Here is a 61744-nt window from a genome sequence, read left to right as displayed (position 1 = left end):
CCCCGTTGCCGGTGTGTGTTCTTTACCTTCATTAAAAGCCATATCACTCACTGTGTGTGTGTGTCTCGTCCCTGCAGAGCACTTAGGCACGTAACAGTAATGGAGACATTTTGGGGATCACCCACAGCAGTAAGGGGTTCTGTCATCTCTTACCTTGTGACATTCAGTGTCTATGTTGCCATGGTTCAAAGCCCTGACACTAGTAACCAGCCTACAAGCATAAAGGTCTCTCTGGCTTCCACTCACTCCTTGCAGGGTGACCCCAATAGCCATTCTGGTCCCAAGTCTCCGCTTCCCTATTAACAGGGTTTGCAGTGTTTTGTTTTCTTTTTCTCAGACTGTAGTAATTCATGGTTACACAAAGTGGGGGAAACTCCTTCCTTCCTTAAGCCATGTCTGTACTTACAAGCTTACAGAGGCACAGGTGTACCTACCCAACTGTGCAGCTGTAAGAGCACTCATGTCATCATGTTATGCCAACGGGAGAGCAGCTCTCCTATTGACATAATAAAACCTGTTCAATGAGCGGCAGTAGAGAGCATCTCCTGCTGACATAGCACTTTGCTCACAGGTGCTTATGCTGGCAAAACTTATCTTGCTCAGGGGTGTTTCATCTGTATGACAAAAGTTTTGCTGACATAAATGCTATTTTAGACATAACCACAGTTTTGGAAAAGCATGCCCTTCGTTTCAGTTTCTATGTCTTTCCATTAATTTAATGGTCCACTATTCTCTCTCCTTGGGTTGTACATTAGATGTTTGGAGTTAGTTTAATGTAAGCAACTAGCCTGGGAGGTGCCCCTCTCTGCCTGATTGCTTCCCCACACTCCTGTGAGATGATGCTGTAGTTGCACACCCTAGTTACAATTACAGTTTTCTAAGTGTATATACATGCATAATTAATCTTTGAATGACAATCAAGTTCAAAACATTTACTAGCTTTTATAAATGACCTTATCTGACACACATTTATACCCAATAACATTGTATACAACCAGTTGATTCACTTGCTTGTTTTTTGGGAGGGCATTGGACGCTCTTGTTCTCTGCCTGGCCCTGGATTGTCCTGGTAGTCATATACAGTGTAATGGGGTATGCAAGCACCAGAAGAAGAAATGGCTATTCTGCTTCTCATAACAGTTTGTTATTTGATATGTGTTACATATGTGCATTACATGGCACATCCTCCTTCCCTAACACCTTGGAGTCTATCGTTGGTATCCCAGTGTAAAGGAACTGAAGGATGATCAGTGTGGCTCTGCTCTTTACACCCTTCATTTGTAGCATGAGGAAGCCAGTGAGTAAATGGACCCATGCCTACGGGTACCACTAGGGGATACTCTCTGGCATCAGTGCATGAGATACACATACATCTACAGTGTAATGGACATACGCAACTCATCTTAAACAGCAGTTACGAGATGGTGAGTTATCAATTCTTAAAAGTTCTCATATGCTGCCAGTTTCTGGACAGTCTCCATCGTGCCTTGTTTTAGGTGGGTCCTCAGTCTCTTTCAGCTATTTTAAATGAAGAGTGTGTTCACACCTAATGGGTTTCAATAAAATATAGCCCAGATCATAACGTTTGCAACTACAGGGCTAAAAAGTTGATCTAAAAATTAACAAAACTTAGATGTTGATATGCTTGGGAAAGATTCTCGGGGTAAGTGACTAGATTATCTAGATATTTCATGATCACACATGAAAGATCATTGGCATTTCTATGCATATATGAGCATTACATTAAATTGAATCTACTCAATTCTGCATTAAAGTATCTGACTTACTGCATGAATTTTGCTAAAGATTTTTTGATTAGCACAGTGAGCTTTCATTAAATCAAAGAAACCTGTCTTGATTAATACTTTCTGTTATAGTTGGCAGCAAATAACTTGGGTAACTGGAATTACTCTTGTCCAGTGGATACCGTGTGAAAATGGGATGGAGAGGATTTGGGAACATGGAAAATAAAATTCAAGATGAGACAAAACTGGACTACCCACAAGTAAAGGGGGTAATTAAGAAGGATAAAGGCGAAGCTATGTGATTTCTTTACATCAATATCCACCACACAGAATGTTGGAAAGATACCAATTTAGTTACTGGAAATAGGGAAACTAACAGAAACTAATGCTTCAAAAGAGGAAATACTGTAATAAATTGATAGATTAACTAGCAACATGACACTAGGACCAGGTGGTGTATGAGTTCTGAGAGATAGGGCAAGTTAAAATTTAACCTGCAGGCATCATAAACCAATGTGCAGTGGCTGAACATTTGGCATTTGATACAATAATTAGAGAATAACCGCCACAATACATAACACGGTCCACATAATCAAGGAGAACTTGTCCATGTGTCTCTGAAATTGTTCAGATATGGTATATTTTCTTTGGTTCTGCCATCCTTTTTCTAAAGAAGTTACAAAGAGCTGCTCACGGTCATTTAGGAAAAACACATGCACAGGAGTCTCAGTTTCAGTCCAAGGGTGGGGGAGATTGGAACTCTCGTAGTTCTTAAAATTTTCATCCCTTTGGAACTGCCATGCCCTCAGTCTCCTTTAGACCTCAGATCCTTTATGATCAGTTAGCATAGTTGCTTCCCTGCAGAAGCTTTGTCTGATACTGCTCCATCTCTTTTCTTGGGAGACTGTATTTACTTTTGACAGTTCTGCTGGATCCTTTAGTGGTCTCTCATCAATCATTCCAATTAGACTATTTTTCTACTGGCTTCAGATACAGATTGTCCTCCCAGTCTCCCTTGAAACTGGGTTGTTTGCTTGCTAAGAGCAGTCGCTCTGTCTCTGGATGACTTGTTCCGGGCAGGATTGTGTAGGTGCAATTAATATTTCTCTTGTTTCTCTTTTTCTTAGTAAGTCACATCATTCCTGTGGTGTTTTAGAGGACCTCTGGCCTGCAGCTATTGAATAATGTAAATTATTTTCTCTAGTTTTGTTGAGGCATGTTCCCCTCAGTAGTGGGAGGCTCTAAAGCTGGATGCTATATTTCCAGCCTGCCAGGAAAAGACTTTGAGGTCAGAATCAGAAAAGTGTTTGAGACAAGAAGAGCAGGGATCTAGAAGTGCAGTGAGGTTGATGCCATAGGGAGATGTGCACCGGTGCACACTTGCTCTGGGCAGTAGAAGCTGTTTGGTACAGTGTTTCTGATCTCATACCTAACCAAAGAGACAGTCCAATGTGTCTGTTTCAGTGCATCTCTGGAATCATTGACACTTGCAGAGGAGAGGTGCTTCAGTACCTTAGCGTCTCTGACTCCTTATGGCAGCACCAAGCATGAAGTGTGGCAGCAAGACAAAAAGGCAGCTCTTAAAATGAAGGCAGGTTTCTGATGGAACGGATATTGATCTTATGGGATCAAGCAGCTTAGCATATCATGCCTGGATGGAGGGGTCTGGCACAAGTGCATAAATACATTTGTTCCTTATTTTGGCACACTGACAGCATGTGTAAAGCCAGGTGCCTCTGAATCACTCCTGGCCTATAAGCCGTAACACTTCGAGGCCAAATACGCTGGGACATTGCCCTCCTATCTCAGAGCCCTGTGTAGGCAAGTATAAATCCTGTGTGTATGGTATCTAAAAAGAAAAATTTAGAACAGTGGGGGCTGCTTAGGTGCTTGAGGGTTTTCAAATCCATTAACTTCATTTAGGCAAAAAATTGGAAGCTGAGCACTTTTAAAAATCTGACCCTGGGCTGGGATATAAATGCTTTCAAAATACATAAATAGAGTTAAAGTATTTTTAAAATACATACAGAATGTGCAATACCTGTTCACAATCTGAAAGATCTTTGAACTCTCATAGAACCTCTGTCCTGCAAATACTAGACACCAAATCAAGATCCTTTTGAGTAGTTAAACTGTGATTAAATTCTAGGGCTCAGTTCTATCTCCCTTACATTGCATACTATCTTTGTTTCACAGGTGGTGCTATTGGCATTGACTGGACTACTCACAAAGTAAGGCACTACACAATGTGAATAAGGTGAGAGAAACAAAAACCAGTCCTCCAAATTCTTACAGCAAATCATATTGCTTGCTGCCAGAAGTGTCTGTAGGGCTGGGCTCATAGCCTGGGTATTTATGAAACACTTCTTTTTGAATAAACTGAAAAACATTGTTTTTGTTCTAGAGAGAATACTTGATTACTAGATAATCTTAACTTGGGCCATAAAGAAAGAAAAAGTGATCCTTAAATTCCAGTTGGTAGAATTAATTTAGAAATTAAAAAATACACATTCAGTTAACTAAAAGTTGAAATTCAATGAATGCTCCTCACTGTTTTGAGAGAACTTTAATAATGCTTTGGGTATTGCAAAATGTCTGTGAAAGACACAATATATTTAAATAAGATAATAGATACTAATTCAAATATATTATTAATGGAAATTAACTGGGTGTCTTCAAATAGCATGACTTATAGTCAAGCTCTAGATGCAAAAGCAGCTGGAAATAGTAATAGTAAATTGTAAATACAAACATAATACTAGTCAATCTGAGTAGTATTACACCTTCTTGTCAACTGTTGGAACTGGGCCACCCTCATTACCATTACGAAAGGGATTGTTCCTCCTTTGGTGTTTTACTGTTGAGAATATCCGACTTCCACCTTAATTGAATTGTCTCGTTAGCACTGCCTCCCCCACTTGGTAAGGCAACTTCGTTACCAGTGTTGTGCTGTGCTCTATTGAATGTTGATATCAGTTGGCTGCGTGCGTGTGTTCCCTCTGCGTGCTGCCCCAGCTCTGCGCAGATAGCTGACACAACAGACCCTGAGAGAACCCGCAATGACCACAGACTCTTGTAAGGTACGAAGGCACCCGGGCCAGGTTTATTGTCAAAGAGAAACACAGTCTCTAGCTCACCGGATTAGATATCCAAAATGCTGCTAGCTAGTACATATGTCCTCCTTGGAAATGGACTGGCTTAGTCAGTGGCGGGACTTTCTACTGCCCCCTAGGCCAGACAAAACCGTCCACTCAGGGATGCATTCTTATACACAGTTACAAACAAATTACACATCACTCCGGACGTATTGAAGTGCAACCGCTCTACATAGCAAGGTACAACCCCTCTATGCAGTAAGAAACTGCCTCTCACCTTGTGCATGTTGGTTCGAACAAAACTCCATCATATTACCCTTTTGACTCTGTCTTTAGGATGGGTCAGCTTGTTCATTGTTATCTGTGTGGAATGTGCAAGTATCAGAGTGTTCTGATACCATATGTTTATATCTCTAGTAACCAATACGTTGTAGGTATACGTTTATGCAACATCAGCCCTTTTCTTGCCAGCTTCTGTGAGCAGGGCCTGCCTCTAGCTCAGAGCTTAACTTTGTTTTATGTTAGCAAAGTCTTGACCATTACTTTAGCTCAGGCTTTAGGCCTCATACTGGGCCTCTAATACAAGGGTTTATGTTTCAGGGCCTCATCTTACTACACTCCCATCTTTTCATATACTGTGTATATATACTTCTCTACTGTATTTTCCACTCCATGCCTCTGGTGAAGTGGGTTTTAGCCCATGAAAGCTTATGCCCAAATAAATTTATTAGTCTCTAAGGTGCCACAAGGACTCCTCATTGTTTGGCTACCACTCTGAAATCTACTCAATCTGAGAGGCCCCAGATAGAGTGAGAGGCAATTGACTGTGCAGATGCAGGAGTTTGGACTTACAGGGAGCTCCAGTAAGGACAATTTTTTTCTTTAAAAATGTATACAATGTGAGGAGGAGTTATAAGGCTATGTTCAGCAATGGATAAGTAAAAAAAAATAGTAACTAGTGGTTAGGAGTGTAACTGCTGTAGGAGCTGGGTTTTAACAAGACCTACATTCCAAACCAATCTCTTTGAGGTCTGAGTATTAGTGAGTGAGTCATAGGCTAGGCCGTCTGACTGAGTTAGTTGGTGGGAGGTTCAAAGTCCTTGTGTGCTGTACTAGTTTGATATAAATACAGAGATAGCTAATAAATGTGCTTCTCCAGATGAAAGGCAATTGACAGAGTGAGTACTGAGGAGTTTGGACTTCAGTGGAATTTCCAGTCAGTGAGTATCTTTTAAATTAATTAAAAATCTTTTAAAATTTTGTTTTGAAATATAAACTGCAATCTTTAAAGACAAGCAAAATAAGTGGCTGATTATATAGGCGATAAGTCCAGAGGAGCAGCTGAAAACTGTTAAGTTCTATATTAGTTATTTTGAAGCTGCCTGGGAATCATGGAAATGTAGGACAAGAAGGGACCCTGATAGGTCATCTAGTCCAGTCCACTGCATTCATGGCAGGATTAAGTATTATCTAGACCATCCCTGACAGATGTTTGTATACCCTGTTCTTAAAAACCTCCAACGATAGAGATTCCACAACCTCCCTAGGCAATTTATTCCAGATATTAACTATCCTTACAATAAGGACATTTTTGTAATGACTAAGCTAACTCCCCCTTGCTGTAATTTAACCAATTACTTCTTGTCCTGTCCTCAGTGGCTCAGAAAAACAATTTATCACCCTCCTCTTTATATCAACCTTTTACTGTTATCATGTTAGAATGAGCCTAAACATGATCAAAATTATGCTTCTTGGAAAAGCTGAGAAATATGGACAGCTGAATACTTGATTGAGAGAGTCTTCAAAGTGCTGGAATGGTCTAGAGGTCAGCTAGTATTTTCATACATTTGTAAAATATATATTGTGACTGGCTAGCAGCACTTGCTTTGAATTTTATTAATGTATTTATTTCCAGTTATATTTTATTTTGCAATGTTTTCTGTACTATGCCAATAAAATCTGCTTTTATTGCCCCAGTTGCCTCAGGAGCAAAAGGAAGGTGTAATTGCTTTCTTGAGATTGTACCTAAAAAGTCTAGAAAATATTGATATGAGTATGGAAATGACCAAAACTTGGATGTGCTAGGATTGTTACAGTAAGGCAGAGGCCAATTTCTCATATAATCTTTTTCAATAAAAGATTGGCCTGAAAGTGAGACATGAAAGATACATATCAGATATAAATCCTTCTTAGCCACTAAATCCTTTCAATCTAATGAGTTTTTAAAGGCACTAGACCGTAGGAAAAGGATGAAATGAATATTCCGATTACTCACTAGGACCCCATAGATGTATAAAGACAAATCAGAAAAGCAGCTAACTGTAAGTTAATAGCTAAAAAAAATATAAACTTAAACATTAGTGATTGTTAGAGGACCCATTATTTTTGATCACAGGGTTTTTCTTCTTTCCATGTATCATATAAATATCTGTGCAAGTTGTGTATATAAGTGTATGCTTTAGGGCCAGATGCTAGCTTGCACTATTGCAGATGTACGAGCTGTATGAGGCAATAGAGTACATTGATCTATTTCCTTTCTTGTATTCTTCAGAAAGTGGCAGCCATTATCCTGAATTGAGCTGTCCTATATTGAAAAGGGGCATGAAATTGAGAATGTTGCCATTTCCCTTTTCCTCTACCTAATGAACCTGTTTTTCGTACACTGATCCAGTTTTTAAATCATTTTCATTACCATGGTATCTAATGCCTTCCAAGAAAAATTAAACTCTTCTCAGGCACTGCTTTGGGAACTTGCACACTTTCCTATTCAAACTCACTGCGGGGGCTGGGGAGGGAGAGAAATAATGGTGCAGTTTGTTACTGTTGATATAGCATGTAACAGTGGTTGATCTAGTGCTCTCCCAAGAGCATTCAGAGACATTCACCTTGGGCACAGCTACACTAGAGTTTACAGTGGCATAGCTGCACCAGTGCAGCTAAGTCGATGGCAGAGCTCTTAACTACTCCAACCCCTGCAAGTTTCTCCCACCAACAGCACTGTCTACACCGGTGCTCGTGCTGGTGTAACTTATGTCACTGTGGGGTGGAGGGGGTATGTGATTTATTCACACGCACCCTGCAGCAACGTAAGTTAAGCTAATGTAAGCTGTAGTATAGACATAGCCTTTGTCTTTGTTCCCTGATTGCTGGAATCCATGTACATTCTGTCTGAAGCATCCGTTACCGGCTGCTGTCAGATGGGTTACTGGTCTAGATGAGCCACTGATTTGATCTAATATGTCTTTCACTATGGCCATGTCTACACTAGAGACCTTGCAGCGGCAGAGCTTTACTGGCGCAGCTGTGGTGTTGTACAATCTCCCGAGTAGCTGCTCTATGTTGACAGAAGAGAGCTCTCCCGTCAATATAAGTAAACCATCCACAGTGAGCGGCGGTAGCTATGTCAGCAGGAGAAGCTCTCCCACTGACACAGTACTGTCCACACTGGTGCTTCTGTCGGTGTAAGTTATGTTGCCCAGGGTGTGTTTTTTTCATACCCGTGAGCAACATAGGTTATACTGACAAAAGGGCTAGTGTAGGCATAGTCTTAGTTACTGTGTTACTTTACATTTGCCTCCAACAAGAGATCAGTTAATACTGAGTTTTCTAACTTACAGAGGGGACTGAACTGTTCCCTTCCCAACCCTCTGATCAGAGGAATGCAAAGACCATGGGGTCCTCTGCCAAATGCAGCTCAGCCTCACCTGGTGATCAGTACCCCAATGTGTGGTTGAAGGGATGGTCTTTGTGATGGTCCCATAGTTGATGGTATTTTGGTATGGCAGCATTCAGAATAAAGGAATGTTCTTTTAGGAGGCTGCTTGTCTTGGCTCTGTATGTTAATCAAAACTAGCCTATTAATTTCTTTTATCACTGGTGGTTGTTTATACTCTCCCATGGGTTTGGTCAGATTCAGGCTGTTGTGGGAATGACACACTTTCATCAGTTCTGTCACACCCTTGCATGCCTGGTTGGATGTCACATATTCTATGCTAGATGTAGGTTGTTAGTCACTGTGGCATCTGAGGACCTTCTTGTAGTGCAACGTGATTATACTTCTGTCACCTGTTTGTTCTTTCATCCTCTCCCTTGAGAGAGAAGCATGTAAAGTGCAATGTATTGTTTTGATAAGTTTGATTCTTTGGTTGTTTTTCAGGACCTTTTTTACATACATGTTTGTGTTTATACTAGAGAAGGCAAGTTCAACGAAATGGACCTTTCACTGAAAGTGGAAAGTGGTGAGATTTGGAATCCTTAGTTCCTAGGGGAGTTCAATGCACTGTCTCATACCATCCCACATAGACAAGCTTTACTCTTATTGTTGTTGACCACAGTCTTCATCCTGGAACTTTAAAGAGTCTTTTAGGAATCCTGCACTCCGACCATAGAGTGCTTTAAAGATAAAGACAGAGACCTTGAACTTTATTCAAAATTCTGTGGGAAATCTGTGTCAAGAGCAGAGGACAGGTGTGATGTGCTCACAGTAGCCTGTGTTGCTGACGAGATGCGATGCAGCATTTTGTACTAGTGGAGTTTGTGTTGAAAGTTTCAAGCCAGGTGTACTGCATTTCTGTAGTCCAGCTGAGAGGTGACAAAGGCATAAATGACTGAGGCTAGATCTGCATTCACTAGGATGGAACAAAGTTTCCTAGCTAACCAGAGATAGTAGAAAGCATTACTTGCTTCTGTTGCAAAGTGAGAGCTCTGTGTCAGTGCAGAATTCAAGACTACTGCTAAACTACTGACTGAATTGACCAATTTTGGATGTGAGCCTTCAATCACTGCACTGTGGCTGCAAATTCAGAATACTTTCTTCTGCCTAGCTGCATTGCCTCTTTTTGTTCAGGTTCAGATTCAGCTGGCTGTTCTTCATCCATGATCTGATCTTATCCAACTTTTATTTTTCAAAATTACAAGTTAAATACAACTATATAGAGCTGTGATGTACTTTACTGGCCCAGAATGATTCCTCTGCATCCGCAACAGATGCTCTACATGGCAATAGTGGGTGAAATAATCTCTAAGGGCAAAGATGTTACACTTTGGAATCCTTCCAAAGGGAAGATGTTTTTTAAGACATGGCAATGCATTCTAGTTTGAGGTAGGCCCTTCATAAAAATCAAATTATACCACAAAATATTTCAGAAAGTCAGTTGAAACCTAGTGAGAAAAAGACGGCAAGGTTTGTAGACGGAAACTGGTTCAGTTGTTCAGGAAAGGTGGTGAAGGTTTTTTTGGAAAGCGCCAATTGGACGGGACAGCACACACAAAAGAACAACTCCCAGGAAAGCATTGAGAGTTATGAGAAAACACAACTCCGATTATTGGGAAGGGATTGGCATCCCGACTGGGTGAAATTCTGTGGTGCATGGTTGCGTTAGTGGGAAGGTCTCTCTCTGAGTGGAGGAATAGAAGCTATATATTGTTACATGATTTAGTATTTGCATTTCTTTGCTTTTGAGGCTTTATGTCAGATGTATTATGTATGCAACAATCTGAACTGATACAGAATGTAGTGTTGTTATTTCTGAATTTAGTTTCTTTAGTTTTAGACAGGATGTTCCAACAAAGCAACAACTCATTTCACTAAGATCCTGCTTTTTATGGAAGTACTGGGTTGGCAAAAGAGACTGTTACGTCTCTCAGATGAAGATATATCAGTAACCAACCACACACTAAACATGAGCTTCTCCATTACTACTAACTCCTCTTCCTGTCCCCCTAGATTTCCTGAGAAGTGCATGAAAAAAGATGTAGCCGTGCTGTTATAGCAGACACAAAAGATTAAAGGAAAAAATTTATCCTCTGACTTTAGTCCAATACCTCGGCCAAATAATGGCACTCACAATCGTTATTGTTTGCCAACATGTTTGTTTTTGTGGAGTTCCATAAGCCATTCCTCCTCACTGAGAAAGTCACAGATTTCCCACTCAGGAGGTCCAGAGCCGTGGGACGGGTGTGATGAGAGGCAGAAATCTATCTTTTTACAGCACAAGAAGCGGGAAGATGACTGGGGAAACTAATGGGGACCCAGGTATTTGAAGGAATATGGTACAACTTGAGAGGGTGGGAGGGAGCATGGGGCTTGTTTGGAAGGAAGGAATGGGAGAACCTAAGGCAGCTAAAGGGAAAGGTAGGGGGTCTGGAGTTGAGTCTTGAATCGGGGGGCCTGGACCAGTGAACATTCTGCTCCTACTTCTGAATGTTCCACACTCCTTCCCATCCCCATCCCCCCACTGCTTTTGCCTGATCCCATTAGCCTCCTCCATTCTTACTTTATTCCCTCTTGAGCCCTCCACCCCTGAATTGGTGGCTGAATATGCCAAAAGTATGTAGAGGTGTTCCCCTTCTGCCACCGGAAACAACTGTAACCCTGGTAACAGATGCATCTACCAAAGGTTGGGGAGCCCATCTGGATCAACTTAGGCTCAGGCACTTCGTAAATCTCTGGAAATTTTGATCCATATAAATATATTAGCGCTTCAAGCCATTCAGAGAGCATGCATGATGATCATTTCTACCATCAAGAACCAGGGGGTTCCAAGCACTCACCAACAGCACCACTGTTTTGTTTTATCTAAACAAGCAGTGGTGTGTGAAGTCCAATCAGTTATACCAAGAAGTGATTCACCTGTGGAATTTTGGCATAAAGAACAATAAAGGCCTTTCACCTCCCAGGAGTGAGGAATACTATTGCAGATTGTCCCAACAGGATCTTTATAGACCATCATGAGTGATCCATAAACAAAGACATTCTGTACCAGAACCTTCGTCACTGGGGTGACCCAGTAACAGACCACTTTGTGACCAGCCTGAACCAAAAATGCAAGAAATTCTGCTCCAGAGCAGGCTGCAGCCTGGGTTCTGTAACAGATGCTTTCCTGCTTCCTTGGTTGAGCCTTCTGATATGTGTGTTTCCTCCCATTCCTCTAATTCTGAGGTTGATCAGGAAGCTAAAAAGAGACTCAGCAATTATAATTCTCATAGCACCAGTCTGGCCCAGTACTGGTACACAGACCTACATCAGCTCAGTTTGACCTCCCATAGGAGTGGACCTGGTCAAGGACCTTCTGTCTCAGAACCAAGGCATTTTACTGCACTCCAACTTACAATCAGTTTACCTCATGGCATGGACCAACTCGGAGAGAGCAGTGAGGAAAGAATTTCCTCCCCAGATATCTCAGCCATTTTGATGTGCAGAAGAATGGCTCCCTTATGCAAGAAAATGAACAAGGTTGTCAACCTGAGCTAACTTTTACCACCTGTCACCTAGCAGCACAGAAATTAGATCTATCTCAGACCGCGTGCTGTTCATGAAATCCTCTGACTTCTCCATCAGTTCTGTGAGGATCAATTTAGCATCCGTCTCCACGATACATCCGCCACTTTTCTGTCTTTTGTATCTACGCTTTCTTAAAGAGCTTCACTCACACGTATCCTGTCTCTTATCTAGTACCTTCATAGAACCTGAATTTGGTTTTGTCCCATCTGATGGATTTTCCCTTTGAACCGTTAGCACCAACTTCCTTGTCATTGCTGTCAATGAAAACAGCATTTTGGTAGCAGTTACTTCTGTGAGAAGGGTGTTGAAGCTCCAGGCACTACTAACTGACCTCCCTTTCATAGAGTTTCACAAAGACAAGGTCTCCCTGAGACTGCACCCTAAATTCATGCTGAAGATTGTACCTGTCTGTATTCCATGTCAGTCAAACTATTCGTCTTCTGGTATTCTTTCTAAAACTACATTCTTAAAAAGCTGAAGAGAAGCAGCATAGTTTGGATATTTGGAGGGCCTTATCCATTCACGTGGAATGTGCAGTCTTTCAGGTCATCTCCTAGCCTTTTTGTAGCCTTTGCTGAAAGGATTAAAGGGCAGCTGACTACAGCCCAGAATATGCCACACTGGATTTCTGATGGTATCAAGCTCTGCTGTAATCTATCAAAGATTTCTCTTTCTCTGAGAATATGAGTTTATTCCACTAGGGCTCATTCCGCTTCATCAACTTTCTTGAGAAATGTGTCAGTTGGGACATTTGCAAAGTGGCAGCGTGGTTTCTGTATGTACTCTTTCCAGACACTACAGTATCACTCAAGCATTCCAGGAGGATTGCAGTTTTAGCAAATAGGTGCTGCAGTCTGTCTTCAAGTAATCTGAAGTCCCACCACCTTTAAGAGACACCCTACAGTGGACTGTGGATGCCGCACAGCACACTTGGAGACCACCAGTTACTATATTGGTAAGAAACCATTTTTTCTGTCCAGCGCTGTACACATTTTCATTCTTTTCACGCAGTCCTAATCGATTCTGAGAAGTAGGAAATTTGAGCCATCACTTTTACTGCTTGAAGAGTTGCTAAGGTTAATTATCTGAGATATATTTATTTCATCTGCAAAATCCATGAGCTGCCCTACGCAGTTCAAGACAAATAGCATTAGAGCCAATCTAGAGCACTTCCTGGTGGCTGATTTCAGGCAGTGTCCTTGACGTGAGATAACTTTGTTTTTTATTTCTTTGAATATCCAGGAAGAGTTTCTCACTTAACCTAATTTTTTTTTTTTTTTTTTTTTTTTTTTTTACAATTTTAGTCAATGTGTTCTTTGATAAGCAATAAACATTGCACATTTTTATACAAAAAATCATTTAAATATCTGATATTTGATAGGATATATATGTACACACACTGTATAGCTTTTTTTTTCTTGCAGACAGAACACTATTAATTTCAGTCAATCTTACTTTTAACTTCCAAAGTTTTAATATTTGCCATGATAAAGCTGGTTGTGACTAAGCTAATGTCACTAATGTTCGGTACAAACCAACCAATTCTTCGCGTTGACACAACCTGACCACCTAATTTCCATTATATCAGCATGTGTAAATAGAGGAGGTGTCATGCATAATGATACGCTTGTAAAAATGGGGGTGTGCCCTGTAGTTTGGTTGACAGACATTCTCTGCCAGGTTTAAACGTGCAGAGCAGCGAGCTGTCAAGATTGTGAAATACACAATGCTCTTTTTTGTTTTTTGTTTTTATTTATGCTATTTATTTATTTAGGGAGTATTAACAGGTTGACAAATCCTTGCCATGTAAACATTACAGACAAAACAATAATCATTACAACTGTGAGCTTTTGTCCAGAGAAGCATTTAGTAATATAATCATCATATCTCTTTATTAACAGGATGTTACCTTATTTGAGACATATCTTTAAACTATCCATTACATGCCATTTTTGAGTTGATAATTGTAGCCAGGAGTTAGAATATGGTATTTTAGTTACAAAATAGTATTTTTTTTTAAGAAGTGACCACATATTTTGCATTTGTATTCTATATTTGTTCCATAACTACTAAAGCTCTTCTGTTTGATTTTTATATGCTTACTCTCTACTTAAAAATAGTTGGTATATTCACAGGAATGACACTTTTTAATGCTACGATCAATCAAATATTGAATGTGTGTAAAAATTATCAGGATATGGCAGTCCAGAATGTAGTCAAATAATTTAAATTCTCTACTTTTCTATAAAAGTCACATTTTGGTATTGATCTGATAGCACAGTAGAGAAGAGTATTTGGTTTTTGTAACACCTTTCATAATGGAATGCTCTTGGAACACTTTACCAAGTAATGATTTAAATGCTCTTATTACACTCTCTGTATAGGTTAACAGACTGATTGTCTGAACCAGCAGTGGTTCTCACACACGTTTGGCCTTCAGAAACATTATCAAAATTCTGCTTTTTTCACCCCTCCTGCCATCCCATCCAGAACCTCTTGGTCCTTTCATGCATTCTATTAGCTATGTTCTCTAGCAGGAATTTCACTGCCTGGAAGGATGGTCCAATGATTAGAGCACTAGTCTGGAACTCAGGAGATGGTTCCCTGCTCCATCACATAAGGTATGTATACATCTGAGCTGGGAAGTGTGATTCCCAATTCGCGTAGACATATTCATGCTAGCTCTGTTTGAGGGTTCTGCAGGGATTGATTCTTGGCCCCATGCTATTTAACATTTTTATCACTAACTTGGAAGAAAACATAAAATCATCACTGATAAAGTTTGCAGACAACACAAAAACTGGGGAGAGGTAAACAATGAAGAGGACAGGCCACTGATAAAGAGTGATCTGAATTGCTTGGTAAACTGAGTGCAAGCAAACAATATTCATTTTAATATGGCTACTTGTTATTGTATACATCTAGAAGCTAAGAATGTATAACATACTTATGCAATGAGGGTGTCTATCCTGGGACTCAACAACTCTGAAAATGATTTGAGAGGTGCTGGATAATCAGCTGAATGTGGGCTTCCAGTGTGATGCTGTGGCCAAAAGAGCTAATGCTACCTTTGGATGCCTAAACAAGGGAATCTCTAGTATGAGTAGAGAGGTTATTTTACCTCTGTGTTTGGCATGGTGAGATCGCTGCTCGAATACTGTGTCCAGTTCTGGTGCCCACAATTCAAGAAGAATGTTGATAAACTCGAGAGGTTTCAGAGAAGCGCTACAAGAATGATTAAAGGATTAAAAAACCTGCCTTATCGTGAAAGACTTGAGGAGCTCAATTTGGCTTAACAAAGAGAAGTTGATCACAGTTTATGAAAACTATGCAGGAAACAAATACTTAATAACAGGCTCTTCTATCTAGCAGAGAAAGGTATAACGTGATCTAATAACTGGAAGTTGAACCTAGACAAATTCAAACTAGAAATAAACCTTTTTTTTTTTTTTTTTTAAACAATGAGATTAATAGGCCACTGCACCAGTTTACCAGGGTTGTGGTGAATTCTTCATGACTGGCAATTTTTAAATCAAGATACGTTGTTTTTCTGAAAGAGATGCACTAGGAATTATTGGAAGGTCAGACTAGATGATCACAATGGTCCCTTCTGGCCTTGGAATCTGTGGATCTGCAGAATGGGATAATACTACTTTTTCTCATTAGGGAGTTGTGAGGATAAATAAAATTGTGAGGCATTCAGATACTATGGTAATGAGGGGAAGTGACATATATAAGTACCTAAGAGAAACAAATGCCTTCCTAGAAACCTCAGCTCCATTCAATCATTCCAATTCCAGAATTTTCTATCTGATTGCTGCTGTAGCTGGGAGCCCTAGGCCCTTTTAAATCGCTCAGGTGGGCAGCAGGGGCCCTAGACGTGTGCAGGGCGGTACCGGTGGCAGTGAAGGCTGCTGGGCGGGCATGTGGAAGCCCTGGCTATGCCAGAAAAGCAAGCCCAGCAGCACAACCGGCAGCTCGCTGGGCACCAGCCAGCGCAGGTGCAGCACTGCCAAAATGTCAGGCGGACTGTGTCTGCGTGGGCTGGGGGCCCATTGACTGTTCTGCCTTGGGGCCCGGAATTGGTGTTGGTGGTCTTGAAATGTCACAACAAGACTTGCATTGTGTGACAAAGTCAGTCCGGACAGCTGTAAGAGAGTGGAAGAAGGTCCTAGAATGTAAAGACTCTTTTCCCCATTAGCTGAAAATGGGTAACCTCAGGTCAGCTAGGGACACTTGAGTCCAGTTAAGAGAGAGGGGGAGGGATGAGAGACAAGCTGCAGCAGGCTAGTAGCACTGGGAGGAAAAGGATTCTCCTGGGTGGAAGGCTGCTCTCGTCCCTGTAGGGGAAGCAACCCAGCTAACTGCGTGTTCAGGGTAGAACTGGCACCAGAAGCAAACATAACAAGGCAACATCTCAGGGTATGTCTACACTATGAAATTAGGTCAATTTTATAGAAGTCAATTTTTAGAAAATCTGCTTCCAGCACTGACCTGCTTCCTGGGCTGCTTTTCTGGCCCCTCTGGATCTGGCACAGCTCTGCTCCCCAACTCAGCTTGGGCTCCTTCTTTCTCCTTAGCTCAGCCCATCTCTGTCTGACCCAGGCAATTCCAGCTCACACAGAGGACAGGACCCCACCTCCCCAGCCTCCTGACTCCCTGATTAGCCTGCCCACCCTGTCAATCAGGTTGACCTGGAACATTGGCCTCTCCCCATTGTTCCTGGGGATTGTCAGTCTCAGGGTCCTGATTTCCCATCGACCCTTCCCCTTTCTTTTGGTACTGGGAGCTAGTCAACCAAAACACCCCCACTGAGTTTAGTAAGGGGACAACAGTCCCTTACATTTAACCAAAGAATGAGAATGTAACACATAGAACATTAATAAGCAGGTGGTAGTAGCTGTGGGAATGCAGCCAGAAGTTCTAATTCCACAGCAGAATGTACAAAATGTTCCAATCTTAAAAAAAAATTGATTTAAAAATGCAGTGTTTCTTCCAGAAAAGAAATGTCAATGTATTATTATTCATCACACATAATCCCTGCATACTATTAACATTCATTCAATGTTAAGCAAACAAAAATAAATACATTTCAATTATATCCTGGGTAGGTGAAAGATCACTTCAGAACTTCATGAACATGGAAGATTGTGCCAGCTTGGTTTCTTGCAGATACCAATTCCCCAAACTGACTATTATTTCATTTACTTACAATCATTCATGCCCTATGAATCTACAAATACACTAATAAAGAAGTCTTCGGATATTGAAATAAACATGGCAAAAAACAAAACACCTTTGGCAATTAATTATAGAACAAGACCCATGCTTTCAAAAGCATGCATGCACCTGAAATCATGCGCTCAGTGCACATATGCATTGAGTGTTGCACATGTACACCAGTTGAGGGTGTAAGTGGTGCATAGGAGCTTGAGGCCATGTCATCCTGAGGCCGTACAAGTTATTAAAAGACAAGCTAAAATGTGAACAATGTTCATTTACATTTACTCCACACACTGCTCACCCTGAAATACTTTTGGCTGAGATCAGAGGTAAGTTGGAGGTTATTGATTTATTTGGCAAAACATGTTTAGAATTTTACTTTCACATTATTGTTCTAACTGGAGTCTGGACAGTAATAATATATCAGAACGGCAATTCCTTTACAAAAGAAAACCGTTCTACATAGCACGAAGAAAAGCATCCCAAGCATCTCCACTCCTCCTTCTCCCACACCCAAAAAACAATAAAATTAAATATTTTTTAGTTAGAATCCAGCTCAGATCATTAATGATCAAAAGCCATTACCCTCCAATGATTGTTCTTTGGCCAGTGTGAAATGCAGTTGTTTCAGTCCAGTTCCTAGAGGGAGAAGTACTTGCATAATTGATAACTTTACTAGCTGTCATAGATAAGTGCCCAAATATTGTGATTAACAGAGGAATTCACTCTTAAGGGCTTCTAGCCTAGTTCATCTCATTAGTGCCACATTGATTAAAATCAATCAATCAGGTATTAATGTGTCAATAACCAAATGCCTAAAGGCAAATGAAATGGTGTAGCATAAAGATAAAAAACACTATTAGATTGACTTCATTACATTGTGTGGACAATGTTGATCTTTAAGATCTTTGACACAGCTGGTGAAACAAGAATGAATTCAATATAAATTTTCCTCTGTTAAAGCTAGAAACCTTTTTTTCTTTCTCTTTCAACATTTCATTGGAACAAAGAAAAAATGATACATTAAGGTAAAGCCACTGATCAATTTGCCAGGTAAATTCAATAATGTGATAACTAATCAATGTTGTGCAGTTGTTTTACACACAATGTATCATCAGGAAACATGATGTAGTGTATATTCTGCTTTATTTTTTTGTGCTGTGTCAAGATACGTAGCAGCTATTTACCTACTATACAATATAAGCTGTCAGAGACTCCTTTTAGTGGTTCATTGTGATTTAATTACTTATGGGAAAGATTGGTAGATGCCAAGCTGTTAATGAATAAAAATCACTTGCGCCAGGAATAATGCAAAATGCAACCTGAACAAGGTCTGCACAATTATGGACATTTACTAGCACATGTTCCCTTTAGTTTTGTATTAGTTTAAAATGGAAATCAGTTGCAATGCTTCCCTTTAGGTACCAGAGAGAAACAGTTGAAATGCTTCTTTTAAATAACAAGTTTCAATATGCTGCTACTGTTTCACTTAAATTTTTTTGCCGTGTAGTAACCAGCAAGGTTAGACACACAGAGACCAATATGGCTTTTGATGAAATGTTCAATGAATTGTTCCTCTTAATTTCAGTTTGTGAAATGATTTTTCACTAATAACTACACGATTAGGAAGACATGGAAAAGAAACTGTATCCCATATCTGAAAAAGGTGGGGAAAAAAGGCAAAGGAACAGTGAAGCACTTTGAGATCCTTGGTGCTACTTAAGTTCAAAGTATTACTAGTAGTCAAAAGTGTTTTCTGTTGTTCCTACTCTTGCAGTGATGATTAAGGAATTTTGAAGCAGTTGATACAGCAGGTTCTGGTGTGTAACAACTGCCTGGATAGTGTCCTGTTTTCTCCTGGGAGAACAATGCAATGATTGTTCATGTTTGCAAACAAGATGCAAAGGACATTTAATGTGACCAGATGTTCATGGTCCTGCATGATGAAAAGTTAAGAGTTAGGGATGTAAAGATTCCTTCCACTCATCTTATATTTGCTTATATCTGCATATGAACTTTAAATCTTTCAGATTGCTAATATATGCAGGTCATTTGATTGTCACATTCCTGATGATTTAGAAGTACAGTCTTACTGCTCAAGGAAATATATATCTATAAAATATATTTATATATATATTTTTTTACTTTTACTCTCATCTTTGTTGATTTCTTTAGTGGAATGCTAGAACCAAAGACGTTCAAAGGTTTGTTATCTGTAATCGAGAGGGCATCGATTGAAGACTTTGAACTAAGAGAACAAACTTCTTTAAATATATTGCATATTTCCAATGCAGGAAAAATAGTCTAAGCTATAGTCCATTTATTTGGGAACTGAAGTCTTCACTATCTGTCTTATCTATTGAGCTGAAAGAACCTTCTAAGTGTGATTGCTTTACAATTAAAAATACTTCCTTTGGTCCTGCAGACTTGCAATTAAGTTAATATTTTACTAAGATTTAAATTCTACTCCCTAATCTTTGTAACACCAGCTAACTTTTGCTAAAATAAGTGCTGTCCTAATGCTACCAGAATGCCATCCTTCCACTGCGAAAAATCAAGTTAGTTCTTCTCTTAATAATAGCTCATTTTTTGCTGCCATCTACTGTGTATATAAACTTAATGGAACACTTGCCTGGTGACCTAGATCCTAATAAAACACTCTAATTTTGTGTTATTATATTAATGTGGCTTATTAATGATGCTGCAATAGAAGAAAGGAAGTCCTAATGTGAGATTTAATATAGTCCCAGCATAAATACAAACTGATGTATAGTATAATGTATTTGAAACTACTTCGAAGTGTGAAGAAGAATATACATTTTCAGACACTTTCTCTGGTATGTCATGTATCACTTAGGCACCTAATAATGATTCCACTCAGAGAGACTCAGGAAAGTGAGATGATACTGTGATCTGTTTAGTTTCTGTAAAACAACTGTTTCACAACCAATGTCACTCATTTCTCCAAGATCTAACTGCCTACACAGTCAATTAAGCAGAATTTGTAAGACTGTACCAGTGCCATCCGGTGACATACAATAATACTGTATGGTTTCTTGCAGCAATAGAATTCCATTTTTTTCTGTAGCTTTCAGCTGTGAAATATTATTAGCCTTCCCTGCCCAAAAGCTGCTTTTTGTGTATGGTTGAAATTGGTTAGTTAACATAATTTCTTTAACATCATCTTTGTTGTTACCACTTAATATCTATGAAGGATACAATGTCCACTTTAGTTGAGTGGAAAATATAGGTCAAATTATTGACTTCTTTATCTATATGAAGTGAAATAACCGATTGAGAGAGTCTGTGGTGGTCTGCAAACAAAGTGATATTTCAGTGCTTCCTACTTACTAAAGCCTAGAAAGCTGTAATTCTCTATTGTTTCTCTCCTAATGTAAAGCCGTATCTTCTAAAATGAATAGACTTTGCACAGTGAATTCCTAGTTATCATTTGGAAAGCAGTTGAAAGGAAGATTAACTTTCCTGGCTATGTTGTATAGTTTTGGGAAGCTTCTTGCACTCTACATATGAACGTGAGTGTGTGGGGGAGGGGTTAGGGTTCGCATGTGTGCAGTACGCTCCTGTTTATCCAAATGTCCTGGGGAACATCTGAAAATTTCAGACAACTGGACATTTGGATAAATGGAAGAGCTATTTTGAGCTGAAAGAAGTAATGCTTAGTACTTTCTACCTGATTAAAAAATAAAAACTTTGACTATATTGAACCAACAACATTGCATTAAAATCACAGTGGACATAGTTTCATTCTCTATTTATCTTTTTAAAAAAAAAAAAATCTGCCTGCCATTTGTGAGGATTTGTTTTTTTTGTACAGCATTCTGACATCGCTGATGCAACAGTAGAGTCTGTAAGTTTCTGTATTCATCCAGTTTCTTAGCCAGATGATAACTTTCTCCAGGTAGTTAGTGGCCTCACCGTCACTTGGGATTCTCACATCATCTGGCTCCACCTGAGTTTGTTCATTGCTGATTTCACAAACTTCGGTCTGCTCATGCTCTAAGATAGATTGCAGAATGTCACAGTCAGACAAGTCACTGTATCCCTGATCAACTCCCTCAGTCTGGACCCAGTTTTTCATCTCTTGGGCATTAAAAGAAAATTGTTTAGCAAAGGAATAGAGGTTGCTGACTGCTGCTTGCTCTTCACTGGGGGTATCAGATTCAGAGGCATTTTTGGGAAGCTTCAGCAGTGTATAGGCAGCATTTCTTTCTTTCTTTTTTTTTTTTTGGTGATCAGATATCCTTCCATGACTTGGCCACCATATGGATGGCATCCTTAATGGAGGTTCCTTAATAATGTAAGTCACAGTTAGCTTGTTGCTTTCATCATTAAGGACATAGTGGAGCAACTTGCCTCTGTACATTCTTTAGTATTCCCATCATCTCTTAGTCCATTGGTTGAATTTTTGCTGGGATGTTAGCTGGGAAAAATTCACATTATATGGACCATCAGCAGTTCTTAAGCTCTGTCGGTGCATAGTCCTTTTGAACTAAGAAAGGAGCATGCAGCAGGGACGAAGTTATCAACAACGAGTCACAGAAGAGCTCAGTGTTCATCCATGCACTCCTTCGGGCTCTGTAAATCACGGGAGGGGAGGTAAGGTTGATGTTCTTAAAACACCAGGGGTTGGCAGACTTCCCAATGAGTAGGACAGGTAGTTTATATTCTCCTGTGATGTTACTATAAGCTAATATAGTCAGGCTCTCCTTGTTCTTTTTGAAGCTTGGGTCACAGCACTAGTCAGAAGAGGCCACTGTCTTTTCTGCCCAAACACCACTGCCCATGGCAGAATTCTTCCGTCAAGAATATCTACAGCAGGGGTTAGGTTAGTATCCTCTCGGGGTGGGGGAGGGTACGGAGTTTTCACACCCTTGAGAAACATAACTATACGGATATAAATTTCTAGCACAGAATGGGCCTCAGTTATGGCAGGTAACTGCTCATACGTAGCCACTGATTAGTGACTGTGCCAGCAATGCCCCTCTGCCATGTACATTGGCCAAACCGGACACAAATGGACACAAATCTGACACCAGGAATCATAACATTCAAAAACCGGTAGGAGAACACTTCAACCTCTCTGGTCACTCAGTAACAGATTTAAAGGTGGCAATTTTGCAACAGAAAAGCTTCAAAACCAGAGTCCAACAAGAAACTGCTGAACTTGAATTAATATGCAAACTAGATACCATTAACTTTGGCTTGAATAGAGACTGGGAGTGGCTGGGTCATTACACAAATTGACTCTCTTTTCCCATGTTAAGTATCCTCACTCCTTTTTGTCAACTGTCTAAAATGGGCCATCTTGATTATCACTACAAAAGTTTTTTTTTCTCTTGCTGATAATAGCTCATGTTAATTAATTAGCCTCTTAGAGTTGGTATGTATATATCTCCTTAATATACGTTCCATTCCATGCATCTGATAAAGTGGGCTGTAGCCCACGAAAGCTAATGCTCAAATAAATTTGTTAGTCTCTAAGGTGCCACAAGTACTCCTGTGCTTTTTACTGATTAGCTCTAACTGCTATTTGAAACATTATTAGTAGGCGATTAATGTACAGGGGTGTGTGTGTGTGTGTGTGTGTGTGTGTGAGAAACACTGTGGATTCAGATAATTAAGCTTTTTGGCGAAAGGGAATTCGAATAACGGGAATTATACTGTATATGTATATATTTGCTTATGTAAAAACAAATTTTCAGATTAACAGTTTTGCACTAAATGTAGGTTTTAGATCTTAACCAAATCTTAGGAAATCTAGTATTTTTGACTATCTTCATTACCTAAAGCATACAGTGGCTATCAAAGAGCAGTATTTACTGAGGTTTAGAGAAAGAAGGGAGAAGTAGTCTTCTTTGAAAGTTGTTATTAGCACACATGAACTTTATGTAATATCACTGATATAGTGATAACTATAAATATATTTGTTTTGTACAGTTGTAACCTTGTATGTCAAAACAATTTTTGCTGATGGCAGATGCAATAAATTCTTTATCTGTATCATTGGAAAGAGATAATATATCAGAAAATGTTACATTTTGAAAAAGATTATTCTGAACATTGCAGAGTCAAACAATTATTTATCTGACTTTAGCATGTTGAATTTGATTTGTCATTCCCAGGGGCAACTGTTTGAATCCTGTTAGACAAAAGTATGTATCAATTTCAAGTGGCAGTTGTCAGAATCTCCTGGTTTTCAGACTGTACACAAACTGAGCATTTAAGAAAAATTGAGATTTACACCTGCATTCCTTGATTTCAGCGTGAATTCAGGATATTCAATGGGAGTTTTGAGTGTTTCAGGAAGTGAAGGGCAAGATTCCTATTGTGTACTACTTTTTTTTTTACAAGCTTGGGCAACAAACTGGTTTCAGACACAGGTTGGAACCTGCACATAATATAGCCGTCACTAGCGCTTCGGGGATAATCAAATTAAAATGTTGTTTGAGCAAGATTTTGTTTGTCCAGCTAGGTGCACACGGGCTCATAGGCGTACTTAGATGCCTAATGGAGTACGCTGTGCACATAAGCTAACTTTATGGAAAGCTACATCAACATTGCAGGAGCTGGGTAGATCTGAGGATATGTTATAGCCATCAGATCTGAGCACTAGCCTAGAACTCTGAGTTCTAATCCAACCCAGGGCAGAAATCTCAAGTGAAAGATACAGTCACATTGGTCCAATCTGCCTTTATAAAAGTCTTTTTTTTTCTTTCTTTCTTTTTATTTTTTTATTTTTGAGGAAATGTAATCTGAATACAGCAGAATATTCAGGAGGTACTAAAGCTATTTTCTGAACAGATGATAAACTACACAAGCAAATGCTCACTGGGAGACAAGGGTAATTAGGGTGAAAGAGTGGATGGGAATGTGGGAGACAGGTTAGGGGATCAGATGATGGGGAGGGGATGAGGACTGAGTGAGTGAGAAGGGAGGAGTTTAGTCAGGTGGGACACTGAGAAAGGAAACATGGGGCTGGGTGATAGGGACTATGGGAGAATAGGGGCAATAGGTTCCCCTCCAATATGTGTGCCATAATCTGAGGGTACCCAGTGCATCCATAGGGGTGTGAACCCCCTGCCTGCTCCCTTCACATGAGCCAGGTTCTCAGGGGCTTACTTTTCTGTGGCGGAGGGGGTCTGAGCCTGTCTCTGTCTCCCCATGTGAGCCAGGATCTGGGGAGCACCTCTGGATGGGGATAGGAGCATAGAACTGGCATGCTCAAAGCACACCAAGAACACACTGCTGACACTGGGGTGATGAGCTAAGAATTGGCGTTTGACGTGTATCAGAAATTTTCCAGCATGGCGGATGGGGAGAGTGGGGGGAAGGGAACACCCACTGACCTGAACAAAGCTGTTCACACGTCTCCTAGCTATTGTTTCAGGCTGTATTAATCCGCAGCAGGTATTCATTGACTGGGCCACTTCATACCTCTCTGAGCCTGCTATGCTGATGATGGATGTGGAGAGCCAATTTCCTTCCATTCTCCTTTTAATTTCATAAAATATTATGGAGCACCAGCTCTGCTTTGGCCTTAACTGTATGGGCTAATCTATGTTTAAAATGTTACAATGACACAGCTGCGCCACTATATGGCTTCAATGCAGACTCTACCTATGCTGATGGGAGCTGTTCTTCTGTCGGTGTAGGTGAGAGAGGAAAGTGATCGGGAACAGTCAACATGGATTCACCAGGGGCAAATCATGCCTGACTAGCCTAATTGCCTTCTATGAGGAGATAATCGGGTCTGTGGATGAGGGGAAAGCTTTTGATACAGTCTCCCACAGATATCCTGCCGCGAAGGAAAGAAGTATGGGCTGGGATGAAGGACAAAAGATGGATAGAAAGCTGGCTAGATCATTGGGCTCAACGACAGTGATCAGTGGCTCCATGTCTGGTTGGCAACCAGTATCAAGTGGAGTGCCCCAGTGGTCGTTCTGGGGCCAATTTGTTCAATATCTCATTAATGATCTGAGGATGGTGTGGATTGCATTCTTCGGCAAGTTTGCAGATGACACGAAACTGGGAGGAATGGGTAGATATGCTGGAGGGTAAGGATAGGATACAGAGAACCTAGACAAATTAGAGGATGGACCAAAAGAAACCTGATGAGGTTCAACAAGGACAATGCAGAGCCTGCACTTAGGACAGAAGAATCCCATGCACTGCGACAGACTGGGGACCGAGTGGCTAGCAGCAGTTCTGCAGAAAGACCTAGGGGTTAAGTGGTTGAGAAGCTTGGATATGAGTTGACAGTAGTGTCCTTGTTGTCCAAGAAGGCTAACATTTGGCTGTATAAGGGGGCATGAGCCAGCAATCGGAGACGTGATCACTCCTCTATTTTGACATTGGTGAGGCCATCATCTGGTACTGTGCCATTTTGGCCCACACTACAAGAAGGATGTGGAAAACTGGAAAGAGTCCAGCGGAGGCAACAAAAATGATTAGGGGCTGGGACACATGACTAATGAGGAGAGGCGAGGGAAACTGGATTATTTAGTCTGAAGAAGAAAAGAATGAGGGGGGATTTGATAGCTGCTTTCAATAGCTGAAAGGGGTTCCCAAGAGATGGATCTAGACTGTTCTCAGTGCAGCAGATGACAGAGCAGGAGTAATGGTCTCAAGTTACAGTGGGGGGAGGTTTAGGTTGGATATTAGGGAAAAACTTTTTCACTAGGAGGGTGGTGAAGCACTGGAATGAGTTACCTAGGGAGGTGGTGGAATCTCCTTCCTTAGAGGTTTTTAAGGTCAGGCTTGACAAAGCCCTGGCCGAGATGATTTAGTTGGGGTTGGTCCTGCTTTGAGCAGGGAGTTGGACTAGGTGACCTCCCGAGGTCCCTTCCAACCCTGATATTCCATGATTCACCTCCCCAAAAGGCAGTAGCTAGGTTGACAAAAAATTATTCTGTTGACTTAGCGCTATCTACGTGGGGATTTAGGTCATTTTAACTATACTGCTCAGGGGTGCTGGATTTTTCATTCCCTGGCTGACACAGTTAAACCAGCCTAATTTTCTAGTGTGTGAGTTTTGCTGATCTTGATGTTCTGGAAGCGCACAAGCTATTAGCCAGCAAACTTAAATCTGTGGCAATGAAGTTTGTTGCCATTTAATAAAGTACTAAGGTTGGATTACAAGGTAGAGTTTATAGTACTTTTAGAATCTATTAGTTCATTGTTAATAACAGCTGTTAATGTGATAAGACATATGTTATTTCAAAATAAGCTTTGGTAGTGCCATGGAAGAATGAGCCCTTGATATTGCTGTTTATATTGTACAGAGATATTCACTCTTAGAACTGAACTTCTGAACTTGGCAGCCTTGGCCCAATAATAGTGCAAAGATTAAAAGACCAATGTTTTGACAAACCATGGACATACTGAGGTTGTGCTTGGCCATCATGTCATGCTCAATATAGAGTAACTTATAAACTGAGCTTTCCTAAGATGATAATTTTGATAAACGTTACTTAAACTTTCCTCATGATAAAAAATATATTTTATAGCTTCTAAAATTTTGGTGTATGAGCTTCTTATCTTGTACTGTCACTGACTCATAGAGGTAATATTAATTATTGCAATAAATCTAGAAAGCTTTCATGTTACTATAAGAATAACCTGACTTTTCTTCAGACCTCTAGACGTTTATGAACAAAGAGAAGGGGGATACAAAAGCTGTGTATTTTCCCAAGGGATTATTGAGTTTCCAGAATTCTGAAATCTTTAATACATTATATACTGTAAGGTAAGATTTTCTGTTTTGAGGTTTAGTAGTTACTATAAAGCAAATACTTTTGATGGTGTTGTTTTTGTTTTAGCACTTTGCTTCTAGCCACCTTGAAAAATGCGTGATTAACCCCCTCCTCCCCATTTAATACAGTTAGGCTGTGAAGCACTGATTCAATATAGTTTGCTGGGTTTATAATACCATGGAATTGAATGCCAAATTTTAATTTTGAGTTTGTAAACCAGGTTATAAATGCAAAAAGCGAAACTAGAAAAACCCTTTGTGAATCACAGGGATGAAATATGACTGTTTTATTATGCAAATGGAGGATGAAACAAACAAAACTATTTAATTAGCAAATTGGTTTGACACACAGACTTTTTTGATATGTTATTTATAATTGACATCTTTTAAAACCACGTGGCACTTTCCCAAAGAGTTTCTAATTCAATCTGTTGTTTCTAGTGTGTATATATCATCTCTGCAGATTAGAAAAATGGCATAAACTGAGGTTATAGACTTCTTTTGTACAGAACAACCTCTGTATTTAGCGTAAAATGTAATAACATTTGTAATCATGAAACCTGAATAGTTTGTGTTTGCAAGTTTAAAAAAAAAAGTCGTTTGTATAGTGAATTCTGTACTCGTTCAGAGGTGCTCTGACGTGCACTGTAGGAAATGCTGTCAGGATATAAACTGCTATATTAACCTCAGATACTCTGTGAATGGAGGATGTTTCATCCACTGAAGGGCTTCCAATCAGTTAGGGCTTATTTAAAAGTCAAGCCCATATTGTGGGAAACCCAGGATGTGGTAAAAGAGATCCTCCTGCATCTGCTGCTCTCTCTATCCAAATATGCCCTAGATAGGATACGAGGAGGTCCCTAAAGGGAAGGAGTTTGGTATGATCTGAAGTTAGCTGTGACATGCCCTAAACTTGCTTTGGACACACTGAACTGGAATCCATGTGCTGACTTCTATCTGAATTTCTTATAGCTGCTGCTGCTGCTGCTGCTTCTTCTTTGTAGTTTTTGTTCCTGAAATGGGTGAAAAGTGCAAATCCCGTTTCTTGTCCCTGGAAGTGGTACTCATTGTCCTCTTCACGCTAATGACAATAATTGCTTTGATTCTTCTAGTTCCTCTCTTTGCCCCTAAAAAAAACAAGACTACACACAAAAAAGGTAAGTTCCTTTAAGGTATTTTGATACCATTATCAGATGCTGTGCAACTGTTTTGATCTAGAGGATTTACTGGGCCTTGGTGAAGCTTCATGAACAAAGGCTGAAAATGAGTTTGTTACAAACTAACTGGAAGTATGTGAATTGATTATACTTATTTCTATTATGTTGTTGTTTAGTTAGAGACACCAGCTAGGATGTGATCCCATTGTGCAGTGGGATCCCATTGTGCAGCTATACAAACACATAGCGAGCGAGATTCCCTGCCCTCAGGATTTTACAGTGTAAACAGATATGATAGACTAACAAGGAAGAGGAAACAGGGAAGTGAAGTGACTTGCCCAGAGTTACACAGCAGAGACAAGAGTTTCTGTCCAGTGCCCTCCCTACTAGACCAGTCGTTTTCAAACTGCAGGTTGTGACCCAGTACTGGGTCGCAGAATATAAGGCACTGGATCGTGGCAGCTCTGGTCAGCACTGCCGACTGGGCCATTAACAGTCCAGTTGTTGGTGCTGCCTGGGTAACGCAGGCTAGTCCCTACCTGTTCTGACACCGCGTTGTGCCCCAGAAGTGGCCAGCAGCAGGTTCAGCTCCTAGGCGGGGGTGGGCCAAGGGACCCTGTCTGCTGCCCCCCACCCTGAGCACCGGCTCCACACTCCCATTGTCTGGGAAGCTGTGGCGGGGGGGGCTGGTGCTTGTGGGTGAGAGCCGCGCGGAGCGGCTTGCATGCCTCTGCCTAGGATCTGGACCTGCTGCTGGCTGCTTCAAAGGTGCAACGTGGTCTGTGGTGCCACTACTGGTAGGAAGCCTGCCTTAAACCTCCTGCTGCACCGTTGACCGGGAACTGCTCGAGGTAAGCCCATACCCCAGCCCTGAGTCCTCCCAAACCCAGCGCCCCTTCTGGCACCACAAACATCTCATCCCTGGCCCCAGCCTAAAACCCTGCCCTCCTTCCACATCCCTACCCCAGCCCAGACCTGCAGCCCTCACCCCTGCACCCCAACCATCTGCCCCAGCCCTGAGCCCCCCTCCCACACCCCAAACTCCCATCCCCAGCTCCATTGGGTCATGGGCATCAACAATTTTCTTCAACTGGGTTGCAAGGAAAAAACTTTGAAAACCACTGCCCTAGACCATGCTGACTGCCATATATTGCTTAACAATCTAGTCATAATAATCATTAAATGAAAAGGGTCTTGCCCATAGGTCACTGGGATCTTAGGCTCCTACAACTGCATTTTTTTCATGAGAAGATCAATCTTTGCATTAACTGAATATGTCATCCAATTATGTACATACACATTTGTTTGTACAGTCTAAGTACATAGACATAGATATTTTTTCTTCTTAGACAATTTGTTCTTTCAGGAAAGTAAAATTACATATTAGAAGAAAAGTAACATGAAGATGACCTCCCCTAGTGGGACACCTTTCCCGAAAATGGGACATGAGTGGAGCTCTTGTCTTCCAGACTGTTCATAATTTTCTGCATTTCCTTAGCAGCACACATGATGATGTCATTGATTCTCTTCCACTGAATGCTTATTCCAATTAGTGGACCAAAGAGAATTATGATACAGCTGTCATGGATTTTCATTTATTATGCTCAAATTCACAGTCCTTTCTCCACCCCATCCACACAATTGCCCATGTTGGCTGAAATTTCAAAAGTGTGGAAGTCAAACCCTTTCCTTTAACAATGCAACATAAACCTCCATGTATACTTTCTCCCGACCTTGGTGATCTGAAGGTTTGTCCCTGGGCCTCTAGTTTCTTCCACTTCTGAGAGCCAATCTAATCACTTTTGTACCCTGGGTTGTGGCTACTAGGACCCACCTGGTAACAGGAATCCACAGAAGTAACTGCCTGTCTGTCCAAGGTCTTAGAACCTTCCACCCCTGTTGTGTCCAACCTGTTCTAAGCCTCTGTATGAGGCTCCCTTGTATGTAAAAGGATAATAACAGAGGGTGAGACTGTGTCCTGCACCTCAAAGCAGCACACTCAGAGTCTAAAGGGAAGATGTGCTACAGTGGTTTTAAGAAGCCTTTGCAGCCTCCTCGTCCTTGATTGCTACAAAGGCTACAAAGGGTTCCAGCATAATTTAAATAGTACTGGGGGCATAAGTTACAGCATCCTTCTTGAACTGCCCTGGGGGGCACCATGTGCCTGAAATCTTTGCAGTACTGTAAACAGTACCCTACCCGGACAACTTACCTCACACCCCCAGCACACTCCTTACTGCAGGTCTTTCAAAGGGCACCTTGGAGGGCAGCCTTATGGCTGTTACCCTCAATATCTGCATCAAGAACTCTTCCTCCGCCGTTCTGGCGTGTGTAGGACCCCTTTATGCTGCTCCAGCTCTCTTACCTGGTGTAGAGGAGCAGGAGTGGGGTGAGGATCTGACTCCAAGTATTAAATGTTAAGTTTTGAATAGGCCCAGGGTTTAATGGTCTGTTTTTTCATCTTTATTTATTACAAGTTTGGTGATTTGTTTTTCTGATTCAAACAACTGTCAGTAGGGTGAAACACTGAGTTCCACTACCTATCTGTGGTTCTTTACAAAACTACCTGGGTTCCCATCCCCTTCTAGTGAGGATGAATACAAAACTGAATAATGTAATCAGCAGAATAACCTCTGAGTTATTTATTTTGATGTTAAATTCAAGTTAGTTTTCACTTTCCCCACATTTTCAGTTTTGATATTCAAAAGAGATTTGCCCTGACAATGCAGAATTGCATCATAGAAGTTGTCAAGGAGAAAGCTGTAAGGTTAGCATATTGAAGAAGCATCACTGAAAAAGAAACTGTCCCGTTAAGATTAGTGAGTTGGACTATATACATAGGCATGGAACATATTTTTCAGCAAAAGCTGGCAGAAGCTCTATGTGCATGTAATAGTGAACTATGCTGACATGAACAGAATATTGATAGATATATAGGACTTGTTTCAAAGGTTGGCATACAATGATTGTGAAATTTCTTTAGCCTATAAGTAGGAACATAGGTTGCCTGCTCTGAATGCAGGGATCTGAAATATGCAACAGGTAGCTAGTTTTGATATCAGGTTCAGAGATGGTAAATCCCACAGTCTTTGGCAACCATAATGTAAATTGCTCATCATACACAGCAGTTCTAAATAACAGAAAAATTACCTGATAATCCAGTTCCTCCTTCCTCAGTTTTGTGAAAAAAATGTCTGTTCATTTCCGATATGTTCACTGAGTTAGTGTTTTCATTCATATTAACTCAAATCCCTTCAGCTGCTGTTTCTAAAAACTACCACATCGGTGTTGGTCGAGCTGACTGCACTGGACCAGTTGCAGAAGTCCCTTTGGTATGTATAGGAACTTTATAATAAAGTATCTTAGAAACATATTATCTTAGTATTCTTTCATGCACCAAATCCCATGGCTTGTATAGCACTGCTATACAGGGTGTTTTTTTTCTTTAATGAACAAATAGAACTTTACATTACATGGGGCATGATCACCTTTTGTTTTCAGTGTGTCAATCTGCATAGAATGAATGTTTCAACAAACTTTTCTCAGAAAATTTGCTTTAGTTGATTTCTGTTTTTGCTGCCCAGATATTTAAATACTAAATCACCAAGTATTAATATTAATCAATGTTTGCAGGACAAGAAGTAGGACTGATTGGACTTGTAGGCTCTAAGGTTTTACATTGTTTCATTTTTGAGTGCAGGTTTTTTTGGTACATAATTCTATGTTTGTAAGTTCAACTTTCATGATAAACAGATTGCACTACAGTACTTGTATTAGGTGAATTGAAAAATATTATTTCTTTTGTTTCTTACAGAGCAAATATTTGTAATAAAAATAAATATAAAGTGAGCACTGTACACTTTGTATTCTGTTGTAATTGAAATCATTGTATTTGAAAATGTATTTATATATGTAAAAATGTAAAAATATTTAAATAAATGGGATTCTATTAGTGTTTATCAGCGCGATTAATTGCAATTAATTTTTTTAATCACTTGACAGCCCTACCTAATATATAACCTATATCATTCTGTTTTTAATGGTTAGCTGTAATTTGGGTCCTGTGATGATTTTGCTTGGAGAAATATGTGCAAGTAGAAATATGTATCAATAAATTGGTCAGTGTGGGGTTGGCCTAATGCTGTGTTCTGCCGCAGATGGGCTATGCCAATCCAGACCAGCTGGCAGGTGGAATTCTCTCTCGTCTATATAGTCGAGCTTTCATTGTGGCAGAGCCTGATGATTCCAAAAGAGTGGTATTTGTTAGTGCTGACATAGGCATGGTGTCTCAAAGACTTAGGCTGGAGGTATGTGAATAAAATCAATGGTCTTTTTTGTGTTAGCTTTTTAAAATTATTATTATTAACAATAATAAAAATAAGTATTGTCACACTTACCCCAATCAGGCTTGTAGCCTCGTTGTTTTATATGATGTATAAACATGTAGGAAGAGGCATTCCTTGTTCCAAAGAGCTGACAATCCTTTGATGGGCAAAAGAGGGCTTTTATTATGTTTGGATTAGTAGAAAACTTAGCAACGGCTCATGCCTGACAGTCCCCTGTAATATTTGCTTTCCGGTTCTATTTAGTGGTGCTAACAGGTGTACTGAAATTCTGAAAATTTATTTAGAATAAAAATTTGTAAATCAAAAATGTATCGAATTGTTTTTTGTTCAGAGAACAGAATAGGTGGCGTTTAGACAATGTTTCAGTGCACATTATGCCACCTCAGGTAATTTATTTATGATGAGTTTAGTTTCAGCCAGAAGTTAAAATCAAGTATTTTAATCTCACTTATGTCCCAGGCACCCAGAACTGGTCCTAGGGATAATGTATGATGGTCATTCTTGTCTGTAGTGGCCAAAGTGCAGTGGCACATATCGTTTTCTTGCCTGTAGTGCCTTCTTAGTAGCTGGTGAGATAGTGTGGGGTGAATATCGTCAATTAAATGTTTCTGATTTACACTCTTAGAAGATCAAACTAGTGAGAGTGTCAAGAAAGGGTAAATGGTGGGAAGAAATGGGAATCCTCTAGGTTATTTTCATATGTCTTGTAATAATACATAAGACTGGCTATAAATAAACCATAGCAGCCTTTTATCGGATTTAACAGCTTCAAGGATTCTTTACCAAGTGGTCAGCTACACTTCCAATTACTCAGTGGGGTAGGGGTTAGGAGGATGGATGTGGGAAAGGAGGACTGTGCTATTACCACAAAAATACAAAGAGAAAGAAAGCCAGGATTCTACATATCTGTTACTGCCTTGATGCAAGGACTGACCTTTCTGGCATGATAGAAAAACACTCTGTAATTACTATCTCCTTCCTTTTAGGTAATCAAGCAATTGAAGAGTAAATATGGGGAGCTATACAGACAAGACAATGTTATACTGAGTGGCACTCACACCCATTCAGGACCTGCAGGCTATTTCCAATATACTCTCTTTTTGCTAATTGGCAAGGGGCTTATCAAACCATCCCTTAACGCTCTTGTAAATGGGATTGTAAAGGTAGGTATTTTCAGTTAAATTTTCTCCCTAAAATGTATGTATAGCAGGGATAACCTTTGTGTTATATTTTTATTTAGTAGTACACCTCTACCCCGCTATAACGCAACCCCATATAACATGGGTTTGCATATAGCACGGTAGCAGCGGGGCTCCGGCGGCGCTTTAAAGGGTCCGGGGCTCTAGCTGCTGCGGGGAGCCTCGGGGCCTTTAAATCACCACTGGAGCCCTGCCACCTCTACCCTGGGGCTGTGGCAGTGGGGCTCACTGGCGATTTAAAGGGCCCAGGCTCTGACTGCTGTGGGGAGTCCCAGGCACTTTAAATCACCGCTGGAGCCTTGCCGCTGCTACCCCCAGGGCTGCAGCAGTGGGGCTCCACCGGCGATTTAAAGAGTGCGGGGCTCCGGCTAGTGTGGAGGCCCCGGGCCCTTTAAATCACTGCTGGATTACTGTCGCCACTATTCCTTGGCTGTGGCAGTGGGGCTCTGCCAGTGATTTAAAGGGCTTGGGGCTCCCTGTGGCCAGAGCCCTGGGCTCTTTAAATCACAGCTGCAGCCCTGCCACCACTACCTTGATATAACAGTTTCACCTATAACATGGTGGGGATTTTTGGCTCCCCACAACTGCATTATATCAGGGTAGAGGTATAGAGGAGTAGCCGAGAACTGTCCTGGGGAGATTAGTTTTAGTGTTTCATGACATAATCATCTTATGTGTTGAAATATTTTAGATTTATCATGACCAACTTGGTCAGATTAGCAAACAAAATGCTGCACTATTTCTTCACGCAGAGATGATTTAATATTACTTAAAATGTTAATTAAATTTGACTGATATTAGCTGTTTTAATTTCTAAAGGATAACACTACATCAAATGTAAAAAAAGAAAAAAAAAAGAAAAGTGCAACAAGCAATAGCCGCAGATCATCTATTGTAGGTGTAATGATTCATCTTTCCATGTCTGGACTTCTAGTAAAGTTCTTAGACACAGAAGACTCAAACTTGCTTTCCATGTGGCACCTCTTCACTGTTACTGCACTGATTTTCCTTGCCTTTCTGCTTTTCAGAGCATTGATATAGCACACGAGAATATGAAAGAAGGAAGACTTTTTATCAATAAAGGTTTGGTAGAAAATAGCCAAATCAACAGAAGTCCTTACTCTTATCTTCAGAATCCAGAGTCTGAAAGAAACAGGTGAGGAAGAATGGGGAAGCTATAGCTCTTAAAAACAAGCATGAATTGTTGGCAAAAAATATTCTGGGGACACAGTGTTGAAGAACTACATTTCTGTATGTTATCAAAGGCAAATCAAATGTGGAAATTGCCCTGACCTGGGAAATCTAGATCCAAACTTCCCCCACCCAGGGGATGATGGGGTCGGTGAGTTTTTAGCAACAATAAAGTGCAGAAAACTGCAATTTTATGCTGATGGTAGACAACCCACCCAGGTGGCTCATGCTTCACTTTCTTACCATGCTCCTGAGTACATGTGCTGGTATCTCTGGTATCTTTCTGTGCAGGGGATCTTCTACTCTAGCTAGCCTCATGCTGGATTTTTGAAATTAAATAAAGAATTCCAAGGTTAGCATTGTGGTCAGATACAACCTCTTCCGACTGGCAACACTACTATGTTTAAAAGAAACATTTGGGCATAATTACTGGCAGCTTAGAAACTAAATAGACTTACTGGGCCCCATTTTCAGTCACACAAGCCTTCTTTATGCCCCCTGTCAGTGTAAAAAGGCCTTAAATGGGGTAAAATAGCCCCTGAGAATACCCCCAGGGGAGGGCCTTCCTGACTGCGGAAGGGATTCTAAACCAGCACCACTCATAGCCCATGGTGTTTCTAGGACATGGGGTCACACAACACTACACTTTTTCTCTGCTACCCATGGTCCATAGGAAGCCTCAGAATGCAGAGCATAAGTTACAGAGGCTCAGGGCTATTCTAAGGTTGCACTGGGGGCTGCCCCCCCCCACACACACACAATTGCCACTGAATATGAGCACAGAAAAGCAGTAACTGAGAATCTGGCCTAAGTGTTTCATTTAGAAAACATGTCACTGCTATAAATTCTAATTTTGGTTAGACGGTGACAAAAATGGAAAGCAGTATCTACAGTCTTTGTAGAAAGTAAATAGTTTAATATCACAGCAAAATGAGAATTCAGCTTTCTTCAAGGAAGCAGCATATAATACAGAAGGTGACTTTTGTCACTGAATTCAGCAGCTTTTTACAATAACTCCTTGTAAATATAGCAGTTGGAAACTGATGACCTCAATTCGTTTTCCTGTTTGGCACATAACAGAGGCATTTACAGATTGAGATGTTGGCTGTGGCACTAAGTGATTTATCTCTTTTGTTGTCCAGGTATTCATCAAACACAGACAAAGAAATGGTGGTACTGAAGATGGTAGATGTAAATGGACAGGAGCTAGGCCTTCTCAGGTACTGAATCTGAAAGTAAAATCCACTCTCAAACACTAAAATATAGGCTATGCCCCCAAACATGTCCTGTCTATTGATTGCTTTCTTGGTAGTCATCAAAAATGTCCATGTTAACCTTTCTCCTTGAGGGCATTCATTCAAATCCCTCTTATAGGCCCAGGGCAGTGGGGGCTAAGGTAGCTTTAAGCCACCTTTGCACCCTACCTGCGGCCTGTTTAAGTTACCCAGGCTGCCTTATGGGCTGCAGCACTGCCCAGGATCTCCACAGGTCAGTGTACTGTAGCCCTGCCTCTGGCGCACCCCCTACACCAGGGCTTGCGAGGGAGTTCTTGGAAAGCAGCTCTACAACTATCTTCCCTCACAGCATCTGCACCAAGGGACTCCTCCCCTAGCTGGATACAGGGCTTTTAGGGTCACTTTATGCTACTCTGACCCTTTTACCCAATGCAAAAGGGACAGAGCAGAGGGTGAGGATCTTTCTTCTAGTGTCTAGCTCTATAAAATGCCTCATATATCATGTAAAATAGCCATTGTCTCACTAGGGCCCTGACTTCATACGCTGAAATATCATGTAAGGTGGTACATGTTGGGTAACTCACTTCCTATTAAGAGATTTGAAGCTGAGTGTTTGGCTGTACAACGTTCAGAAGTCAAGGCCAGGCAAACAAATAACAAAACTTGCAATACTTACCCAACTTTTGAACTTGCCCATTTAGCTCAGGGCATGAACAGCTGAGTGGGGTCCAGCTCTGTCACAAGGGACCTGAAGCTTTATTGTGCAAGGAGATTTTTGTACATCTTTTTTCACCCTGCTGCACACGGTTGTACACTGTATAGGTGAGGGGAAAGGTGTGTTACTTAAGCAGCTTGTAACATGGAAGAAGCCTTGTTATTTTCCAAGTCTTTGTATGCATTCATATCACATAGCACAAAGTGACATGAAACACCTCCTTGCATTAACCATCACGCCGCAGATGTATTAATAAACGTTGCTAATTTGTAAAGTATACTCTTTACTATGTGAGACTAGTGGCAATTGCTGAGCCTAAAGCTGAAAAACGATTTGCTTCACAAACTCCTCTTTTATAATTCTCGTAACTTTTCAAACCTTTCACCTTTTGAGTTGAACATTTCCATGCTTGGTCCCTGCTTTTTCTTTCTTTGTGTGAGCAAAATTGCTCAGCCACTTTTAAGTGACAAATGGGGACAACGTGCACTTTCCCACTGTGACCAAGAGTTGGTGTGTATACAGAGCTTACTGATGACCAGTATGTGCTTTTAACTTTGTTGAGGGAAACTGAAGCTAACAAAATTATGAAAATATGAACATACAGATGTATGTGCAGTCAGACGTTCAAAGATGCAGTGAGCATATGACAACAGGTAGTGAAATACACAAGGAGGCATTAGCTTTTAAGCAAGGGGAAGCTGATTTGCTCTGGGGAAAGAGGATGGCAAGCTGTGTCAATGAATGGCACATGGAGCTTTAAGCTTCCATGGGAAAATATTGGAAGTTGTTTCATGTACAATCAAAATAGTGCAATATACACGTCAGCTGTGCACTTAAGGTCTTATCCAAAGTCCGTTGAGGTCAACAGAAAGAATACCATGGACTGCAATGGAATTTGAATGAGACCTTTAGCCTGCCATTCTATTCTTTGGTGTGCTGACATCTGTTATAGAACAGGGAGCTTAATTTTTTACACCTCTATTTTTTCCCATAAAAAAAGAGAGAGAAATAAAATGCAAAAAAACCTACTAAATTAATGATGCCCTTCTAATTTCACAAAAGTCAGGAAAGACAAAAGTTCAGGATGAAGCAACACAGTTAATTTTGCCTCCTTGTTGGTATGTTTTAGGACAGTCGTATTACTGTGTGTGAGTGTAGCCCACAAACCTGGGACCTTGGAAGCTTCGTACATGAGCCTATACTGCATGAACTAAAAGTCACATAGCTCTGAGCTAAGGCTGTTACAGACTCATTAATTTCCAGGTGGTCTTGCTGCCACTAGAGGGGACAGAGCACCACAGCCAGAAGGAATGTGGGTTACATGAGCACAGGTTAATTTAGTTACTAGTTTATCAAACCTAGTAAGAAATGATATTGGGTTATGTTCTCAGTAGCCTGCAGCTTGGGGACTGGGGCCACACAACACCCTGATCCTCAAGCCATCAGGCACTGATCTGTTCCTGAGAAGCAACTCACAGTAGCCTCAAGCTGGGCCAGCTGCAGTGGTCCCTAAGGTCTCATGAATTTGGAGTAGTCTTTGGCAGTAGGGAAAGAATGGACTTTTCCAAGCTTTTGAGCATGTCAGCTGGCTGAAGCTAAAGGTAGATTTTGATCAGCTGTCTGAATTCAAGTGGAAGCTGAGAGATGGAAGATGGGGTAGCAACTCCACATTTGCTGATCTAGCTCCAAATGGCTAACATTGGCTCTTTTCCCCCAGAGGAAAGATACAAGTAGGTCAGCTATAACTAATATTAGTGAATGCATTTCCTGTAATATTTGTTTTCTGATTGTTTATTAGCTGGTTTGCAATTCATCCGGTCAGTTTGAACAACACAAACCTTCTCATAAGTAGTGACAACGTGGGCTATGCATCTTACCTATTTGAACAAGAGAAGAACAAAGGACTGCTTCCTGGAGAGGTTCGACTATGTTATGGCTATCCTGAGGAGTGGGGGATAAAACAAAAATAAAAAAGGGCTAATGAAATGTCTTTTATGGATAGACACAATCTCATTTAAACAGTGAGCATAGACTGCAGGACAAATACTGCAGATGCACAGAAAAGACGTATCATACATTTTACCATCTACTTTTTCCAATTATAGAAAAGAGAAATTACAATGCAGCTGCTGACTATTTCTTCCCAAAATAGCAATTGACATTTATTTAGATTTCAAGGGACATTGTTGATCTGTTAAGATCCAAAATTTGATCTAGATTAAAAAATAACCAATTTTCTAATGACATTTGGTTCTATAGGAACTACTCACATGCATAAAATTGAGCACACAGGTAAGTGTTTGTAGGATTGGGGCTTTGGTCAATTTCACTTAATCATCAGTTCCTATGCAATTCCACTTTCTGTTTTTTGTAGATTCTTGGAATTCTGTAGTATTTGGAATTCAAACAATGTAGGACCATATTATTTCTTTGAAAAGACAAGGTTTTAATTGAAATGTAAATGCTTGTTTAAAATAGAAGTGGGTGAACCTCATGAAGTACAACTTTGGAACTATTTTTAAAGTTTTTTTTTTTAGTAGGTGAACAATCTTAAAAAGCAAACCTGTCAGAAGTGGTGCCCTATTTCTATCCATCAGAGAATATGAGTTCACTTCTTTTCCTTTAGAATTTTTCCATTTGATTACATTTTCCCCTCTCACAATTAGAAAGCAAACCTAATACCCATTAGATAGAGCCCAACTTTCAAACTAAAGATGTTTGAATTAGTTGGAAATTGGACAAAAAAAGTTTGCTCATACTTACATGAAAGCATTTCTTTTGATGTTAGATTTTATAAAAATGTTTATTAAACCCAAGACCCCAGTCTTGCTGCCAAGGTTTCAATGCTATTCTTACTCAAACTAGCTAGACCAAAGCAACCTTGGATATGTCTACATGTGCTGCAGCCATACTTCTGATTGCAGTGTAGACATACTAAATTGACGTTATGGATGGTGAGATATGCCATCCGTAAGGGCTTATCAGAAAAGTTAAGATGAATCAACTCAAGCTGTGAAGTTAAAGCACATTAAAAACTGTGTGGATGCTCTCATTCAAAAGTAAAGTGACCTTGAATGAAAGCGTCCACATAAAGTTTTAATGCACTTTAACTTATGGACATTGACATCACAATTTTAGTTAATTCATCCTAACTAAGAGATGAATACTGTATGTGGTGATTTAGTGTTACATTGGATAAGTGTGTAATCTATCCTTGATCACCCATTGAATTTGCTACCTTTAATGCTAACTTCTGCTGTCAGTTTCTGTGCTCAGTGGCTCACACAAATCATCAGAACAGAGAATGTTCTAAGCTAATCATCGGTTAAATCTGTCAGTAGAAATCATAGTGAAAAACAAGAGGTAGAATTGGAAAGTCAAGCAAAAATAACAGCAAGGATTGCTAGAATTTAATATCTATAAATAAGAATTTGAAACTGGGGGAAAGGAGGGTTACTGAATTGAGAGAGGATGGAAGGGATGTAATTTATTTTATGTAATGAAAAGAGATAAAACAAGAGCAATGGGCAGAGTGTCTTTATTCCTTGCCCAGCCACAGATTCACTACATGACACTGGGCTAAGTCACTTAATCACTTATGCCTCAGTTTCCCCATCTGTAAAATGGGAATATCAATACTTAATTACCTCTAAATTGATGAGAGGTGTGAAAGATTAATGTAACATGCTTTGAGATGCTCGGGCAAAAGAGAGAGATAAATTCAAGGTAATTTGAAATATTTAAAAAATCCTTACTGCAAAAAACATAAGGCCTACATTTTCAAAAGTAATGGTTTTTAGGTGCTGAAGATTTCGAATGCTCAACTTGAGGTACTGAGTTAGGGGGCTAGGTGCTCAGCATGTCCTGAGAATCAGGTCCCTTTAACTTAAGTCAAGTTGGGCACCCAAAAATTCAGTCATCCAGAGCTACTAGTGAAGTTTTCAAAAGTGACCAATGTCCCATCACTACCAACTATATATGATATCAGTGATGATATGATTTTGCACATGTTGTCTGCTGTCCTAAGGGGGAATTTACATAAGCAGTTTGTTATATAGGCAGTTCATGTTTATTTCACATCTTTGTATTGCATGATGGGATTTTTTTTTATTGAAACACCAGTATATATCTGATGTCCACAGGTTGATGGCAATCAGTGCAAGAGACAGAAAAAGCTATAACACTTTATTTTCTTTTGGCAGGGATCCTTTGTAGCAGCCTTTGCATCATCCAATCTGGGAGATGTATCACCCAATATCAAAGGCCCACACTGCATAAACACAGGAGAATCATGTGATAACCCCCACAGTTCCTGTCCAGTAGGTGGGGTAGGTATATATCATTTTATCTACATTTCAAATTTTAAGGTAGATTTTAAGTATTGGATTGCAAATATAGGACTAGATTGTGGTCCATCCAGCTGTAAAAGTATATAAGGTACCCCTATATTCTCCTGTACTGGTTACCCATATAGGCAGCCTCCTGAGGGCTGCCACTTACTCTTCCTGTACAGTGTTACTAGTATGTGGGGAGATGTAGACAGTGCTATGGGTAAAGTGCTGATTTCAGAGAAACTGGGAGGCAGGTTATGACTTTCAATATGCACCTGGACTATAATACAAAATCTCTGGAAAGTTTGGGTATAGCATAAAACAATATAATACAGTAAATAGCAAAGGATACTGTACAGAGGGCAAAATCCTCCATTTTTGAACTTACTTCAAGTTGCCACAGAAATTCCAATCTTCCATGAAATTCAGCACTGGTGTGCTCAGAAACCACAGATCTTGACACAGAATTTAGTCCTAGTTTATAAAATAGTGCCTGGTGCATGGTTTAATTTGTGTATTAAAAGAAAAGATTTTTTCATGAAAGTGATGACAATGGTTTGTGCCTTCATTCACAGTACAATAAAAGCTTTATATTGCTAGAAGGATGTCTTATCCATTTACATTTGTTTAATTATTTGCTTTAAAAAATCCTGAACAGGCTAAAATGTGCATGGCTGCAGGTCCTGGCAGTGATATGATTAACAGTTCAAAAATTATAGGACAAAATCTCTATTTGAAGGCAAAGGTAAGTTAAACTGGACTCTTTTTACTTGTGTATTCAAATGCAATGATTGGAAATGCTAGTAAACATTTTCTTTTTGACAAGCGAGTTTCTGAAATTTATTTTTGCTAGAGATATTCTCAAAACATGGGTCAAGACTGTAGGCCTAAAGCTGTGCACTTAGATCCAAATTTATGTACCTAAGTAAAAGTTGTCTGAATTTCAGAGCAGTTACACTTCTATTTAGGTGCCTAATTTTAGGCACCAACATTTGAAAGTGCCTCTGTGTTCCTCACTGTACATTTCTGTAAAATGTGGATGATACCTACCTACCCCACAGAGAAGGTGTGATAGTTAAGTAGCTAATGTTTGTAAAGAGCTATCTAGGTCCCAAAACTCACAAGTACACATGACCCTTTCACGTAGCCCTTCAGTGTCTTGGGTTCCCCAGAACCCCAGCTTATCTGGAATATCAGTCCTGGCAAAACTCTTCCAAAATCTAATAACTGGGCACATATGTCATCATAAGTATCTGGGATTTACTTCTGCCACAGCAGGCTAGGGAATAGAACCAAATGATTCACCTTCCCCCACACTTTACATAAATTATCATTCTTATTATTGTAACACCAGCTAGTAGAGGCAAACCTTTTTCTACAGGAATGGCATTATTTATTTATTTGTTTGTTTGTTTGTTGATTGCATTGTGGTAACTGTGACCTAGGAACCTCTTGATGCCAACATGCAGAGGACATAGGGTTACACAGGGTTTTGCAAGTATCCCCTGAGTCAGAAATCTGCATAATAATTCACTAAAGAGTAGCAAGAGGTAGTAGCCCACTAGTCATCACAATCACTGCAAAAGGTATGAATGCATAATATGTAAGGAGGTATGTGTCCATGCTGAAAATTATGTTCTTGAGGCTGGTAACCAAGAGTACCAGACCTCAGAGATGTTCTTTTCAGGCAGATGGTAACAGATGCTTATCTCCCTGTCTGATAATTGTGCAGTGGGGATTGTTCGCCTCACAAGGCATGCCAATTTGCATACTGAACCTGAGGCTAATCAGGAGATTACGATAGTGACAGGAGAGGAAAGCCACAGGAAAAAACAACCAGCAGGGGACATTTTATTTATGAATAAAGACAGTGGATTGATCTGCTATATCTAAGGGTACCAAGAGACACCCAGAATCCTTAACCTAGGAGACAAGTTGACAGTGTTTCTTGTCTCATGAAAAAGGAATCACAGCCTGCTTGGCTGGAAAGCGCTGGTGAGCGATACTTTATTAGACATGAGAGTAACTTGTTAATTAAGCCTAGGATCTAGAATGCATGTTATGGTATTATTTTGTATGTAACCATTTGTTTCCAACACTTGTTATCACTTCAATCTCTATACTTTGTGAAATAAACTTGTACTTGTTTTCACTATAAACTTATCTAAGTGCTGTCTATTACGTGGAACAGAGATCTGAGGTGTAACTGGTAAGATGGGGCATACTGTTCCTCTGGGAGGAGCTGATCTGTGAATACTGTGAGTGCCCAGTGGAACAGGGGCTAGAAGTTCCAGGGAGATGCTCCGAGGGCTCAGAGGTTGGAGAATGCCTATTCATAACGTGTAATAAGTGAGCGAGGGCTGTGTAGGCCTAGAGGGGAGTGCTTGGGTTGCCTCTAGCCAGGGAATCTGGGTGCTGAATCCTAGCTGGCACAAACAAAGCTTCCTCATGCTAAGGACAGGTGGTGCCAAGGTGTCTCACGGTCCTGAGTGCCCCTGGGAAGCATCACAGTAATGTTCAACGGCCAGAGCCAGTGCTTCCATTAGGCGACCCTAGGCGATTGCCTAGGGCACCAGGATTTGAGGGGCGGCATTTTGCTCTCTCCCCACAGGGCGTGCGGGAGCTTCGGGTTCTGCTCCCGTTGCACCGCTGAAGAAGAACCTCTGCCGATGTGCCACAGAAAACAGCGGCAGGCAATTAAGCTACTGCCGACATTTCGGCAATGGCTGCCACTGTTGCCTGCAGCATTTTGGCGGAGGGTCTTTCGGCACTGCAACAGGAGCAGAACCGGAAGCTCTCGTGCGCCCCGTGGGGAGCGCACAAAATGCTGCCTTCCTCCCTCCCCCCACAAATTCTGTGTAGGGCGCCAGAAACCCTGGCACCGCACCGGTCAATGGCCCAGTTAAGATAGAGACATCACTATGATGCTAGATGGTGGGAGTGGTATAAGAACCAATATACAATAGAATATGTAGACTAGAACTATGTTGTGCACTCTAATATGTCAGAACACAATAAATATAAGCTTTCTCCGCTTCATAGCTAGACATGCCTAAAAATATTTTTCTTTCCTCAAAGAGCTAACCTGAAATGGATCTTCCTTTATCCATGCTATCTATTTTAATGTTTGTCAAGGGCAGCAGAGGAGGAAGTGCAATACCATTGTGCTCGGAGATTTCAGTGTCAGCAGCTTGCAGGAGCAGGAACAGATTCAGTAAATTAATGACAACAGCAGACTTGATTATAGCAGTTTTCTTTTTAATTGCCATTTTGAGTGTTTGCAGTAGAATTGCTCTAAAATGACAGTGATTTGTAGGTTAGCGGATATTCTAGTCTAATTGTACATTAGGGACTTGTATGTGTATCTAATTTAGAAAGAAATGATATTTGCCATATATGACCATTGTGGGTGGTGGCACTATTGGATTTCAATATATACATACCATAGTAAAATGATACTTCACACAGTTACATGAAATATTACCAAATCTGTGTAACTTCTATTAATACTTTGTATGTACTAATTGTATGAACTATGAAAATCACTCATTGTGGAAGATATCTTTTAATGAACAATTATACGTGAATTGTGAATTTAAATAAAGGAAATTATATCTTTGAATTCTGAATATCTAATGATCAAACTAGAACTGAAGAATTGGGAAAGATGTTTTCAAGCACATACATTTCCCCAAGGAGAGGGTCATCTGGGTTGGTGTTAAGATGAGAGAAACAAAAAGCTTCTACTATAAAATTTGATTAGGCAACTGCTGTTCCTTAAGTTTAGTCATTCCTTTTTGTTACTAACTTTATAGAATATCTTCACAAGAGCTTTTCCAGGTGAGTGAGCTGTGCAACCTGTTTCATTTTGTATAATCTTTCTCTACTCCCTATTTGATGTTCAAAGCCTAATTTAATTTTGAAACTGCAATTCAGAGGTTCTGGGTTGGTGGACTGCTGAAGGTCTGCAGAAAATTTGCGTTTTTTTCTCCTTATTTCCATACAAATATATTCAATAATTTCCCAATATTATTATTGCCTGTAATCAATAGCTTTAGTTGCCACAGAGATGTTATGTACTCCGGAATGGGAAAGGAGATGGTTTCTGCAACTGGGAAAAAGAAGTGGAGGTGGTCCCTGAGGACACTCTCTCTGTTGAGATATGGTCCACATTGCAGAAAAGTTAGACAGCTACAGCTCTAGTTAACTTATTTTTGGACCAGTTGCTGTTGGACACCCTCTTGAGTTATTCATTCATGGAGGAGGAAAGTGAGGTTGGCGTGAGTGACCATCTGCTTATTGCTTATAGGCAAAGACACTGATGGAATCCTCTGCTCATGGGTCACAGAAAGCCCGATGATGTTGAGAGATAATAAAGGAGCAAAAAGACTTGAAAATAACAGCTGTTATCTCAGGAAAATAAAATTAACATTTAGCTGAAAAGAAAGGAACACACAAAAAGGTCCCACTAAAGGCTCCTTCGAACACTACTCAGAGAGGTAAAACTTAACAACAGAGAGGGTGTGCAAAGAGTGGTCCCAGATAAATAGGGATGGTGGGGCATTGTTCATGCCCTAAGCCAGGGGTTCTCAAACTGGGGGTTGGGACCCCTCAGGGGGTCATGAGGTTACTATGTGGGGGGTTGTGAGCTGTCAGCCCCCACCCCAAGGCCTGCTTTGCCTCCAGCATTTATCCTGGTGTTATATATATTAAAAAGTGTTTTTAATGTATAAGGGGAGTCACGCTCAGAGACTTGCTATGTGAAAGGGGTCACAGTACAAAAGTTTGAGAATCACTGCCCTAAGCAATGTCTGAAAGCTTGGGAAGGATTTGGCTAATAAAGCACTAGTCTCTGTAACTGACCCACACCACAGGGACATGTTCTCAATGATTTAGACACATCATTTCTTCTACCCGAAGGACTAATGGCTTCCACCTGCTCCCAAGGGAGCTGAGATTGTATTAGAATAGTTCGTATTTGTCTTGCATCTGTTTTTAACAGATTGTTTGTGGTTCTGTTTCACTAAAATATATTCTTTAGTTTTTGCACCCAGTTTTAATTAGGATAATATGTGTCTGTGTTTTAGGAGCTGTATACTTCAGCTTCCCAGGAGGTAACAGGACCTCTCCATTCAGCTCACCAGTGGGTGAACATGAGTGATGTCACTGTCCAGCTCAATACCACCCATACAGTAAGTACTGGGAATTTCCTGCTTGCAGATAAGGAATCCTCATCAGAATGTTCCAGGCTGAATTGTTGTGGTTTTACATCTGGAGTTGATATACGGTGTATAATCTAATTTTAAAATATTTTTATTAAGGGTAAAACATGTAAACCAGCCTTGGGCTACAGCTTTGCAGCAGGTACTACTGATGGAGTGGGATTCTGTGATTTCACACAAGGTAAGCAGAAGAACAGAGTCTGCAGACCTTGTTCACTGAGGTTTATAGTTTCTGTTGCAATAATGCCCTCAGTCTTGTTCATGGAACTGTGCAAACACAGGAAGACACAGTCCTTGCCTCAAATAGCTTACAGCCTTAAAAATACAGACAAAGAGTGGGTGATAGGGATACAGTGTATAAGGAAAATGGTGAAGGTCAGAATTGGAACTTGTCTTTTTACTTCCTCATTCATTCTTTATTTACAAATCCATCCGTAATTGCCTCTCTACCTAACTATCGTTAAGTTTTTATTTGATATTTTAAAAATCTCCCTTTATTTGCTCCCTCTTACCATTAGTTCTTGATCCAGTGAGGAAGACGGTCCTTTCTAGTTCTATAATTCATGGTCACTACCCATATACTATGGTCACAGCCATGTTCGAAATACTGATTGGTTATAGCTGGAATTTTTAAAAACAGCCTGTGGGAGTTAGGTGTCCAAAATCCCATTTTAAGATGAATGACTGCAAATCCCCCAAACTCCCCTGAAAATCCCAGCCTAGATGCATTGATACTTTTAGGAAATGCAGTTGAGGAATTAGACTTTGTCAAATCTACACTGAGAAAAACTGAAGAAATTGTATTAAAAGAGCTTTCTACTTACAGGTTCACTAGAAGGGCAGCCATTCTGGGAAACTGTTCGTAACCTGCTGTTTGGAGAGCCATCCAATGAAACAAAAGAGTGCCACAAACCTAAGCCAATCCTTTTAAATACTGGAGAGGTAGAGTGTGTTGGTGTATATCACTATGAGCACAGCTAGCGCTTAACTATGCTGGATTTTCCTGCCAAGAGAAAGGATATCCATTTTAATTCCAGCCATTATTAAACTAATGATGCAGAAGTAAAGACACTGAATGGTTGTATGACACTAATATTTTAAAGGGAATCTTACTTTAAAAGACATGAAAAGAAACATAAATATATGCTTATCAATACTTTGAAAAAGCAGTAAAAGATACAGGCTTCTTACTATAAAAGAAGCATGTTTTCCCATACATTCTTCTTGTAGAACTTAAAAAAGGTGGAAAAGATATGCATGCTTCATAATGAAGGAAAAATGTCTTTGCGATAAAATACAGTGCAGAAAATGTCCGAGAATGTTTGTCCTTATATAAAGATTACTACTGTGATGTTAGCAAGGTCAGTTAGATCTTTGGTTACCTGCCAAAATATATAATTTCATGGTAGAAGAGTTTTTGACTTGTGGAAACATCTGATGAGAAATTTTGGACTAAAAGAGCAATGACATTAGAATTTCAAACCTTGTGGCTTGGCTAGTATGTCAAAGTTCTGGAATACTTCATTATATAAATGTATTTATACATTTGTAGCTCCAATTACAAAAATGGTTAGAAAATAACAAAATGGGATTTTGGAATCCAGAAAATTCAATCTAAAGAGAGTCCATCCATACTGTAATGACAAGGAAGTAGTCTTAGAGAGTGGGGGAAAAAGTGAAAACAAAGGAAACATTGTGAATGAAAATCACATTAAAGAGAGGGAAAAATTTCAAATATGCCCGAGTGAAGTACGATCTTTAATCCCATTTTCAAAAGAGACTTAGACATCTCATTGAAAGCCAATGGGATTTAGGCTCCTAAATCACTTGAAGGCTTTTGAAAATTTTACTCATAGCTTGATTTTTTTTTTCAAACAATAGCTTTTTGAGCTTCCAGCTCCTAGGCATCATGTTGTTTTCATCAGAGTGCTCATTGCTCCTTTCTCTACGGTGATGCTAGACTGCGCCAGGAATGTTTCATACAGTTCTGGGCACTTCATTACCAGAAAGATATTAACAAAGTGTTTAAATTCCTGGAGGTATTGACCCATGGAGCAAAACGTAAAAGAACTAATTACAATATAGACTAGCCAAATACCAACTGAGGAGTTATATGATCACTGCCTACAAGTATCTGAAAGAGAGAGGAATTATTTAAAGTAGGTCAAGTAGGTAAATCAGAAGTAATGAGATGAAGTTAAACAGAGTTAAAATTGGAATCAAATCATTTTAATGGTGACATCTATGAGACTGTGGAATACTGTCCCAAGAGAAGGGAATGAAAACCCATTGCTTCAGTCATTTAGAACGGAACAGAACAAAGCATTTAAGAACACAGGATAAAGAAGAATGTTGCATAGGCATTTAGACAGACTAGATAATACAATAGGTTTCTTCCATCCTGATTAATATGGTTCTGGTTGAATGATTTAATGCATGGGTAGTACAGAAGATAAAGTGAGACAAAACATTAATTTTCTATAGCCAATGTAAATTTCTTACAAAAATACATGTTTGCATTACTATTGTTATGAATATGGAAAGAACAAAACCAGATTGTATCTCATGGGCCCTATTAAAAAAATGTAACACTATATTCTTTTTTTTTCTTCCAAGATTTCATTCCCTTATGCATGGCACCCTGAAATAGTTGATGTTCAGCTTTTTACCATTGGGTCCCTCACAATAGTTGCTTTTCCAGGAGAGCTGACGTATGTACTATTTTTACTCTTATTTTGTTTAACAAAGCAGACAGTTTTTATATCTAAACTACCGTACTCACAATATATGTGTATGCATATTTTTTACAGAAGGAATATAAAGCCAGAAACTACCTTATCACTAGTACAATGTGATATGCAGCCACTGTATGTCAATGTCCATTCTAATGCTCTTACGCAGGTGCATTTGTGTGTGTGTGCATGTGCAGTCTTTAGTTGAATACATGAGGATTCCCTCTTCCCTATTTTTAGACCAATAGTTACTGATCTATAGTTGAGGTTGAAACTAGCTTCCCAGTCTTATAGCTGAGCAACTTTTTTGACAGTACCATTTTCCATTAGAAAATGCAGTTTCAATTCAATGGCCAAAATTAAGAAAATGCTAGATCTCAGCCACGGCCTGCATGAGACCACATATCGTGGATAAATTATTTATGGTCTCCTTTCCACTTTTCCACATAGTGAGGGTGATTTCTAAATGCCAAACTGTTGTAAAGGGGAGGGTTTTTTTATTGGCTCTAAATATACAGATAATTCAGATGATATTCAGCTGAGCATCCAGGTTTTGGGAGACTTATGTGATCCAAACCTTTCCTGTGGATGCTCGTCCATCAGTGATTCCAACTCACCTTGCACTTCAGTATATCACACTTTCTCTACATTACTGGAGTTTAACATTACTATCTTAATACCTCACAGGACAATGTCTGGACGGAGACTACGGGAAGCTATTAAAAGTGTAAGTTACTGGCTAAAAACTTGAAGAGAACTTTTCTAGACAGCAGAGTTCATGGAACCTTTATTTTCTTGAGTTTGTCATCTTTGTCTTGCCTCCTACTGATATTGTTCCTTGGGGTGTAGCTGGAAAGTGTAATTTCCTACTTGAGCAGACCTGCCCTCTCAAGCTATGATTTTGCTAGTGTTCAAAAAGTAGAAATATAGCTGCAGCAGCATGAGTGGCAGGACTGACTAATTGGCCGAATACATACCTAGAGTTTCAGATGAAATTGTACTCAGGGTGGCTGGCCCCTCCTGTCACTAGCAAGGTGGTGGCTACTTTTCTGGTTTTAGCATGCTAGATCCCACTGAACTAGTGTAGATGTGTCTTCTGTGGCTGGAGCTTACAGCTCCAGCTCCAGTGTAGAACTGCACTTGGTCTCACATATTATGAAGGTATTTTTTTTAAAGCTAATTGTGTATCTGATACCTATCTATCAATCAGCATACCCCACCTCCCAATATGGCAATAAATAAGGCCGCCCAAACAAACATGGGTGAAATCCTGGCCACACTGAAATTAATGGGAATTTTGCAATTCACTTCAGTGGAACCAAAATTTCACCCATTAACTCTACCAGTGTGGTGCCACCATGAGAATGATTAGAAACACTGTGACAATCATAACATTATCCATACATCATACTGAATACTATTTATTATTTTTATTCATCTTATTAATGACCAACATGTGATGGATTTAATTGTATATTTAATATTTATTAAAGTAATTATGTGTTTGTACTCATCTTTCTTAGGAATTTGAATCCCACGGGACCCAGGGAATGAATGTCGTAATTGCAGGCTTGTGCAATGTTTATACCCATTACATTACTACTTATGAAGAATACCAGGTAAACAAAATAGCTCTAATATAGGGCAAAGATATTTACAGGCCATTTTTACCATTCATTTTTACTTTTCAGTGATAATTCAGGGGGTTTAGATGCCTGTGGAATAATTTTTCTTTTTCACAAAGAAATGAAAACAGCAGCACCAACAAAATCTGTGAAAGAAATACAGAGATCTTTTAATCTGTCTTGTAGGTTCAACGATATGAGGCAGCATCCACCATTTATGGGCCACACACTCTCTCTGCTTATATTCAGTTGTTCAGGGGACTGGCCAAGGCTATTGCTACGGTAATGAAAGATCATTTGAATCCAGTGCATACTTTCATATTTATATATGCTTTAGAAGTGAGGTTTACATAATTTTTCCATCCTATTATTTTAAATGCCATGGTCCTGATTCTCTGTTCTGATCTAACTGCCTGTATTGTTCTGGCAGTGCAAAATCACCAGAAACCAGCCTAATCAGCTCCATGGGAATTTCCCTTCAGTAAACAGAATCTCCAGCTGGTACAGAAGCAGGATCATAGCTCTCTGTGTCCCAACTCCTTGCCCTGCTATGAGGGTGATGTCAATGTAGCTGGAAAAGTCTACGCACTCTGACAATTCCTGGCTGCTAAAACAACCCTGGTGATCTGTGGACAGCTGCATGTACATTAGATCAGCCCTTAAGTTGTTGCAGCTTTTGCTTGGGGCTGAACAGGATGCTAGCTAGAGCAAGAACCGAGGAGCTGCAACTTGGTGTAAAGTCATATGGTGATAAGATTGAAGAATGACGTGGTGCTGAAAGTAGCATATAAACAAGAACCCTCTCACTGTACTTTTTTTGGTGGCTTTCTTATTCTTGGCATTACTGCCAATTATACTCACTGTAGTTAATTAAAAAGGCACATTTGGCTTATTGGATTTTGTGAAATACAACAGCATCCATATATGATGTTTTGTCACAATTGTTTCACAGTAGAATTGACAAACAATATTTCTGCTCATTAAACAAATATGCTTTTTTCTAGAATACAGTTCAGGATTTGCCAAGTGGTCCAGAACCACCATTCATCAACGTAACCAACATAACTTTGTTACCTGTTGTTCTTGCTGATGTTGCACCAGTCAGTAAAACATTTGGGGACGTGTTACAGGAAGTACAACCACAGTACAGAGTGGTAAGACTATCTGGGAAAATAGCATTTATTAACTACTAGTCTGAATACTTGTCAGATTCTTAACCATATTCTTAATTAGTGTGGGGTTTCTATAGAGATATAGGGTCAAATTCTGCTTTAAACTACACTGATGTTAATCAAAATTTACATCAGGATATATAAGAGCAGAATCCGACCCACGATGTCTAGACTAAGTAATCTTTTGAAGGTTGGTTGTAATAGCAACTCAGCTTTCCTCTGCGTGAGTTGCAAGAAAAAGTGAAACTGAAATGAAATTATAATAAAACAAATGAGAACTAGATAGGTATGTTTATATAGCTGACATGAATTTCCAAACGCTCCTTTTCTTCCTTATTCTTTATAGCAATAAACCAAACATGCCCCTTGAATATGAAATTCACATATGAATGAATTACTGAGTAAAGAAGGTGCTTCTGAGAAATGTATAACCACGTCAGTGTTTTTCTGTTAAGGTTATTTGTCCTATCCACCAATGTTTGTATACTGAATGTAGTTAAAATCAGGGAATTAAAAGAAAAAAGCCTGTGACATCTCTCCATGAAGGAGAATCTTTTTATTTCTATGCATAAAATGAGGATTCACTGTGAAGTAACAATTGTTGTGTTATAATGTTTTGAAGCAGAAACTTGGTTGTCCTTTGATATACTTGCTTTGGAATCTGAATGAGATAAAAATGTCATAAGGATTAATTATTTTAAATACTTGGCAAAATTAGATAATAACATATTCAGAACAAGGGCAGTGTCATCTTATCTGTACTCTCTTGGGTGCAATAAAAGCAGGTAGAAGGTGGGAAGCACTACAATGAAGTACTTTAACCTTAAAATCCCACCATCCTGCCTTTGTTTTTTTTAATACAGGAACTTAATGTCACATAATGGAATTCATCTAGCAGACAGGAGAGGTGGAATGTTAAGGCACTGTACATAGTGGAATTTATGATAAAAACTCTACAATCCAATAGCAACTATTAAAATAATACAGAAATGTTAATAAAGATGTCTTAAATCATTGATGTCAAGTATCAGAGGGGTAGCCATGTTAGTCTGGATCTGTAAAAAGCAACAGAGAGTCCTGTGGCACCTTATAGACTAACAGATGTATTGGAGCATGAGCTTTCATGGGTGAATACCCTCTTGTTGCTTAAATCATTGATTTTATTATGTAACATATAGTCCACTCTCAAAATAAATTCTAACATTTCCTCAGGGAGAAGTCGCTGAAGCAACTTTTGTAGGTGCAAACCCCAGGAATTCTGCTGAGACCACTGTAAGTATAATTAAATGATGTTAGATTTTTCTATTCTTTCACAATGGCTAATGTTTAATGATTGTTCTGCTTGCTTACATGGAGGATTTTGAGATGCACCTTTCTAAAGAAAGGTAAGAAGGAGAGAGAGAGAGAGAGAGAGTAAAACAAGAGAAATAGAGGGAAATTAGAAAAAGAGCAAATGGTATGGAGATACAATAGGTCAGACATGGAAAGAGGAAAAAGCAGCAGAGATGTTAGGCCCGATCTGCACCAGAAAATTAGGTCGGCATAACTATGTCCCTCAGGGGTGTGGAAAATCCGCACTTTTGATTGTTGTTGTAAAGCCAGCCTAAGACCCTGTGTAAACAGCGTTAGGCTGACAGAAGAATTCTTGCATCTTCCTCTTGGGGAGGTGGATTACCTACAGTGAGCCCCTCTGAAGTGCTACAGCAGCGCAGCTATAGTGACGCAGTTGTAGTGTTTTAAGTGTAAACATATCTTTACAAACAAACACACACACAACTCTCAGAGAAGAAAATATTATTTGAGCTCTTTTTATTTTATTTTATTTTATTTATTTCAGTGGCCAGTTGAATTAGTTGTAAACTGCAGGGAAGAGTCACTGAAGTTTTAAGTTTATAAACAATGATTCTTGCATATTATACTGTAACCCTTCTGCCAGGCTGAACTGATAGCAGAAAGGGCCATGTTCAATACATAGGGGTCCCTTCCCTACAACTTAATGCAAACCAGCTCGAGCCCCCACCCAGTAACCTTGGAAAATCTTACACACACCCCTGGGCCCCTCAAAGAGGCAATATTTCCCCTCTCACAAGCACAGAGTCTCAGTGTAGCAGAAAATGTTTAATAACATGAGATAAACAACATAGCATTAAATTGGGAAGACACCTCAACTAGGCCGTGTCCTTTTCCCTGGGCTCTTGAGTCCAGCAACTCCAAAATCACCCACAGTCCCAAAAGTCCCACAACTCAAAAGTCTCTGTCCTGGGTCTGTGCAGCCCCAGAGTTCAAGAGTCTAGCTGCAAGGGTTTTCCCCCCGCCTGCCTGGGTAAAAAGGGGCACCTTACGTGGTCCAGGGCTGACTGCCCTGCCTCTCCATGAGATTCTGCTTCCGCCTTCCCCACAAACTGCTCAGCTCCGCTCCGCTCTGCCAGCTGCTCTGCTCCACTAGCCGTCCCGTGATCCGCTTCAGCCATCCCCGCAAACTGCTCGGCTCCACTCGTTCTGTGGGCCACTCCAACCATCCCACAAACTGGTCTACTCCGCCAGCTGCTCTGCTTCGCAATATAAACTTCAGGCTCCCCCACTAGTTAGCACAGCTCTTTAGTGATTTCAGCTCTTAGTGAGTTCAGCTCAGTAACCTGTAACTTAGGTTCTTAAGAGAATCAAAAATCAGCTCTGATATTCAACAGTGGAGAGAGGAGGGGATACAATTGGTGCTTCTGGCTCACACAAGGAGCCCACTCCCTTGTCTAGCGAGTGTCACTCATTTGATGGTGAGACTCCCTGTCACAAAGCAGTTTCACAGTTCCTCATCCACACAATCAGGGTGACAACACTCCACTCCTCCCGCCCCAACAACAAAGAAACTGGGGATCCCACAACTGCCAAAGCAACCATCCCAGGCTGCCGTGGGCTATGCCAGACTGGGTGGGTGTGCCTATGCAAACACGATCAGCCCCTGAAATTCTTTTCCACACTCACCATAATTCACCACCAGATGTCAGGGTAGAGCTCATCCTGACTCTGCTTACAATACTAAAACTATCATACTATAACTATGCATTTACACTAGGATGAATACTGCACATTAGAATAATACATCCTAGATAAACCCTTCTGTTTAGAATGTTTATAAATCACAACCAATGATATCAGTAAAGTCTTCTAAATATAATTTTCTAAACTTCCTGTAGCTAAATGCTCATTGGAGGTCCCCATTGGTTCATATAAAACCATGTTCACCCTGTTTGTACTTAAGTGAGTTACTGACTTCACCATATTCTTTGGGGCCTTACATTACCAGAAGCCCTTTGACTGTAAAGTTCCAGCTTGGAAGTTTGTCCAGTTGTTAAGGGGATTTTGAGCATTGAACAGGAAAACTGCACAAAGAGTTCAGTCCTAGATAATTCATGACCTCTTCATACCATGTGAGTCAAAACTGCACATATGAGCAATGCAGAAACCTTTTCTCTGCATTCTGGTGCAATTTAATGCAAGTCCAAGCTTTCATTCTCAGAATCAAAGTTCATACTGTTACCTTTTCTTAAACATTTTTAAAAATAGAGAACAGACATGTCATATTGGTTATTTTTATTGGAAATTCATTAAATACCATATACACCTCTCCCCCGATATAACGCGACCCGACATAACATGAATTCGGATATAATGTGGTAAAGCAGCGGGTGGGACGGGGCTGCGCGCTCGGGTGGATCAAAGCAAGTTCGATTATAACGCGGTTTCACCTATAACGCGGCAAGATTTTTTTGGCTCCTGAGGACAGCGTTGTATCGGGGTAGAGGTGAAGTCTTCTTGCAATGAATGTGTCCTTTATTATACCCTACATTACATGTACAGCTTAGGCTAGTTATGTTTTGCCAATAAAAAATTAAAACAAATTAAAAACCCTGTTCTTCAATTTTAAGTTAAGCACTAGGAAGCTTAAATGATTGGTCATTCAGTATGTGACTAGTTATATTAATTTTTATTCCAGACTCACAAAACCTTCCTTACAGTCGAGAAGTATGAGAACATTTCAGGAAATTGGCATGTAATGTATAATGATGCCTCCTGGGATACCAGGTGAGTAACTCTCCCAGGACTGACTCTGTTTCATAAATTTCAAGGATTCAGTGAGCTGCTTATAAAAACCCCAGGGACCAAGTTCTGGCACTCTTTTGCATTTTCCTCAAACAGGTGTACACCAACACAAGAACATTTATTGCACACACGCATTCTGACTAGCCACTGTCTCATGCACAGTACCACAGTGTAGTTTATGCCTATGCTTGTAGAAAAGAGTAACCTGCACACTTTTCTACAAATAAAAGCTATGGCCTGTGGTGGTAAAAATGCTCAGATCACGGCCCCCAGACCTGCCTTTGAACATCAGCAGAAGCTCTGTGATGCAGCCTTCTTTTTAGGTTGAAATGCGGGGGCAAAATCAGAGTTGGAACCATTCTGCCTTGCGACTCCCCTTTTGGATGTGACATTCCTTTAATGTACATAAACAAGAGGCAGATTTTGGAATTTAAAAGGTGTATAACCATGATGAATTACCCACAATTGCTATCAATAATATTGTGGAATGTAAGATAAATGAATAATTACTGTAAAAACAATGGATAGAACTACCTCCTTCTGCAAAATACATTCATTGTTTTAATAATTTTTAATTAAATACTGCATTTCGCACTATAGTACTTGTAAAGTAACTTATATTGACTTAAAAGGTTGCCTCAAGCCCAGAGTCATTGAGATGCAAGATATTGGTTCACTAGAAAGTCAAAAATCTTTGGTCTCTGCACAGGACTTGGTTTAGGGGTGACTTTATGCAGATTTTGTAGTTCCCATATTCTGGGGCTGCCTGCCTAGAGACCAGTTGGCCCATGGCATAAATTAGAGCAACCTCAGGCCTGCTTTAACTATATGAAGATACTGTTCCAGCAGCTGAGCATAGCTGAATCACAAAGACTTTGGCCACATTACCTCTCCTCTGGCAATCGCCTCTGCACAGGTGATGCAAAATGGAGGGGGTTGCAGAGTTGCTACGCCAACTTTATGCCACATTGAGATTCATCCTTTGCCATGGGAATTTCCAGCAGTGGGATCCACATACTTTGCAATCTTTTGTATCCAGTGAAGCGATGCAAGCAGGCTATAACATGATTGACAATTAGGCCTGAGGAGTCTTGAGATCTAGCCACAAAACTTTAAGGCTTTTGATATTGTGAGTTTCTGACTGAGATATACCCTCACATTCCCCAGCCCCTACGCATTACAGAATAGTAACACCCAGTTCAGAGTTAGGCAGTGGAGATCGCTCGGTTTTGGTGTTACTATGTCCATTTCCATAGTGGAAATGTAACAAAAGCCAGCTCAGCTTAAGCTAGAACTTTTTTTTTTTAATACAGTGATCTGTACGGCAACGTCTATTGTACATGATGTTAGTGACACTTGGCACAAGCTGAGTTGAAAATAAATATTTAAAATGGCATTTTAAAAGAATCCACCTCTAGAAACTAATTTGTGATTTTGTAAAACCTTATGCAGAGCTCTCATCAACACAGCATTGAGAATAAGCAACTAAATTTTATTTCTTCTTAAGGAAAATCATGGTGTGAACCAACTTGACAAAACCCATTTTTGTTAAAACATTTTTTACATTTTCTAAACAATTTGTATTTAATGTCTGGAAATTCCATGGAGATAGTACTATCTGGCTCTCACATTGAGCTTTTCATCCATAGAGCTCATCGTGGTTTGCAAAGGCAGGTAAGTATCATTATACCCATTTTACAGCTGGAAAAGTGACTTGCTCAAGATTACTTGGGAGGTCAGTGGCAGAGCTAGGGCTAGAACCCACTTCTCCCAATTCCTAGTCCAATGCCCCATTCGCTGGTCCACATTGCATAATAGTTGGATATTAAAAGGAGAACATAAAAGGTTTCCACCAACACTGTTGTTTTTTGGAAAAGTATTTAGTGGCTCTGATGTATGTCCCCAAAGTGGAGAAGTTTCATTAAAAAAAAAAGGGGAGGGGCAGTAGAAATCAAATGTGTGGTAGGACTCTCAGCCTTATGGCGAATGCATGTATGAGGAAGAAAAGATAGTGTGTTTGTCAGATCCTTGTTCAAAGAAGTTATTGCTTAATCTGATTAAAAAACGATGATTTATTTACCCGAGTCTCCTAAATATCAGCCAAAGAATGGATCCCAAAGAGGTCCATTTCAGGATCCTCTGATGTTGGAGATATTTCAGTAAAAACACCTTGCACTTCCAAAGGAGAGAGACAATGTTCCCAGTATAACAGACTTACATCAGTAGATTCTGTTTCTCTGAATTTATGATGGCTTCTTCCTGGTAGTGCATAATTTTCTCTGCCTGAGTGCAACCAATTGCTTTCTGAATCTGATCTGGTACCCAAAAGACACTGATATAAATCCAATGTCTCCTGAGACAGCTTCTGACACACTTCAGTAGCATACATAACAGCACTAAGCTTGGAGCTTTAGGAGATGGAAATCATGCCTGTGTTTGTGGAATACAGACTGACATTCCCCCTTTCTACCAGAGGTTATTCTGGCCTTTTCCAGTGTATCTATGTGTTTTGGGGGCTGGGGGAGGTTTGTATTGCTCTCTTATGTTGTCACAGTATATTAGGAGCCCCATTTCTGTAAATTTTCCTCCTAATATAACCTACTCAGATAAAGGTAGTGTTGTGTTTCATTACTTGTAATTATTATGTGTAGTATGTCTATGCTTAGCAGCCTAATAATAATTCCAGAAAGCAGGTAATGCTACAAACAAGGAATTTCTCCTTTTTTTGAGTTAGAAAATTTAAAACATTTAATAAAATTTCTATGAAAATTACCACAAACTTGGGAGAGAAACTTCAGTCACATACTCACTGTTACAATATTGAAAAGACTGGGTACCATCACAGCCTTATTTTTGTGAGTGCACAGATAAAGACGGAAGACAGTGTAAACCATTGTGAACTCCATGTATATTTAAGGGAAGCATTTTCCAGTTACAGTTTTCCAGAATAATGATCCTACTTAATCACACATGCTGTTGGAGAGCACACATCTCTGAGAGCCACACCATTTAGGATTTAGAATAGCAGATCACTGGGTAGATCTTTATTATTGTTCGTTATTGGTAGCACTGAGCAGGGCTGCCCAGAGGATTCAGGAAAGCCTGGGGCAAAGCAATTTCGGGGGCCCTTTCCATAAGAAAAAGTTGCAATACTATAGAATACTATATTCTCATAGGGGCCCCTGCAGGGCCCAGGGCCTGGAACAAATTGCCCTCCCCACTCTGGGCGGCCCTGGCACTGAGGATCCCAGGATCCCATTGTGTTAGGTTCTGTACAAAACTGAACAAAAACATGGTTCCCACCCCAAAGAGATTACAATCTAAGTACCAAACAAGACACAACAGATGTTGACAGTCTCAATAGACAGGACAAGAAGAGAATGAATATGAATCTATTTTATGACCCTGAGAGGTGTTTCCCATTGGGGCTAGCTGGAAAAAAACAATTCTGTTTCACAGAAAAATTTAGAGGTTTTGAAATTTGTTTTTATTCTGACGTAGAACGAAAATGAGACCTTTCAATACAATTTGTGAAAAAGCATTGGGGTGTGTGTATGTGAAATAGCTAATAGTGTGGTTGTTAAGGCTCTCACCTTGGATGTGGGAAACCTGCCTGATTTAGAGCAGAGCCATAAACCTGGGTCTCCCACACCCCCAGTGAATGCCCCCCCCCCCCAGGGTTATTCTGGGGTCTGACTCTCACACCAGAAATTCCATCTTACAAAGCTTTACCAACAATTTTTTTGTCAAAATAGATACATAAAACATTGTGACAGAAACAAGTATTGTCAGCATTTTTTGGACTAGCTCTGTTCCGCATAGGACATGCATCTCTGCTGAGACACATCGGTGAGGGCAGTGGGAGGAAGTTTGTGCTGTTGTCTGATGTATACAGCACATGCTCTATGGTTAAAAAACTTCAGGACCCAGTTATATCAATCTAAGGCAATTCAGTTTCCTGAGCCCATTTTTAGCAATAAATATGAGGAAGGGGATGTGTGATTCTGACACAGGTCTGGGACTCAGATTATTTAGGTTCAATTTCCAGCTGTTTCACAGATTTTGCCTGACCTTTCACAATTTTCTTGCTCTATCTGTGCCTCAGTTCCTTTTCTGTTAAATGGGAACAATATTTTCTTATCTTACAGGGAAGATGTGAGGGTAAATTTATTAATATTTAATAACCATGATAATGATATTGTGAGGAGCTCATTTAATACACTATGGGGCCACATAATTACCTAGACAGAAATATTTTTTATCTACAGAAATAACCACTTATTTGTCATTTAAGTGTTCCCTGGTGTATTTGCTGTGCATTGTGTTATTAACAAAGCAACAAAAATAAAATAATAAAAAATCACAGAAATAAAATCTTCTTGGGACAAATTGAGCCAGAGTGATTATTTAGCATCTATGTCACTTAACTGGTAGTAAAAATCTTTCTGTTCCATAATGATTTGGCATTCAGATGTGTTTAATTCAGCCAATTAGAGATCTTGGCTGGACTATTGCAATACACATTAACGTGGATTATATTTTTTAATATGCAGTTTATTATTTTTCCATTAGATTTTACTGGACCAAAGGATTTCTTGGTCGCAGCCAGGCCAGAGTAGAATGGCATATTCCAAGTTCTACTGAACCAGGGCTCTACAGAATACAGTACTTTGGGCACTACAAGGTTCAACCAATTCTGAAGCCAGCTCAGTTTTATGCATTCAATGGCACATCTTCAGCATTTGAAGTTGTAAAATTGTAGATACTTTTTCATTGGGGAAAAAAAAGTTGCTTAATAGGAATAGTGTATATGTTATTGATTTTATACAAATATATAATTTGGAATTGTTGTTAGAGCACCAATAATTCAATGTAGTTCTTGTTCTTTGGAATGATTTGATCTGTTTGATCTTCAGTCTTCCTTGGCTGATCTGATGTGTTTCCATTCTGGTTGCTCATGTCCAGCCCTGTTGTTGCAGTGAACTCTCACTTGAATAAATGATTCACCATCTTTTTAAAGTCAGCGATTGCACTTGAATTTTCATTCCTTATTAAATGTGTAGCACTCAGAAAAAGTTGTTTCCTAATGGGGGCTGTTAGAGACAATCCAGTTCATATAATACTGTTATGATCTGGATGAAACCTTGTTATGACAATAGATAGTCCCCCAGTTGAGCAGAATGGCCAGAATCTTTCCCAGCTTCAGCATTGACAGTTAAATTTTCAGATTTGGAGGGTGGCCATCCTGACATCCTTTCCTCCAAGCTGTAAGCACTGACTGTCTTGCTTTTTGTTTTTCTCTCTCTCTCTCTTTTGTGTGTGTTTTCCCTTCCTCCCTGTAATGGGGTGATCACCCGCTCCAGCCCAGAAGGGGTTGGAAAAGCCCTGCAGAGGGATGGGGCTGGGCAAGGGAGTAAAACTCTGGCTGATTGGGGGAAGTGGCTGCAGCTGGGGCTTGCAGAGGGGCAGCCTGAGGGTGGGTAAAGGCAGCCAGTCCAAACTCATTGTTGCCTGTGATGATCGGCTCATACACTGCAGTCTGCCCCAGGGCACGGGGGCTAAATAGAGACTGGCAGTAGCCATGACTGAGGTGACGTGGGGATA

General features: G+C 40.1%; 1 protein-coding gene across 1 annotated transcript; it reads left to right on the top strand.

The window, feature by feature from the left end:
* The first annotated feature begins 28100 nt into the window (after positions 1 to 28100).
* LOC116817807 (putative neutral ceramidase C) lies at positions 28101 to 61163 on the top strand. Its single transcript, XM_032768219.2, has 20 exons — positions 28101 to 28274; positions 31533 to 31606; positions 32432 to 32581; positions 33607 to 33783; positions 34848 to 34975; positions 36153 to 36230; positions 38759 to 38879; positions 41163 to 41288; positions 41950 to 42036; positions 46379 to 46483; positions 46613 to 46694; positions 47340 to 47455; positions 49130 to 49224; positions 49933 to 49972; positions 50769 to 50864; positions 51057 to 51152; positions 51875 to 52024; positions 53255 to 53314; positions 56034 to 56122; positions 60713 to 61163. The coding sequence occupies exons 1-20, from the start codon at positions 28136 to 28138 to the stop codon at positions 60900 to 60902; spliced, it is 2199 nt and encodes a 732-aa protein (XP_032624110.2). The 5' UTR covers positions 28101 to 28135; the 3' UTR covers positions 60903 to 61163.
* The last annotated feature ends 581 nt before the right edge of the window (positions 61164 to 61744 follow it).

This window comes from Chelonoidis abingdonii, chromosome 15 (genome assembly GCF_003597395.2).
Source record: "Chelonoidis abingdonii isolate Lonesome George chromosome 15, CheloAbing_2.0, whole genome shotgun sequence".
Lineage (NCBI taxonomy): Eukaryota > Metazoa > Chordata > Testudines > Testudinidae > Chelonoidis > Chelonoidis abingdonii.
This window is presented reverse-complemented; position numbering and strand designations above follow the sequence as displayed.

Excerpts from the sequence above, each read along its gene's own strand:
- LOC116817807 (XM_032768219.2), top strand. The coding sequence starts at position 28,136 with ATGGGTGAAAAGTGCAAATCCCGTTTCTTGTCCCTGGAAGTGGTACTC. Across the intron at positions 28,275-31,532 it reads CAAGACTACACACAAAAAAG|CTGCTGTTTCTAAAAACTAC; the intron begins GTAAGTTCCTTT and ends AAATCCCTTCAG. Across the intron at positions 33,784-34,847 it reads TTGTAAATGGGATTGTAAAG|AGCATTGATATAGCACACGA; the intron begins GTAGGTATTTTC and ends TCTGCTTTTCAG.